Raw genomic sequence first — 60,948 nt, forward strand, 5'->3', positions numbered from 1 at the left:
AATCTAAAAAACAAACTAAACAACACACTGTGTTAAATATGAATACAAGTAAACTTCAGAATTAATAAATATCAGGTGTAAATTATACAGACCTTACTCCCCTTGAACAAGCATAACATTTGCAACAGTCTGAGGAATGTCATATGTATGATATTTCAGTTCATCCAAATGCAATCGAAAGTAATATTAAAGCTCAGCATACATGATAATAATCTGCTTAATGTCAAATGGGGGTAAAATTCAACATAACCCAGGAGAAATATCCCAAGTGTAAAAACCATATAGTGAAAAGAAGGGAAATGTGATTGAATAATTCATCGACAGCCTAAAGGTAGAGTGACCAAAGCCAATGAGGTGGTAATCAGGGGAACACTATTCTTCTCCTCATCAATTATTAGTAGTTTGTGGATAATGGATTGATGAAGTGACCCCTACTTCTGCACCAGAGGGCCTTTTGACTATTTACCATTCTCCTTGTTGAAGAAAATGACACAGAAGTAACATATAGCCATAATGGATGACTGGACATTAAAACACTTTACCGCATAGGCACTTTCTGGTGTAGTTCATAACATAAAAGACAAGACTGATAGCATACACTCTCCAAGGCTCAGGTCTGTTCTATGAGATAAGCCTGAGAGTCCCACCTTCCATTTCCCTGCTGATTCTGTCTTGTCTGCCAGTTGTTCTAGTCATATTCCAATCTTTAGTAGAGGTTACAAGTCACAGCCTGCATTGTATTATTGCTCTGTGGTCACTTGTTATGATTCTATATTTATAGAAAAAAAATATGGATCCCTGCCCCTGTTCAGTCACACCACATCAACATAATCGCACTGGATGTATTGACAGCCTGTCACAGATGAGGCTTTCCCTAGGCTCTCTATTGTAGCTGTCTGTTACGAATCAAAATGTAAAAACGTCTGAATAAATCTAATCACATGTCCAAGTGTATAAGAACATGCTTTATAAGGAGATAAAAATGACTTGTTTTCCCCAGGTCTATTAGGATTATACAGACTGAAGATTAAATGTTTGGACAGTGTCATGAAGCCTGATGTACATTTACCTGAGGTTGAATCATTTTAAAGTTTAAATCATTCCTTCCTTCCTCACTTACTGAATGGGATCAGCAAGGCTATATGCTGTCACCATCTTAGCCTATGTAATAAACTGTCATTTTTTATATATATATATATATATATATATATATATATATATATATATTTAGGATAAGGGGTGTGATCCAATGTGACCCTGTCCAGGATAAAGCACTTACTATAAATCAAACAAATAAATAATTGAATTACGATAATTGTGAAATATGTATTACCAAATGTATATACGATACATTAATACAGTATAAGTAGTTTTCTTTTGATCTTCTCAGCCAAGCAAATGGGCAGACCAACAGCCTCAGAGGATCAGAGCAATCTTTAACATGGAGTAGGAAGGCAAAGTGATGTCTAAAATAGGGCTGGGTGGTTGGGTGGCTAGTGACATCCAAAGCAGAACAAGGAGGCAGAGGGACATATGTTGTAAGGTCATGGGCTGTAATCTTGTGTGAGGCAAGAGGGGAGATCCTCAGAAGACCAAGGAGGTAGAGCAACATCCTTAGCAGAGGCATGAAACAGAGCAATGTCAAAAGTGGAGCCGGGAGGTGAAGTGAAGGACACAAGATCTGGGAGATGGAGCACCACACCTACAGAGCCCATTGATCCATAATAATGTCCACTGTGGGGCAGGGAGGATGGGAGATGGTTCTAGCTAGGTTGTGATTCCCTTCCGCATAAAAAATCTGATGGGGCACATTGCCACTGAATTTTCCCACATAGTGTACAGTAGGTGCTGTAAAGCCTGGGTCGGTTACTAGGGGACTCTGATGGCGTGTCCTGGGGTTCGGTAACAGCCTGCGTGGGTATGACATTCCTGGCCTGCATTTTGTCCCGTTTTCACCATGTCTCGAATTAGATTATAAGTTGGCAATAAATCAAATATATTGTTACTATTGGACATATTTTGTACATAATTTTGAGTCCCAACTAGTCTGAAGTAGCCTTGTTCTACTGGCTAATTTTAAGCATTAGAACCAAAATGATCTGCCAATACAATAAGAAAATGCCCAATTTGTCCATCTTCCCGGGGAGGAAGCCAGGAATCCACAGAGTGAAGTCAAAATCTTTGCACATTATGTTGACTTGAGTGACGTATTCAGCTAAACAAATGTCCCCAAATGACCACCTCACCATGATTGCACTATTAAGCTACTGGCAGTCGCTACTGTACTTCCCCTAGAAGGCACATCTGCACCGTTTTTTCTCACAAAGACCAAGTCCATGAAAAAAAAAAGTAGACTATTGAGGCTTTGGCTTAAGGTTACACACACCCATCCGTGTCACTAGCTGCCATGAGTTTCTTGTTTGTGGAAAAAAAACGATGGCACACCAAAGCCATGTATCAACAATAGAGGACTTAACAGGGTCACAGTGAAGTATCACTGACTCCTACCACTGATACCATCAGGCACAGAACAAGTGAAAGGAGCCACATTCTTCACTAAACGTCATCTGTGGAGCGTATGAAGCTGATGCTCATTAGTGAAGGAGATGAGTGGAAGATTAATTTTATTTCCAACACTGTACATACGAAGTCATGCCCTATGGACTCACTGTTGGACCTTTACTGTTCAGCCTTTTGTAAATGAAATACTCTGTGAATTCTTGTCATTTCCCTACTTACATACACAAATGATTCCCTGATATATTCCCCGACCAAAACCAGAACACATCTCTCAGATGATTGTGGATGTACATCTCGCATAATCTGCATGTGCATCTCGAAAGATGTGAAATGCACCAGATATCTGTTTAATTCTAGTCTACATTCTTGACCCAAGAAGAGCAGGGATTAATCAGAGTAAAGTGGAGGCAGTAACCTTTTGGCCCCAAACTAAAGCTTGTTACTGATGGTTTATTTGGTGCTTCAGCACTGTGGTGGCCCACTAAAATCCCTCCCTAAGTAAAAACCCAAAATTATCAAATGGAACCCTAAACCCTTGGATGTCATTGATGGCTTGAAATCATGGCTCTATGGTTTTCCTGACAACTTGATTTTGAACTCAGCTGCTCACTATGTCAAATCTTTGGCAAGAGGAAAAATCTAATATAATCTAAAGCTACAAATAGGCTGAATAATCTTAAGCAGATGTTGAATTTTTTGCACCATCATAAAGTTAAAAATTTGTGAGCTGAACCAACATAATTTGGAGATCATACTGTATGTATTTCATTTATGATAATCTCATAATAAGAAACAAGACATGAATTTGCCTGCTTCAACGTATTATTACTTGCTTTTCAACTTTTAACAATTTTTTATTGTTTCATATGCAGTATGTGGTGTTGTGCATCAACTAGCTTTCATGTGGATGCTACTTAAGTCGTGGAGAATTGTGCCTATTTGTAATACATGAGATATGGCGACATTTCTACTTAAAGAATTGTAAACAGTAAAATTTTTAACAATTATAAAAAATTAAATAAACAAATAATATAAAATATACAAATTTGCTTCATCGCATATTTCTATCATTTATAGAAGCGCTTGTTCTCCCCAAACATTCTGTTAAATAATCTCATACATAACAACTCGTGACAGAAACTGATGAAAACCTCTCTCCAAAAATATCAATTCAGACTGAGTCACACTGTTAGTTTCTCATCTTAAATAAAATGCCTCCTTTAAGATAAAAATCTCACATCAGACAGTTAAAAATGAATAGTGTAAGTGTGTAGACGTTAATATTACAGCAAAATTAAATAGAAATAAAACCACCACAGAAATATTCACATTTAATAATGATAAATTCATGAATTTGATCAATAGCAAAAAATTAAACATCTGAATCTATATTTAAAGCCAGACAATTTAAAACCTTATGATGTAGGTGATAATTGAACTACACTGTCCATACAAAAGTCTGGATTTAACCAAGCAAATACAGTATGTACGAGCCTTCCACTGGATAATTAAGATGAATATACATACATAAATATACTGAATGATCAGGTTATCACATCAATGGATTCTTTTCTTTACTACAGGCATACTACAAGATGATAATACCAAGATTCATCAGGCTTGAATTTTGAAAATGTGGTTTAGAGAGCATGAGACATCATTTTCACACATGGATTGGCTGCCATAGAGTAACCCCTTTGAGAATCTTTGGGATGTGCTGGAGAAGACTTTACGCAGCAGTTCAACTCTCTCATCATCAATACAAGAACTTGGAGAGAAATTAATGTGACTCTGAATGAGTAAAGTAATGTTTGGTGTTTCACAGGGTTCTGTTTGAGGCCCATTGATATTTTCTCTCTGTATACTTCCTCTGGGTAATCTAATTTATAAACAAGGTACAATTTTCTTCTTGCATGCTGATGACACAGAGCTTTGTGTTTCAGTAATGTCAGATGACAGTCACCACTTTAATAAAGGTGAGGAGTATAGAAAGGACATTAGACACAATATACTTATTAATTTTTTTCTATTTAATTCTCACAAGACAAAAGTATTGAAACTATGTTAACATGCAGCTAGAAGTAAACTTTCAGATCACATATAACTCTGGATGGACTTTTGTTTCATCATATGCAGCAGTAAAACTTTTTGGTTTGATCATTGATTTCAGTCTTCTATATGAAACTCATGTAACTAACCTTTTTTTGGGATAGCCTATTTTTCATCTCAGAAATAGTCAAAATAAAAAATATGTCACAGCATATTCAGGGACACGGGGACCTGGAGCCAGTGCTAACTACTACACCATAGGTGGGCACATTACTCCTATTTCATTTTGTCCTCACACTGCATTGGCTCCAAGTGAAATTTTATTTTTAAAATACTACTGTTGACATATAAAGCACTGAATGGTCTTTTGCCATTGTTCCTGAGTAATCTTCTAGTATTTTATAGTCCAATTCACCTACTTTGATTGAAAGGTGCAGGCTGCTTGTTGGTGCCTCGTATAATGAAACAGTACGGCATAGAGTTTTTTCTTACAAAGCCCCACTTAAAGAATAGCTCACAAACAGTTTTGTACCCAGGTTTCCAACAGTACAAAGTTGGTAATGCTAACAAAGTGGACTTTATAATAATTAAAACACAGTTCCTGTTATACAATTGATTTTTGAACTCAAAGCACACATTTGTAGAAGTGATTTATTCGTGGTCATACATGGCATTAGTTCCCGTTTAAGGTTTCCTCCTGATGTTATCTCAGAGAGCTGTTCTTGCCAGCATGACCATCCGCTTGCTCATTAGCGAGAACGTTTTTTTTACATTCATATTCAGTTTTTATTATTGTCCATTGGTAAAAGCATAATAAAATAAAATTTGGTGCTTCCAGTAAAACTTTTGGTTTGATCATTGTTGACAATTACAATTGTAATTCCATAAAAAACATCTATGGGGTATTGTAAAGAGGAAGATGTGAGACACCAGACCCAACAGTGCAGAAGAGCTGAAGGCCGCTATCAGAGCAACCTGGGCTTCCATAACACCTCTTATGTGCCACAGACTGGTCGCCTCCATGCCACGCTGCATTGCTGTAGTAATTCATTCAAAGGGAGTCTGACCAAGTATGTGTAAATGTTTATACTTTTCAGTAGTCCATCATTTTTGTGGTAAAAATATTTTTATTGGTCTTAAGTAATATTCTAATTATCTAAGATATAAAATTTTGAGTTTTTGTTTTAGCTATAAGCCCTAATAATCAAAATTAAAAGACATAACGACTTAATCAGTTAATCACTCAATCAGTCTGTTTGTAATGAATCTACATACTATATACAGTGGGTACGGAAAGTATTTAGACCCCCTTAAATTTTTCATTCTTTGTTATAGTGCAGTCATTTGCTAAAATCATTTAAGTTATTTTTATTCCTTATTAATGTACGTACTGTACACACAGCACCACATATTGACGGAAAAACACAGAATTGTTGAAATTTTTGCAAAAGAAAAACTTAACTCACATGGGCCTAAGTATTCTGACCCTTTGCTCAATATTTAGTAGAAGCACCCTTTTGATCTAATACAGCTATGAGTCTTTTTGGGAATGATGCAACAAGTTTTTTTACACCTGCATCCTCTGCCATTTCTCCTTGCAAATCCTCTCCACTTCTGTCAGGTTGGATGCTAAACGTGGACAGCCATTCTTAGGTCTCTCCAGAGATGCTCAATTGGATTTAAGTCAGGGCTCTGGCTGGGCCATTTAAGAACAGTCACAGAGTTGTTGTGAAGCCACTTCTTCATTATTTTAGCTGTGTGCTTAGGGTCATTGTCGTGTTGGAAGGTAAACCTCACTGTAGGTTTCACTTTTTTAATTAAATTACTGAAATAAACCACTTTTTCATTGATATTCTAATATAGAAAACAGAACCTGTATTCTCCTGTTTTGTTTTGTTTTTGCAGATCACTGTTTTAACTTTGACAATTTTTTGGAAGAATAACTTGAACCAACTACATCAATAAAATACAATGGAAGAAAACTTGATTAAAAGTTGGGCTAAGTCAACCCTAGAAAAATATCATTAATTGAGCCCACAACCACTATGACTTTTAGCTGACTTAAATAAACAAGTTACAAGTCAACATAAGATTTTGAACTGGGTACACATTGTGTCAACTTAACAGCAATGTGAAATATTTAGTTTGGCCAGACACTTAAACTTAAAACGCTGTGCAACTTTTAAGCTTTTCTACGTTGAGCCGCCTTATTTATTTTTTTGTACAGTGTAGTGTCCGTAACTTTTCATTCAAATCTTCCAGTTATCTTAATTGCCATTCCGATGAAACTTGGCCAATTTATATTTCACATGAAAAGACATGAGAACGTGTATTATTCTAAAATGCAAAATTGTTAAGATATTGCCACATAAACTTGACATGGTTTGCTTTTTTTCTACTTTTTAAGCTTTTAACAAAAAACAATTTAAGCAACAATTTTACAGGTCATGTGCTCCTAGTAGCTTACACCAATTTTAGTATTAATTATTAAATTATTATTGTTTGAAGCGAAACAGTATAGCACTAAAAATAGCCATTATAGGGGCACGTTTAAAATCTAGAAAATCTAGAAATCACACATAGAAACTTTACACTTGTAACTTCCATTTTGCAGAATCTTCAGAAGTAGCTTTTTTGGCACACACACACACATGTTCTGTATTATATGTATAACATAAATAAATAAATAAAAATAAATAAATCAGCACCAATGCTGTGTTTTGGCCGACAGCACTTTCCACTATTTTTTGTAGAATGACCCATAAAAATCAACGTGGCCAAGACTGCAAGTTAAAACTTCATTTCCCATGATGCTCTTGCGCTCGTTTCCTGTTTTGGTCATGTGACTGTTCTTATGATCAGTGTCAACTGGTCCAGTTTTGTCGGTGTGTACGAGGTGTTTCGGACGGGGTTATCTGCCCGGTCTCTCTGCAGCTGTACAGAATCGCTGTAGTCGCTCCGCTCCGCTGGGATTATAGAGTTCGGGGAACCGATTTGTTACTTCCGGTTCTGTTTTGTATGAGTTAGCAGCTGTGGCTAGCTGTTAGCATTGAGCTATGTCGGAAGTGGAGGAGCAGGTAACTGCATACATAAAAAAACAAAACAAAAAAAACCTCATTTATTAATTGTGAAGTAGATTATCCTGGGTGTTCAGTTAGTTTGAAGGTCTAGTGTGGAGGGTGAGAGTGTGTAGAGAGGGAGCTGGTGCTAACTGTCTTTAGCTGCATGCTACACTCAGTGTCAAACAGAAGGCTAATGACTGTTTATCTAATTTAATAATTTAATATAAACGTCTTAGAGTACACAATTAAATATATTTACTCAATGATGTAGGCTAACTCAGTCTTTTAAAACACCCCATACCATCCTGACTTCACTAAACACTGCTGGACTTCTTCCTCCATCATTTGCTCAAAAGATTTAACTGTGTTTATATACTGTACCAGTCAAAGGTTTGGACAACAAGTTTGTATTTATTTACAACATTCTAGAGCAATACTGGATTAAAAAAACATATAGGACATTAAGTAATTACATAACAACAACATTGATCTTTTATGAACATACACACTCTCACACACTACAGAGGATTTGGGAACACTGATTACTCTAATCTGCATGTCTTTGGACTGTGGGAGGAAACACACCAAGCACAGGAAGAACAAGCAAACTACACACACACCGACCCTGGGGTGGGAATCGAACCCGGACCCTCGAACCCGGACCCGAAATATTGTCAAGAACATTTGCAAAATCCATCTAACACCATTATGAAACTGACTCGCATTCCAGGAAAAAAAAAACAAGACTTACCTCTCTGCTGCAGAGGAGAAGTTCATTTTAAGATTTACAGAGCATAAGTAGCAGACACATCTCAATATTAATACAAAGAATTATATGCCTTCAGCATTGCAATATAAAAAATAAAATAAGGAAGGACTATGCAATTAGAATGTGTGCCAAACTTTTGACTGGTACTGTGTACTGTATATGGACAAAAAATGCATACACACATTAACGTGATTGTGTCAATGATGTTGCAACTACTAACATCTTTAAAGGAAACATAATAAATACATTTAGGCAATTGGCAGACGCTCTTATCCAGAGCGACTTACATTTTTTATCTCATTACACATCTGAGCAGTTGAGGGCCTTGCTCAAGGGCCCAACAGTGGCAACTTGGTGGTTTTGGGCTTTGAAACTGGGATCTTCCGAACCGTAGTCCAATGCCTTAACCACTGAGCTACCCCACGTAATACTACACGGAATTTAATTTGAGTTTTAAAAAAAGGGCATAGATAACAACTTTTGAAGTGTGTATACATTAATTTGGGCCTCTCCCTGTAGATATGTAATATTAAAGGTGAATTTTATTTTACAGGGGAAGAAGTCTAGTGAGGAGTCCATAGATGATTCTGAGGTAGGATTTTGTGTCTGTCTTTTAAGCACTTTATACCTACTTGTTTTTCATTCTGAAATTATTTAGGCTTGGTTTTGCTTCCTCTGGATTCTTTGATTTGACTTCCTTTAGAATGCTTGTAAGGCACAGGGATGCCCAAACTAGTTGAGGGAATGACCCCAAACCTTCTCCCCTTAAATAATTTTTTAAATGACAGATTAATACTATAGGACTACTGAAAGGTTTGGCCATTGTGTTACATGAAAATCCATGAAGAAAGCACCTCATTATAACTTAGTTGGTGCATTATTACTGTATTATAATAATTATGAATTCATTCATTAAAGTAATTGCATTGCATACCCAACAGTAACGCAAGTTGCATTGTTATTCAATGACTCGTTGTGCATCTTAGGTCCATTCAGAATATTTTAAATTAACATCTATTAGATGACATGTCTTTCAGATTTCCAGTTCGAACTAAAAAATTATTAGTGATTTCATACACATTGAAAAATGTGTATCTTTCTTAAAACTTTAACTCCGTAACTCAGATCTTTGTATTTATTAATCTAGACAATCCTGGAGACAGACTTAAAGGAGATATGATGGGTTTCTAATGCTTACACTGAGTGTAATAAGAAAACCTGTTTAGTGTTAGTAATCAGTCTAAAATTGTGTGTAAGAGCGTAATTTTGAGACACAATATTACTTTGTTTTGATGGACAGGGTAAATGTGACTGGATATCAGGATGGTAAAAAGGACTAAAATGGTACCTTTATTTAAAAAAAACTTGTTTGTGAAGTCATGTGGGTATTTATTGTCATCTTTCTATACTTTGGGATAAAATTATGTGTCCTCAGGATGCAACACGTGGCAGTACACAGACTACATGAAGTGCAAATGCACAATACTGTAAAATGAGCACAGGACAATAAATACACTGAAAATGTTACGCACAGAGCAAGAGAACAATGTTGTTTGTACGAGGGTTTTTGCACAGTAGAATAAAACGTGGCTGAGGCGGCTTTGTGAGGTGTTCTGTGCAGTTGTGCTGGGTTAGGTGTTTGACTAGTCCAGGTGAGCATTGGCGGCGATATGGTGTTGAGTAAGCTGCTGCCTCAGGGTAGAAACTGTTGTGGTTGAGGCACGGATCCCGTGCCATATGTTAGAGGGTGAAGAGTCCTTGAGAAGGGTGAGAGGGGTTATCCACAATGCTAGTGGCTCTGCCAATGCATTGGTTATTTTAAATGGTGATGATTGCTATCTTGCTCGATGATCTTTTGATCTTTACGCTGCAGGGTCTCGTGGTCGGAAACTTTGCAGTGAGACAGATGGTCAAAATGCTTTCTGTTGTCTCTCTGTAGAAGGTGGTAAGGATGAGAGGGCAAGGTCAGCTCTCTTCAGCCTCTGTCGGAAGTTAAGCAGGTGATGTTAAGAGTCCAGGAGAGGCACCTCTTAAGGAACTCCAACTCTAGGTTGAAGGTTTCTACTGTAGATAAATGTGAATGCACGGTGTCTTGTAATGGTCCCATCCAGAGTGGATTACCATCTCATGTTCAGTAGTCCTGGAAAAAGGCTCCTGATTCACCCTGACCTCAATTGGAGCAAAGCAGCTCCTGAAGACAATTAATAAATGTGTAAGGCAGCACATGGATTGAAATATTCAGTTCACCTAGGATTAATATATACACCAGATTTTACAGAACAAGTTAGACTACACAAACCACGGCTCTCTCTCTACTGTAATACACCAGAGTGTCCAGTTCAAACCAGGACTTTTGATTGTGCAGGATAACAAAAACAGTTATGAGTGTAAAACAGCCTTTATTTCTCTATATAATCCTCTGCAACACCATCGAGGTAGAAGGTTTTCTCACGTCTGAAACGCTGGCCTTCCAGGAGCGCCTTTAATGTCCCAAACATGTGGAAATGTCTTGGAGCGAGATCAGGACTATATGGAGGATGTTGCAATAACTCCCAGTCGAGTTCAAGTGGTGTTCATGAATGACTGTGTGTACAGTAACCAGAGATGCACCTCTTTCGCACAGTTATTGACAAAGATATCTGTAGATTTTTTCACCAATCCCGCGCATGTTCATTGGGGACGACGCTGAGGGCTCCGAGCCACCTCGGCCGGGAAAAGCTCTCGGTCACTAGGACAGAACCTTGACTATCGAATAAGGTGAATGTGGTTTATACTGTAGGAGGCAGATAAATACGATTCCGAAAAGGTTTTTCTGTCACCAGAGTCTCCACATGCCTGCAAGCGGATAAATAAAATACTGCGTGTCAGACTGAGATGGGGATGGAGGCTGTAAGTGATAGAGAGAATGAAATGTCAAGCAGTCACTGAATACCTTCACTGCAGCAATGTCGAATGAGTAAATAAATTATATATACTATATGTACCTGAATCTGTGGGTTCAGGATAACACCTTAGTGTGTGGAGTGATTTATTATAATTCCTCACAGTCTTCCTTCAGACTCTATTTTTCTGTTTTCCTCTCTGGCTTCCTGAACTTTTTAGTTTTTTTGGTAAGTATCCTCACTATGGTTATGCTTTTATGTACTGTACTGTATATAGTACTCAGGGTTCTGCAGTTAAAGTTATGCAATCTAAACTGAGAATTCAACCACACTGTGCTGTCAGTTGCACGAATGTAGCTTGCTCTTTCAACTGTGCCTTTATTACATACTAAAATGATTAAATAACACAAGCCCTTTCTTATTTATAACACAAATATTAGATTAAATAAAATTTACATTTTCAGCAGCTTTTTTTTGTCCAAGCTATCAGTAAGCAATCTGTAATGACATAATGATATGACACAAGTCTTTTACAGTATCATCAGTTTCACTCCTATCATGCTATTACTATGTATTTATATTTATTGGCGCACTCGCAAATCCGCAATCCGCTGTTCAGAAATTTCTTGCCAGGAAAGAATTATGTCCCGTTCGAAAAAAAGCGGAAGAAAAGGCGTGCTGCAGTCTCAAGACGTGATGTCATACAGGGAATCGAAGGAGGATGCGGGCTTTAGACTGACATTAATCTGAGTGTCATTTTGATGCTCTGCGTCGACAATCTGGAGAATCCAAGAAAGAGCGAGAGAGAGATACGAGGAAGATAGGACGAGCAGAGAGAGAGAGAGAGAGAATTGTGTGTGAGAGGCAGAAGAGTGTGTGTGCTTGGTCACACCACTATAAGAACAGGGCAATTAAAGACAGACTCCCCTTCATCCCCCTCTCCCCAGGGCACCAATTAGGAGCGGCACGGAACACCAGCACAACACTCATCCGCCACAGCGGCAAACACTAACAAGAAGCAGAAATTATGGGATATGAAACGGCAGAGCTATCACTCTAAAAACCCACCCCCCTACACACACACACATACACACACACTCCGATGTAGAAAGTTTCTGTGCCTTTTTTCCTCCCCTTCTCTTTTTTCTTCCTCGCTCCACAACTATAATGGCTTTGTAGACCATGACAAATGTCCAGGTATTCGAAATTTCACATCTGGCGAAGACAGGAAATGGACGTGAGAGCTTGCGAGATGAGGAGAGAAAACACCTTTAGAAGTAAAAGAAGCTGCTCTGTAGTTACAAATCACACATTTTCCACAAACATCCATGAGTACAGGTGGAACAGTGGGAGAAAACATAGGATTTGACTCAACTGTAAAACCCTAAATTACACTTCTTATATGATAAAATGGCAACACTGAAGCACTGAAGTATTGAATTATTTGGTCAGGGTACTACTGGAATGAAAAAGAAAAAAGGCATTATTATTGTAGAATCTGATTCTCCACCAGATATAATGCTAACAGCAAATAATAGTTGGGTCTGTAGCTGCCCCAGGCTCCATTTTCTAAACGCATGGCCTCATTGCAAGTGCATGTGTTTTGTAGGGAACACTAAAGGGATGAGTTGCATTTGACGCATTTTTAAGTTTGGAAATATCTAGTTTAAAAAACAAAACCTTTAGGTCCATATAACATGGTTTAAAAAAGGATTTATTTACCTGTACAATTTGAGGTTGGCCAGTGCATAAACAAGCCAATGAGGAAATATTTTTCCTCTAATGTGACCTCATATAAGAAGACAGCCTTGGCTTGTTGCGCAGCTCTGCTGTTCTCCGGTGGGACGGGGCTCAGCAGCAGCTCATTTACATAGACACTGAAATGGCACATTTGAAGTTCTGAGACCTGTGTTAACTTTTACTTAAAATATAGTAAAATATGGGACCTTTAAAGCCACAGCAAATAGCAAAGTGAGTGAAACTAAAGCTAAAACTTGTCTATATGTCGACATAAATAAATGTGTTTTTGTTCATAAGGTACACCGTATGGGTGAAAGATTTATAAACAGGTGACTGTCGCACCCATACTGTATGTTGGTTTAACTGTTGGCACAAAGTTGAAAGCACATGATTGTACAGAATGTCTTACAACGGAGGTTAGAATTTCCTTCTGTGATAATCGGCCCAAACGTGTTCCAGGATGACGTTGTCTCCATCCATAAATCATGGAAGTGTAGGAATTTCCTGCACAGAACCCTGATAGTTACCAAATCGAACACCTTTGGGAATTTCGATTGCCCCCCAGATATAAACTAGATAAACTGGAATGTCACCCCAGGTCTCACCAACATCACTGCCTGACAGTCTGTAATGTTCTTGTAAAGGAATAAGTACATACACTCCCAGCCAAAGGTTTTGGACACGTCTTCTAACTCAGCTGTCTTTTCTGATTTTGATTTCTTTATGCATTGACCAACAATACTGAAGGCCTTGAACATTTAATATTGAGGCGTGTCTGCTACTTATGCTCTGTAAAGCCTTCATAACTGGGAGATGTTTAACAAGCACAGATGGGTGTGTTGGCAAGGTATCTACATACTTTTGGAGATAAAGTGTAAGTGTGAATATAAACTTTTTAAAAGCTTTATTTAATTCCTGTTATCATTTAATGTTGAAATGTGCAGCAAATGTCTAATATAAAACTGTTTTCTTAATTTCTTTTTCAAGACTAAAGCATAATTTAGATTATGAGACTCCTTACTCAAAAATAAATATTTTTTCTTTTTAAAATGTAAGTATCACAAAAAGATCTGGAATGATTTTGTGTGACTTCACATGATTGCGGTCCCTGAGCTGCCTTTCAGATGTAGTAAATTACAGTGCATTCAGTATAGAAATATTAATTAAGGCGAACAGTAAGCACTGGCTTTGCTATTTTGCTCATATGAAAGATGTAAAACATTGATAGGTGGTGTTAGGCCGTGTCTGCATGTTCACAAGTATTTTTATAATCCTGGTTTTCCTTTGAGTTTTGGTCTTCCGTGCACTTCAAGCCTTCCAGGTTGAAAACAGCGTGTTTGGCTGTATCTTCTTTATTTGGTGTACTCTGAGAGAACTTTTTTCAGGCATCTGATTGGGCAACATAGCCTAACAGTTAGTGTTATATTTATTATGCTGTAGGAGTGTGTTTTCATGTGGACAAAGATTTTGCAAAACAAAGGCAACCCCAAAATCTCACATAAACCAAACAACACTAGCTAATCATGGGAGTCTGAGCTCATGCAAGTGGAAGGGGCAGTTTAAGCTTTCCTCTGAGTGTGTTACACTGTGTGAAATCAGCTGGCATCGTTCCCACCTCTAACGGTGTTTTTGCAGCAATTCAAAAAGCTTGTGTCTAGGAGGAAGCACATGGCATGCTTCACCCTCCCTGAATGGTAGTTGAGACCTTGATGGTAGAGTGCCTTAACAGCAAGCTGGTTAAGAATTGGCTGAAGAAACTGTAGAAAACATTGGGGGGAAAAAACATTAGGAATTCATAAGTCTGTAATGTGAGCAGGTTTTGGATCCACACTTATATATAGATCTGTTTTTATGCTTAAAGATTGCTGGGTAACTTTTACACCATTTTCCATGACATACAGTATATGCTACAATACTGAACACCCGATACAATATACATTACCTAGATGCCGATTCGATTTGTATCAGGATACTGTTATCATTATATTTTTGTACATTTCCAGATTCTATGTTATGTTTTTTTTTTTTTTTTTTTCATCTTTTGTTTCAGCATTTCAGCAAAGCTCCTACCACACAGGATAGGCACACCTCTCATAGGATGACAATAAAGGATAATAAAGGAACAACACCATTTTACAACCTAAAATGCAAGCATATAGAAAATAAAAATTAATTTGAAATAAAACAGTCGACTTTTGAGTCAGTATGAGACACATGAATTAGCCCACAAAAGACCTGACATTTGTAATTGAAAGCAATTATCCATTGGGATTAAGTTTCTTGAATTCTGAATTGAATCTCGAATCAATATTCTTCATTGTCAGGACACCAAGTAGGACAGCAGCAAACCTCTTCTTGCTTTTCCACCTTCTCAAATGGAATGTCCCATGTTTTTGGATAATTATCGCGCATCTACAATTGTCTTATGTTTAGTTTAGTCTGAAATGGTTAGTATGAAACTACATTCTGTAGTTCCTCACAGCATTGAATGCTGTGAGGAACAGTAAAGTTGAAGGGTTGAGATCAGGATAATGCTGAAAGTTTTATTGTTCATTGTCTGAGATCTTGAGAACATGTGCTAAGATGTGTGTGAGGGCATTCTGACAGTGCGAGTCTCTGTGAAGGGATAAGGTTCTAAGATTAAGGGGTAAGAAATAGCAGCCTCAGGACAGCTTTGGTCCAGGTGCTCAGAATCTGCCAGCAAACCAGGTTTGATTCCATTTCACACAAACTTGCTTTCAAAGTCTCACAAAGTGAAACATAAATGAAGATTCTTAGTGATAGAGTAGTGCTGGATTTTTATATCAAGTGTATTGGGCTTTTGGGGCATATCAGGTGTGTAAAATAGTGTGTTTACAGTATGTGTGTGTGGTATTTTCCCCTTAGGAAGAAGACAGCGAGGAAGAGCCTAAATTGAAATATGAACGATTGGCCAATGGGGTGACGGAGATTCTGCAGAAGGATGCGGCCAGCTGCTTGACCGTCCATGACAAGGTGTTATTATAATTATTAACTACAAGTTTAACACTTTTTATGTGTAAAGTTTATGATTCACTCTTATTATTATTGCGTAGTCTGTTTGTACAAATGTCACTTCCTTTACAATTTCCCATTGGAATGAATAAACACCATCAATCTTATTTTGTAAGATGTTCCTCATGCTGAATCTAAAACTGTCCCTGCTTTTTAATCCGCACCAGAAAAGATCATTTATATTTTTTAGAAACTGTCATGGCGGCGAGTTCACTTATGCACACCCGCATTGGGGGACTAGTCATACCTAGTAATGCCTCCTCACCTGATGTTTTATTAACTGCTATTGATTTAGGTTCTTTTTTTTTTTTTCAGCCTCCTTTCCTTTTTTTCCCCCACTGGAGATCTCTCTCTGTCTTTCTTCTAAGAAAAAAAAAGGTGCATAACAGGGCTGAATCTCCAATAAGCAACTTTTTCTGATTTTGGGTCTTTCTGTCATTTTATTCCTGTACACGTGTTCCTGCATAGCTCTTGCAACCTCGTACAATGCCCACGCTCCAGCAGGCCGAATGTAGCCCCGTGTTTTAAGTGGTCACAATCAAAAATTTCATTTGCACTATTCCATTTCAATAAATCCCTTTAAGAGCTGCCCTGGCTGCTGGGGCCACCCCATTTATTTATTTATTTATTTATTTTTGGCTGATTTTATTTGGGCAGATGGTGGGGGGCTCTGTCGGACATGCTCTGCTGTGCCTGTAAATATAAGCATTTCATTATAGACTGCACTGAAGCATGGGAGCACACTGTGGGCTGGGCAAGGTGTATGTGTGTGTGTAAGTGTGAATGTGTAAATATTTTTTAACACATCTTTCCCTGCTCATCTGGCTGCAGATGTTTAGAGCAGAGTTACTGAACTTACTATGATTATCATATCACCATCTTTATTTTTTATATCTAACTTACTATCACTATCATTGTTTTCCAATATTTAGCTTTTTGTGATGGTTTGTTATTTATTTCCGTTAATTTTTAACTATTTAAACATTTAGAAATTTTCAAAACCAAAAAATCGAAACCATTAAGAACTTGTGTTTATGTTGCCGTCTGTTCATTATTGTAGTCTTAGCTCAACTCTACTTTTGTAATTTTTGTTGTAGTTTTTGTTATTAGTTATTTGTTAGCAGTGTTGGGTGTAAAGTACTTGGATTACTTTTTTGACGTAACGTGTAATCTAACGTGTTAGGTCCACCATTTACAGTACATACTTAGTTATTTAGTTATATTTTTAAAAATGTAATCTGTTATTTAGACAATTTATGTAATCTGTAAGCCAGACAGCAGTGATTCCGTTAATGTGTATGTGCGAAAGTCGTCCTACAAGCTCCGCCCCCGATAACCAGACTAATACATGCTTTTTTTCACGGCACAATGGCCTAGTCGTAGCACTGTGGCCTCTCACCGCCAGGCTCGGGGTTTGAGTCCTGCCTTGGGTCTTTACATTTACATTTACATTTAGGCATTTGGCAGACGCTCTTATCCAGAGCGACTTACAAAAAGTGCTTTAATGTTTACAACATTGGAAACATTATGTGGAGTTTGCATGTTCTTCTTGTGCTTGAGTTTCCTCCGGGTACTTCAGTTTTCCATTCACTTCAGGCTTTAATATCCTGTGCTTTAAAATGCTTTTCTGCACACCAAGGTTGTAAAAAGTGCTTATTTGAGTTGCTTTTGACTTCTCTTCGCCATCCTCCTCTGATCTCTCTTATCAACAGAGTTCTTTTGGTATGGTGTATAATCAAACCACCTCTTTGGTTAACAACAACCATGCCACGTTTGATTGCATTTTCACGCATACTGTACAGTATATTTATTTTTGTATATTATTTTAATGCCAGTATATTTGTTAATAAGTCAATATCCCCTGACTCATTTCTAAAAAATGTTTTGTTATCACCTATTTATTGTATTCCATTCCAGCATAATCAAAACAAATAAATTTAAGTATAAAAATGTAGGAAAATTAATTAAGACAAATTAGGACAAACAAATCAGGCAGTAGACAGGTTTTACAATTAGGACGTCGATAGAACTCATAGAATCAATACAATGTTTGGCAAAACAATAAATTCCAAATTCCTGCCTCACCAAATCTATCGGTAATATATTACCTAATATGAACACTATGTCCTAGAGGCTCACACGGGAGTGAACACCCACAGAAGTGCACAGAAAGACAGGAAAATTTGTTATGCCCATTTGTAGGTTATTGCTACGGCTCAAATATTGACATAAAATCTAGATGTGGTATCTAATTGTATGTGGTTCTGAAAATGTCACTGCTGTTTATGTGGCTATTTATCATATAGTGCAATATTTGGGTGTGATAAATTTTATTGCGTTGTCCAAATTCTCAAAGGGCAAATTGTATTCCCTGGATATTTGACTATATTATTGTCCATAGTGCACCATAAATCCAGCGTGGCAAGCAATTCATACTACTTTACTCAAGTATCTTATAATATTCTACGTACATACAGTATGTGACCCCTTCTTTTTTTTCTGTTTACTGTTTGGTGATTCACATTATAAAAACATTATGATCCATTTTAGATCAAATTTATTATTAGAGTGTCATCTACAAACTTGCTTTAATGGAAGAGATTAGCATGAGAAAAGCCTGACCTTGGGCAAAGCAGTTAACATGATCAAATTTATACAACAGTTAGTTCCGACGAGCAACCCGATTGGATGAAAGGGATTAAACTAGTGGTGATAATGCACAGTAACACCACTGGGATGTTTTACTATATACAGTATATTAATCCCCATTCCAGGTGTTATTACACTGTCACAGGTAAGTACAGTGGAAATCACAGTGCTGAGGTGAGAGCAGCAGACTGCCGAAAACCACATTTAAAACCAGTCACAAAAGCACTTTCAACAAGAAAACACAACTGTTAACGTGATGTCATCTTAAAGAGACTAATAATTCTTATTTTTTTCCTAAATAATTGTTTCTAATTCATTCTGAATCACCTCTGAAACCTCCGTGTTCTTGTCCTAACACAAGGCTGAATTCTAAATCGCTCCCCAATCCCTGATCAAGAGTGCTACTTGGTGAGTGGGACAAGGGACTGGACACCGTAGTGCACTAGCTTTCCATTTAATGCTATTTGGGATTCGATCCCAGAAACATGAAGGCTAGCTGATATTCTACAGCGAAATAAATGGAAATATTAAGAGAAACTTACAAGATGTACAGTACTGGACTGTCCACCACCTTCATGTTCCATTCTCCAGAATTTAAACCTACTTTCATCCCTGTTACAATAATTACACTAACTATAGGTTGCCAGCTTTGCTAATCACAGTAAGTTAGTTCTGCCAGTTGTAAAAGGAAGTTCTGCCAGTTGTGTCATGGCAGAGCAAAATAACTAATTAAATAAACAAACAATTCATAAGCTGTGCTGATATCCAGCACAACAGCATTTGCGCTCGTGTGATTTATAAGTATCTAACACAATCCTTTATTGAATGCTTTTTTTATACTTGTTTTTAGTGTGCTATGTAGTATGTAAAATTCAGTGAAAACTGTATTGTTATGTAGCTCGTTTTTTCCACCTATTGTGGGTTATGTATTAATATGTTTTGTTATTCATTTGTCTCCTCAGACAGAGTGTCTGGTTTTTGCTAAGGAGGTTTGAGGATGTGATCCACGGTGCATATATTATGTTGAGGCATTTTGATATTTTGGGAGGAAAAAAATGCCATTTCACACTGGCATGCTCTGATAAATAGGCTTTTCTGGCCTCCAGCAATTTCACACTTTTTTGCCCCTGAGGGGACAAGCTGAAGCCACACACACACACACACACACACACACACTTCCTCAAACACACCCATAAGAGTACACTAATACTCCAGTACAGCAGATTAAAGTTTAAATTCCTGACAAACGTCTCCCGATCTCATGTATACTAAAGTTTGTGTCTCTTTGGTGGCTTTCAGTTTCTGGCTCTGGGGACTCACTTTGGGAAGGTTTTCCTACTCGATATCCAAGGAAACGTCACCCAGAAGTATGAAATTGTAAGTAAACAAAGGAATAATTGTGGTTACATTATTAAATATAAGACTTTGTTTCACCTACAGTATTCCTGTTTGCGATAGCATAGTATTGTATCGTATTGAAATTAGCAGAGCATTATTTTTTCTAGGAAATACCACAGGCACTGAATCACTCTGTGTTTCCCATAGAGTTCGGTAAAGATAAATCAGATCAGTCTGGATGAGAGCGGAGAACATGTGGGGATCTGCTCAGAGGATGGAAAGGTAAGCCTTCTCTTTTCTGCTGGCATTAGAAAAGGTTGAACCAGATGAATGACAAATTAAACTCTCACAAGCCTGGTTGAAAAGTGAGGTGATGAGTCGCTGTGCTACTGCTGACTGTGTCATAAAGTGCCAGAGGAAATACTTATTTAGATCTTAAAGGAAAACTAATAAAAAGAAATAAGATAAGACAGCTGAAGATGATCAGTATGCACCCTGGGGTAAACTGCTTAGATAAGGACAAATGTCTTTCACTTACAGGTTTTTAAATGCGGTGCTTAGACAGAAGAGCACTAACCACAACTCTCATGTCACCAAAATGGTATATTTACTGATATTTACATTCAAGTTAAACTGGGACTTTTGACTGTGCAGAATAGCTGAAAACAGTTCTGAGAGTAAAACTTTTGTTTATTTCTCTTTATAATCCCATGCTACACTAATGTACTGTACTCATCCCAGTGTTTTATTAGTGCTTAAATACTATCAAGGTAGAATTTTTTTTTAGCATGCCAGAGCCCTAATCATACCGCTTGTTTCTCTAAAATGCTCCCAGCCTCTCAGGAACTTTTTTAATGAAATGGCAATAACTCTCAGCCAAATTTCTGTAACATGCAAGTGGTGTTTGAAAATGATTGTGTGTACAGTTCCCACAGACAGATGCATCTCTTCTACAAGTTATCTGTCAATTTTCAAGGATCCGGCATTTCACCTGCTGAATGTTTATGAGAGCAACTGCTCTGGGCTCCGAGCCGGCTGTATGGCCTTCTTTAAGATGTTTGCACAATTCAAATGTTTACTGCGGCTAAGAGTCTCATCACCATAGTGTGCGTGAAGTCTTCTGTCTGTGAATGTCAGTTGGTTTTCTACCTTGGGAATGAGAACATTTAGCACAAGTCCTGGTGTACTTTGAACCTCATAAAGGCCTCTATTATAAATAATAACAATAAATTATATACACATAGGTTTAGAATTCATCCTTGTTCGCCTGAGTGCAGTACACTACCACTTAAATGTTTAGGATCACTTTCTAACTCCATGGTTGTTCCTGATTTTTATTTATTTCTACATTGTAAACCGTCCAAAATATGTAATAATCTCCTTTGAACAGTTAATGTTGAGATGTATTTGCTACTTATGCTCTGTAAAGCCTTCATAACAGCTCTAATCTGAGGTGCTGTTTGTTAATTGGTGATTTTTGAGGCCGGTAACTCTAAATGAACTCTTCATCTGCAGCAGAGGTACATTTTGGTCTTGCCTTCCTTCATCATGGTGCTTGATGGGTTATTTAAATGCACTTGACAATACTGTTCTTGCAAGAATTATTCCAGAAAGTTTGACCTCAGTGTCTTAAAATAATAACTGACTGTTGTTTTTGTTGTTACATAATTACCTAATTCCATATGTTTTATTTCATAGTTTTAAAATCCCCAATATTGCTGTAGAATGTAGGGAATAAATCACTAAACTAAAACAAAGAAAGTGATCCCAAAGTGTTGAGTGGTAGTGTAGATTATGGGCACATACACAACGACATGGTTGACAAGTGACTCTGTGAATTGCATGGACCTACTGTAAGTGTCATTTTAAACTTCAGTCATCTTTAGAGGTAAGTTTTTAACAACAAAGACACCAACATGCTCTCGTGTATCATCTGAAACTTTTCCTTGCATAAGAACAAGTCTCCTGGAAAATAGCTTTGCCATCTCAGCAGTTTGTTATTCCTCACTGCTTACTTATTCATAGCACTAATTGCCTGAAGGTCTTTGCTTAATCTGGTAGTCACAATCAGAATTATTCCAACATCCTATTCTGATTGCTGGTGGTTATCATTTTCTTTGTCTTGCATTGGGTTCCACAATCTGTGGTTCAAACTGTTTAGCACCTGTGTCCCATGCTCCTGGTGGGACAGCATCTTACTGCCTTGGGGCTACATAGCTCAATGTGGTCAGCAGCTGTTCAGTGAGATTCAGAGAAGTCTCTCTGTGTCTATAGCAGTCGATTCATCTTTAACAGTACCTGCACCACCAGTGAGCTACAGTAGGCTTATTAAAGGTAAATGCCTCTGTCTGTGTTGTGTTGCGTTGTTATGGTGAAGCAACATTGGTGTAACCTCTGCATTGTGCAGACTTGTATGGGAGATATTGTTTCTCCCCTTTATGGATACCCCAGTGTAGTCCAAGGAAAAGGCAGAAGCCAATGAATCTTGGCACTGATGTTGTGGCAGGAGAGAATGAGGCTAACAACCTCAGATTGCCTTCGGGACTCCAGCCTCCCATTTTCCCCTCAGGGTTGACTCATGAAGCCTTTGACTCTCGTGAGGCTGCCCACAAGGCAGAATGACATGTGGTCTTTAGGCACTTCTTGGTGCACTTTGATCCTGGCTGTTGACTCCAGAGGAGTTCATCCACCCAGTGATGTAAACATGACCTCACATCGCTTATCTTAACTGAGGAGGTATACCACACTTGGGCCCAGAGGTGACAGAGAAGCCCAGTGTGCCTGTCCAGTCAAGAGAGTCTCCCCAGGTCCCCACATACCCCAGAGGTAGAGACATGTTGAGCATGGCATTTCTTCACTTTTATGATGTTATAATACACATACGGAGTGTGATAAAGTATTTGCCTGAATTTCTTTTTCTTATTTTCTGTGCATATTGAATACTTGCCATACAGTAGTTGTTCTGTCTCTTTCTTATTGTTAAATCACAACTGAACTTAAGTGAGGCCTGCAGTTCTTGAGATGTTGCGCTGTTTTTTTAAAAAAAAAAATTTATGAGTTCCTGGATGAGTCATTGTTGTGCTCTTGGAGTAATTTTGGTAGACCGACCACTCCTGGGAAGATTCACCACTGTTCCAAGTTTGTCCTATTTGTGGATAATGGCTCTTACTGATACAAGACTGATACATGTTCCAGACTTTCCAGACCAATACATGTTCAGAACATTGTTTATCAGTTCTTGAATTTCTTTAGATCATGCTTGACTTTATTATTATTATTGACAGGCCCTATTTAAGTATTTTTTTTTGATTCAACAGATCTGGCAGTAATCAGGGCTGGGTGTGGGAAGTGAGATACTCAGTGAATTTACTCAGCTTTCCAAAAATCACTTTTAATTGCAATTACTTATTAACATAGGGCCAGGTAGGTTTGGGACTGATTATTATTATTTTTTTTTCCCTTAATAAAAGAAATCATCATTTAAAAACTGCATTTTGTATTTACTCAAGTTATCTTTGTGTTATATTAAACTTTGTTTAATGATCTGAATCCTTAAAGTGTGACGAATATGGAAAATAAAATAAAACAGGAAGGGGCAAATACTTTTTCCTGTATTTTTTATACTGTTCTGTGTCAAGTCAAAGTATCATCCTACTTTTGATTCAGGTTAACTGTGTTCTCATAAGAGAACAATTTCCTGATTCCAGACCCTGAACTTTAAAAATCATCTCATCACACACAATCAACCTCATGCAAACCTGGCAAGTAAGATTAATTTAGCAAACAAGTATTGCTCTTGGTGAGATGATGGCAGAACGGGATAATTATTTTTATTATATAAATGTATATGATTTACAAAATTTTGTGTAGTTATATATGTTTTAAGGAACATAATGAATATCACGTTTAGTCTCTGAACAATGCTGCTTCTAAGGAAGCCAATGTTAACAACATTTAAAATCGCAATCCCCTTTCCTCATCCACTCATTTGTGCTTGCTTTACTTTTGCCCCATATCTGCTCAATCATCTAGACAAGAGCATTTAGTAGGGCTGACCAGGCTAATCTGCACCACAGCGGGTGGCTTTCTCAGCCTGATTTTAGAGCAGATAGCAGACAAACAACAGCGCTGAGGCCTGTGCCATGAGTCTGCCAATTAAAATCGACGCACCAGCCATTGTTCACTCTACAGAGGTGTTATCGTTGGTGGCACATATCCTCTGCTTCAGTAACCGTGATATACTGTATCAGCCATGAGAGGAAGTAGAAGGAAGAGTCCCTGATTGGTTGCCCGGGCTTTATTTATTTACTTATTATTATCTCTCATTATTTTGTTATGAGATTGGCAACATGCATCTCAAGCTTCTGAATGAGACATGACCATCCAGCTAACACAGAGAGCTTAGCAGACAGACATTTGAGGTGATGATAATGATATACCGTAACCCTGCTCAAACTAGAAAGCTTTTCTTTCTGAACAACTTTCTTTTTAGACTTTACACACACTTTTTTAACTCACACAGACAGGTGTAAGTGAATTGCTAAGTAAAGGTTTTCCTGTAGCCTTCAGGGAGTACAGCAGAGCTGCAGATTAAGACTGCCCTGTGAAGTCTGGTCAGGGCAGAGGGAGTTGACCTGTCCACTAATTGGAAGCCTAGTGGACGTATAACTTGTCTGCTGAAAGATGTGATGTTTGTGATATCTGGTCCAGGTCGACCTGAAAAGAAAAAAACAGTCATTTTAACAAAAAAAAAATATATATATATATAATATATATATATATATATATATATATATATATATTTCTTTTTTTTTTTTATAAATATTTTTGTCTTTACACTTTTCTTTATCTTTTGACTCTCAGGTGCAGGTGTTTGGCCTCTACACCAGAGAGGGCTTCCATGAGAACTTTGACTGTCCTATTAAAGTAAGTTATTGTAGGTAACATCCTCTTTTATCTCTAGCAGATTGCTGCTGCTTGGTAATTTTTTTTTTCCCGTTATGTCTGACTTGGTGTCAGAAATCGCTGTTGGTTTTACGAATTATGTTTCAGTTCTTCGACAGTTTTAATTTATTTATTTGGGGCTTCCTTAGCTTGAATTACGCACATATATTGCCCAAGTAGGAGTAAAAGGGATTCTGATGTGTCTAATATTAGGAAGGCAAGTTAGGAAGGCAAGGGCAGGTTCAGAGTAAAAGAAGCAAAACCTTAATTTCCAAGTGAATTGGATTATGAGAAGTGAATTTAAAAACTGCTGACCATCTGTTATTGTTCGGTGCCTTCTTAGATTTGTCTGTATATATTTCTTTTACTTTTTTATATAATGTAATACTCCTATTCAGATCCTACTTTCTTATATTTTGTTCACTGTTTTTTTTGGTATCCAGGTGGTGGCTTTACATCCTCTGTTCAGCAAATCAAACAACAAGCAGTTTGTAACTGGAGGTAACAAGGTAAAATATACAGATCTTTCACTACGTATTAGCAAAATGTTTTTTTCCTGTTATTTAAATGCTTTTTACTCTTTCAAACAAGTTCCTTCTGGATGCCTTTAGCCCCACCCCAACCGAACAAATCATGAACTCTAAACACTGCAGCTTCCATATCTTTGGCTTTCTGAGCTCAAATACAGCTTGGCCTTGTAGCAGGGTCAAAGAGGGAGAAAGCAACAAAAAAAAGAGAGACAACAAACAAGAAAGAGGTCCATTTTCTCAAAATGTTGTTCACTCTGAGAGGTGTTTTCTCTCTGTGCGGAACAAATAACAGTCATTACCCAGAGTGCCATAGTGTCTGCAACATGTAGAACATGGACTAAAACAAATACACACTCATTTTTCAGAGTAAGCCGTGTCACCCTGGAAAATAGAAAGTGCTGTCTTGTGCTTTTATGGCATAAATAAAGAATCATATCTTTAAAGCATAGAGTTTAAAGAATACTTGAATACTTTTGAGTAGCATCAAAAGATTTTAAATCAATGCACCAATTTAAAAGGTAGTCGTGCGACAATCTTAAATATAGTGTTATCAATTATAATTGTGTGTAAATTTATCATAATCTATTTTAATATAAGTTGATAAAGATTGAACATGACAGACAACTCATTTCTTTTTTTAAGTTGATATGGTTAATCAGTTAAGTTAATGATTTGTCTATAACTCTCCTTCCCTTCTAATTAGTCCTTACTATTTCATCACTCACAGATTAACAGTAGACCATACCCCAGATTCTAAACAAATTTGGTCAAATATCAGTTGTGGGAAATAAAATTGAATAATGTTTTTTTGTTTAATTGAACCCGTATTTCAATGTTGCACTAGTTATTTTTCTTTAGCTTTTTCAATTTCTTGGGGTCGCCACATCAAATCATTTCATTCGAAACAGTCTGAAACATGTAGGTTTTTACGCCGGATGCCCTTTCTGCTGCAACCCATCCATTTCTCCAGGGTTGATACACACATTGAGGTTGCCCTGAATCTCATTGGCTTGGTCTTATGTATGGTTTATGTATGGTATGTTTGAGTCTGGTTCCTCTCAAGGTTTCTTCCTATTACCATCTCAGGGAGTTTTTCCTTGCCACTGTCGCCCTCGGCTTGCTCACCAGGGACAAACTGACCATTTTGATTCATACAAATTCACATTTCATACAAACCTAAATAATTCTTTTGACTATGTAAAGCTGCTTTGCGGCAATGAAAATTGCTAAAAGCGCTATACAAATAAAATTGAATTGAATTGAATTGAATTGAATATGGGCATTGGGTTAAGGTTCTTGCCCAAGAGTGGCAACAACCCCAAATCCTCAATTTTCTGAGCTACCTAAATGTGGTACTGCTGTTTTTAACAAACACAAGTTATATGTACTGAAAATGTGCCTTTAATTATGTGTGTGTTCTTACTCCTTTTGTGTTGAATATTTTCTATAATAGCACCTCTGACAGTAAGCAGGATAAATCTTGGATTTTTAATCTAATATATTAGTTTGATTAGTTAATCCAGTTAATCCAAACAGAGCAGCAGAAATGTGAAAACCGGCTTGGAGATTAATGAAAGCATTATTAAGTGGTTTGGTAAAGTGTGTGCCTTTGATCTATCAATTTCAGATCCTTCATTTTCCAAGGATCTATAGTTACATTTTGAGATACAGTCTTTTGTGTAAATTTTAGTTCTAGAAATAACCATCTGGCTGACATAACTTACTGCAAACATACTGTATCTTCCACTTTACTAGATTTTATGTCAAAAATGCATCTACTGTACAGTAGATGCTTACCTTGCTAAATATGAAAAAGTTGACATTCACTTTTTAAAATTCAATATACAATCTTGAGCCACCCCTCATTCTTTTATATTAAATGTAATGAAATTATATAGATTAAATGAAAGAAATTGGGGAAAATGTTTTGGAACAAATGTGACAGGCTGCAAGGTGCCTTGAGATCTAATATTAAAAATTAGTTGTTTATGTAAAAACCTCAGCAGCGACCTCATTTCCTTTCTTGTCTGTTCCAAACACTCAGCATTCAGGATCGCCAGTATACTAATCAGCCTAGTCATCTGTCATCATCTGCACCTGTTTCGCATGAATTAAGTTAGATGGGTTTTTTTTATGCTTAAAAAGGTTCATGGGCTACTGTGTGGCTTAACAAACAGAAAAACGGTCCTCTGAAACTGCTCGGGTACAGGAACCAAAACCCGTTCAAAAATGAGAGCCAAAAAAGGCCTTCAGGAAGCCTGGAGATCTCTTTTTCAAGACTACAAGAAAATACAAGAAAGTCTGGATCCTTGGAAAGTAAAATATGAAGGAATGAGGGAAGGCCCAATACTTTTGCACAGTACTGTATATTGAATTTTAAAAAGTAAAAATTTTATATTGAGCAAGGTATGCATGTATATGATTGTTGCCATAAAAATCTAATGACAGCTATATGGTGACAGAAGATATGTTTGCTGTCTTGCAAGTTAAGTGCATGTTCTCTACCCATGTATTCACTTTATGCCTACATGGTGTTAAATAAAAAAAATCAAATACCCCCAAACCCACAATATCTAGACGATAGAGCAAATGTTTTTTTTCCAGACTGTTGAGAAACTTGTAATGTTAAATAATTTCATTTGCTGTGGATAGCGTTCGTGATTTGCGTCAGTATGGTTCATGATAAAACATTTGAAAACGTTACATTAATTCTAAATACTGCAGGTTTGTTTTTACTTACTCTCTTAAGTTATATTTAATATGCTGTAGCTAATATAATTTAATATAAAATAAGTAGGTTTCACAAAAATTTTCTCAGTGGTATCCTTAGTCCCTGACATAGTGAACTAGCATAAGAATAAGAGTTCTGTAATTTGCTTAGAGTGTCTAATAAATGCTATAAACATAAATAAAAGCAATTAATAGTTTTTAGCACATCATTCCTGCATGTGCTAAGAAGGGTCTTGGATAGTGACGAGGACATGCATGCTCAATCCAAAATATATTGGAAGATCTCTTCACAGTATAGGACTCAATGATTTGATCAAATTGATTGTGATTTTAACTGCAGTATATAACTATTAAATGTACCATTTTGTACTCAAACAAATTTATTCACACTAACACCAAGTAATGACACAAATAATCTCATTAAGATGAGGTTTGCCAATATTGATCACCTCAAAATTATTTTAAAAAACAATCAAATACTTAAATTATTGACTAACCCAGTATAAATTCCAGACTTTTCGTATATTGCCTAAAGTATATTGCATAATAAATTGCATTTTTTTGCAATGAAATAATTGCACAGGTCTAAATTGCAAATTCAGTTTCTGTGCAATTACTTGTGCATCAATAACGCAACACTTTTAATGACAGGTGAAATTTCTGCCCGTGATCATCGTAGCAAAGTAAAAATCACAATAATATAATTGAAGCCAAAATAAAAAAAAATGCATACACTTTTTCAACTACTTAAAGCGTATACTGAAATTGCTGTGAACAATAACAATGTTTATTTAATATTATTGTTGGCTTAAAGTGTCAGTAAAAGTGTCCCATGTAAAGCTGTTCGGACAAAATCGTATAAATTTTAAGTTTAATTATTATATTAGTAAGTGGAAAAATACCTGGTTTCATATCAGGCCAAATCACACCCACACCATTATGTTTCTTATTTATTTTCATAACTTATTTACTTTTCCAAAAATAGCTAAATAGCTATAATAAAATGTTTTATTGTTTATATATCATTTATCTTAACTAAATGCTATATAGTATTTCTAAAAACTGTGTCAATATAAATGTGAATATGAATGTTTGCTGTTGCATGGATTAAAATTACATTTTTATATTTTGTTTTAATAATTTTTTTACTATTAATATTGCATACTGTATATTTAATTTAAATGGTAATTACATGTGCATTCAGTGTTCATTTTTATATTAATAGCCACCTCTTAATACTGACTTAATTTGTCCTCCATGATTTGTGTTTGCCCCTTTTGCTTTTTTATGACTTTTTACACCATCTGAAGAATGATAAACATGTTAAAGAAATAGAAATGTGAAAAAAAAAAGTCAGAAGCATTTTGATGTGTAACCCACAATCAATAAAATGGCTGCAGATGCTTTCCACATACCGCATATAAGAAGTAATTAAATGCTGGATGGCTTTTGTCCACTAACTCAGTCCTAACCGGAGTTGAAGTGCGTCTGCTGCCTTTGGCTTCCAGTTTCTGCTGATTACCTTCTGTTTCCCTGGCTTAAGATTCCCATAATGCAGCCTCGCCATGAAAATCAATACAGCTTCCACTGAGGACACATCTTTTCAAAGGCAATTCAATTCCGTCAGCAGGGCTCCTGAAGTGTCGTCTCCCATTGCTGTGCCGTGATCTGTTAACGCAGCTCAAAGCGCAGAATCGGAGCCGCTCTGAACGAGCTTTTCTTTATGTCGCATTGGGATGCAGACAGGACCGGACAGGACAGGTCAGGTCACGTATGTGTGTGTGCGCGGAAACCTCCTTGCTCTTTTAATTTAAGTGGGCTGCATTATTGTGGCATGCCCACTGGTTTTTCATATATAATCGTTTCCACACAGTTTGCTATTACACCTGTAAAGTTTATGCTGCTCAGACATTTCCCCAGACCAGACAGCAGTGTTTTCATATAACAGCTTTGTGTATTGAAGGTTAAAAGCAAACAAAGTGCTGTCTGGTCTGGAGAACTATCCCAATCACTTTATGATGAGGAGAGGTCATTTATGTAAGCTTTTATATAAGCAGGCTCATAAGAATATAGGAAATCTAGTCCAAGGTTGTGACATTGGTCTAAATTTGATTTCTCCACTTGTCTCACAGAGGGCCATCGCACTTGTACCGAGCCGCGTCTTGTACTTACTGAACTCCTGCGCTTCTTACTCCAGTCCTAATAGTATGTTGTGTTTGTGTAGTGAGGTACTTCATGGTACCCATGTAAAATATGTACTCAATGGTACGCATGTAAAATATACTGAGGGTTGTGAGAGCAGATTTAAGCAGTGCTGGTTTAACACGCTTGGTGTTCATCAAAGTAAAAAAATTAAAGTTTAACCATTTTATGTGCATTTATTTCTCAGTTTTTGATTCATGTTGTGGCGCCCTAGTAGTGTCATCTAGAACAAATTAATATACATTATAAATTTTTAGGGGTAAGTTAGGCCCAACATTTTAACAAGTGGTCGCAAACAATTAATTGATATTTAAAGTGTATTTTGTTTTTTTATTTATTTATTTATTTATTTATTGTTACCAATCTAAATACAGATGAACAAGACAGGGTTTGTAATTACTGTACATATCAGCAGATTTTTGTTATGACTTTTGAGTCTCATAATATAGGCGAATCTTCACAAATTACGGATTTTTGTTTGTGAGTTATCTAACAATATGAGCTTTGTTCTTTTTTAATTATTCAAAATAACAATAGCTAAACAATTTTCTTTTTTCTTTTATTTATATATTTATTCACAATGGCCATTTAAATGGTTTTACCCATTTATTTAATCCAAAATCTTAGGGGGAAAAAGCATTTATCACAATTAGGTAAATGTGTATTTGAGGAATTTACAAGCAGCTAAATTGTGATCCTAGTTTACTTATATGCAATTATTTTGTAAATTGTGGTGTTATGCTTAATATTAAATGAATAAACTATCCAAATAAATATTGGGATGTTATTAGTATATTATTGATTAGAAGTAGTATGTAACTGTACATTTTTTACATTTATAATGGTAAAACATTTTTTAAGCAGAAATAATTGATGTAGAAATAATTTCCTTGTACATTTAAGCATCAAATGATGCACACTGTTTTGCGATCAGCGTCTTACTGATATAAGGCATCTATATATCAGCTAAGTGTTCTTCTGCCCTCTGCTGGTGGAAATTACAAAACACAGCTTTCTGAGAGGCTCTTCTACTACCCCTGTAATTTATGTGTCAGTGAATCACATTTTATCTTTTGAAAGAGAGAGTGAGAGGGAATCCTGCAAGATAATCAACAGTTAAATGTGGTGACATCTTGAGCAACTTGTAGGTTCACTTATCTGCTAGTTATTTTCTTTTTAGAGTTTTTTGTGAACAAATAAGTAATGTTTGTGTAATATGGATTGTAGTTGCAGCTGTATGAGAGGAACTGGCTGAACCGCTGGAAGACATCCGTTCTTCACGAGGGAGAGGGAACCATCACTAACGTCAAATGGAGGGCCAATCTCATTGCCTGGGCTAACAATGTGGTATGATTGAACTTTATAATCTATAGTATAAGAAAATCACGCATTTGTATCATTAGAGATATTATATGTCATGCTTTGTAATCACACTGCTTGGAAAAAAAAGGGAAAATTCAGCAGCAGTGGAATAGCACCTTTGTGTTCGGATGCTAAATTTAAAATGTAGCTGTTGAATTCTATAATCACCTTTATAAAAAGAGTTTGACTTTTTTAGAATTTACTGTTAAATGCAAACATTTATTGCCAACTCTGTTGTTATGGGTATGACATTATTAGTAAGCAAATAGTCTCAGAGCATGGATAAGCTTAACATCAGTGAATACATTTCCATAACGTTATGTAATCTCTAAAGCTAAAACAATCAGATCCTCAGATTTCATATAATTATTTACATTTTGAAAATATCCAGCATTTCATGAGCGTCATGGATGTTACATTAAATAGAACTTTTATGGAGGTGACATAAGAGATGTTATGGATGAAATAATTTAATTGCATTTTATGGCAATGTGTCTGAATCACTCCACTACAAACTATATAAAGAGCGTGTTTTAAACATAAATTTTAACCTTTTCATTCATGATTTTTGACACTCAGGACTGGACTTTACTGTTTAATTTACTAGTAAATGTTTATTTAGCATGAGTAGCTGTAGTGTTTTTTGTGTTTCATTATGCTTTTGTTACTAACACTATAAATTATTCCTACGTTTTTGTTCTGTGGTAAGATAACCTTTGCTAATTTGTCTAATTTCCAGTTTATTAATGTGTGTGCTAAGCTTTTGCACTTTGACATAAATCCAGTAATGTATATAAAAAAAAATTGAAGTGTTTGCTGTCTACACCTGGCAATGTTGTTCAAGTTATCATCCTTGTTCAGGGGGTGAAGATCTACGACATCAGCAGTAAGCAACGAATCACCAATGTGTTACGGGACAACTCCAGCTTGAGGCCTGACATGTACCCATGTAGCCTTTGCTGGAAAGATAACACCACACTTATTATTGGCTGGGGACGTTCAGTTAAGGTGGGTATACGTTCACTAAAGGTTTGTTGTCAACATTTTCTAGCAGACCAAACTCATATATATTTTTGTGTTTTAGATTTGTGTTGTCAAGGAACGTGACCCTTCAGAAATGAGAGATTTACCAAGTCGTTATGTTGAGATTGGTAATTCCTAGTTTACGCTTCAAACTTATAGAAATGCAAAACATTTTACCCTTATTTGAACATATTCACTGACCAAGTAATTTCCTGCCATTATTGCCTCTTGCAGTGTCCGCATTTGAGACGGAGTTCTTCATCAGCGGACTGGCCCCTTTGGCTGATCAGCTTGTCACTCTTTACTTTGTTAGAGAGAATTCTGAGCATATGGTAAGATTTCTTACTCTCACTCTGCGTATTAAATGGTTTAGCTCATTTAATCGAAGCTTAATGCCTTACTAGGAATGTCTGCCCTGGGGAAGCAAATCTTTCCTGCTCTCGTGCTAAGGTGTGAGCAGTAGCAAATTATGCAGCAAGTACATTGCTTAGCTGCTTCCATTGCAGCCGAATAAAAAAGAAAGCATTTGCACTCATAAACAAGTAGTGTTAACCTACAGTAGCTAATTGAGATGACTTGCAATAAACAGTGCATGGTATGTCAAGTAAAAAACCACTTATGAGGAATGTGGAACTTTAAAAGAAAATGCTTCCCAGCATTCAGAGCGAGGATTGTTTAACTGTATAATTATGTGCATCACAGGAGGAGGAGTTCCGGTCACGTCCACGTTTAGACATCATCCAGTCATTACCCGAGAGCTGTGAGGAGATCTCGTCGGATGCTCTGACAGTCCGCAACTTTCAGGAGAACGAATGCCGGGACTACAGACTGGGTAATGAAATAGAGCAATAGAGGCAAAGTTAAATAATTTACTGCACTGAATTGGCAGCCATAGGCCGTATCCCTTCATATCCCTGAAGCCATCGTTTATCCAAGAGTGTGAATCTTTCCGAAGTGATTCAGTACACACTGACATTCCAGATTTCACTATGATTCAGTTTGATTAATTATTTTACTGTAGATTATATATGCAAACGTAAAAGAGCTGTTAACACAGTAGTGAGATATAGACAAAAGAATTACAGTTTTAGCGCATTATTTAATGTTTGAATATAACCCAATAAAAAAAAGACGAGCATACTGTAGCTTTTATTTATATTATCGTAATCTTTACAACAATTTTTTTCCTGCCACAATGCCAGCCATAAATCTAAATGTCTTCTATCTATAGAGCATTCAGAGGGAGAGTCTCTGTTCTATATCGTAAGCCCTAAAGACATTGTAGTGGCTAAAGAAAGAGACCAAGATGACCACATTGACTGGCTGCTTGACAAGAAGAAATATGAGGTCTGATTAGCAGCAAATTAGTGAATAACTTGTAAATATAATAGTATCATATTATTTATATTGATGATCTGTATGTTTCTGGAGATGTTTAAAGTTGGTGTGTGTTACAGGAGGCATTAATGGCAGCAGAGATCAGCTTCAAAAATATCAAAAGGCATGATGTTCAGGTATAGACTGTCAGGATCTAAGCATGGAATTTTACGATTTTAGTAAACTGATTTATTAAATTCTTAAAAATATTCAATTTAACATTATTATTTTTGTACAGAAAATCGGCATGGCCTACATCAATCACCTGATGGAGAAGGGGGACTACGATGCAGCAGCAAGGTACTATAAAGTTCTGTTGTGAATGTTATATTAAAAGGTTAGCTATTTGTGAGAAATGCCACAGTGTCTGTCTGGTTCTGCTTACAGAAAGTGTCAGAAAGTGCTAGGGAAGAATATGGAGCTGTGGGAGAACGAGGTGTACAGGTTTAAAACCATTGGACAATTGAAGGTACGTTATAAATAATATTGCCATTTACTTGACTTGGAGGGGAATGTTCATGTAGCAAGGGGTCATTAATTGAATGTGATCATTAGAGACACTATAGTTTCATGAGTCTGTAAAAACACTGACAAATTTCAAAATAAAAATAGCCTTACAAAAATGTATCCACTGTATCCACACAGTATATCAGTCTCCTTTCACTGGCAGCTTTTTCATTTTCCAGTAGAACAATCTGGCCTATTACATCTCCTTCGGGCATTACGGCCTTTCGTAGTTCCCACACTGCTATACCTGTGATTTACCTTTCTTGCTTTAATAAAAGGTCTGTGTAGCTCAGTCCTACGTGTTACACTTTTCCATACAAGTGTTTCACTTCTTATCTAAAATCTTTCCCTGACTCCAGGCCATCAGTAAGTACTTACCCAGAGGAGATCTTCGTCTCAGACCTGCCATTTATGAAATGATTCTGCATGAATTCCTCAAGACTGACTATGAAGTAAGTGTGTATTATACAATAAGGGTTGCACAAATTTTTTTTTTTTCATTTTACCAGTTCTGAAAGGTAGTTGAATTTCTTTTTTAAATGCACTCCACTGTAATATAATTTCTATTCTAACACACTTCTTTCCCAATGTTTTGTACTTTCCAATACCAGTTTACATTTAAGCTGTAATCATAAAAAATATTTACAGTGTGGCTATAATGAAATCCTTTTACCAGAATTTATTTCTACTATTTGACTGATTTGTTAATTTAATAATGTATGTGAGTAAGTATTTATAATTCCACTATGGAGTGTGACCAGGAACAGGACAGGTTCCCTCCCTAGTCTGCTTTCTCTATCATGTTGCTATACAGGTTAAAATTTAGTTCTCGTCTCCTGTAGGGTTTTGCTACACTGATCCGAGAGTGGCCTGGAGAGCTCTACAACAACATGACTGTAGTTCAGGCTGTGATAGACCACTTAAGAAAGGACCCCACCAACAGCATCCTGCTTACTACATTGGCTGAATTGTGAGTAACACGATGTGACATTTCTTTTGCTGAGTGAATTTCAGATATAGTCAAGTATATCAGTCAATTATAAAGCATTTATATAATATATGTATTTGTTATGAATTATACACAGAGTGCATGTAAAAAGTTGATATTATCTTGTTTGACACATACCAGGCAACATGACAATGCTTCAACTTGTTTTTAATTTTCTAACGTTAGTGAAGTACCATATATGTTTCTAGTTAAATTATTGAACAAATATAAACTAATTTCCAGCAAGCAAATGAAACAAGTCCTGTTATTTAAGGGAAGACAGAATGGGAAAGAAAGGTGATTTAAGCAATTTTGAGCGAGTATTACACAATCTGCTCAGTTACTGGGATTTTCACGCACAACCATTTCTAGGGTTTACAAAGAATATTATATACATATTTTGTCTCTGCAATACATAGTTACTGTACTGTTGCAAATAGCGTATCCTCATAGCAGTAAAACTGTGAGGACTGCCTCTATGTCTGAATGTCATATGTCTGTCTTTAGATACACGTACGATCAGCGCTATGACCGAGCTCTGGAGATTTACCTGAGGCTGAGACACAAAGACGTCTACCAGCTTATCCACAAACACAACCTCTTCTCTTCCATCGAGGACAAAATTGTGCTTCTCATGGACTTTGACAAGGAGGTAAACCATCATGTTTAACAGTATATTAAAATTTTGATGAATCCCTTTTAATCAAATATCAAGCAGTCAATATTTGTATGGTGGTCAGTAGAGTCTGTATAACCTGGTGGTTTTTGATACCTTATCAAAAAGACAAGCATAGATAACTTATGCTGTGTAAAGAGCTAGTTTAACATAGCAGCAGTTAATGTACAGCTAATGTACACTCACCTAAAGGATTATTAGGAACACCACACTAATACGGTGCTTGACCCCCTTTCGCCTTCAGAACTGCCATAATTCTACGTGGCATTGATTCAACAAGGTGCTGAAAGCATTCTTTAGAAATGTTGGCCCATATTGATAGGATAGCATCTTGCAGTTGAAGGAGATTTGTGGGATGCACATCCAGGGCACAAAGCTCCCATACCACCACATCCCAAAAATGCTCTATTGGGTTGAAATCCGGTGACTGTAGGGGCCATTTTAGTACAGTGAACTCATTGTCATGTTCAAGAAACCAATTTGAAATGATTCGAGCTTTGTGACATGGTGCATTATCCTGCTGGAAGTAGCCATCAGAGGATGGGTACATGGTGCTCATAAAGGGATGGACATGGTCAGAAACAATGCTCAGGTAGCCCGTGGCATTTAAACGATGCCTAATTGGCACTGAGGGGCCTAAAGTGTGCCAAGAAAACATCCCCCACACCATTACACCACCACCACCAGCCTGCACAGTGGTAACAAGGCATGATGGATCCATGTTCTCATTCTGTTTATGCCAAATTCTGACTCTACTAGTTGAATGTCTCGACAGAAATCAAAACACATCAGACCAGGCAACATTTTTCCAGTCTTCAACTGTCCAATTTTGGTGAGCTCGTGCAAATTGTAGCCTTTTTTTCCTATTTGTAGTGGAGATGAGTGGTACCCGGTGGGGTCTTCTGGTGTTGTAGCCCATCCACCTCAAGGTTGTGCATGTTGTGGCTTCACAAATGCTTTGCTGCATACCTCGGTTGTAACGAGTGGTTATTGCAGTCAAAGTTGCTCTTCTATCAGCTTGAATCAGTCGGCCCATTCTCCTCTGACATCTAGCATCAACAAGGCATTTTCGCCCACAGGACTGCCGCATACTGGATGTTTTTCCCTTTTCACATCATTCTTTGTAAACCCTAAAAATGGTTGTGCGTGAAAATCCCAGTAACTGAGCAGATTGTGAAAGACTCAGACCGGCCCGTCTGGCACCACAACCATGCCACGCTCAAAATTGCTTAAATCACCTTTCTTTCCCATTCTGACATTGAGTTAGGAGTTCAGGAGATTGTCTTGACCAGGACCACACCCCTAAATGCATTGAAACAACTGCCATGTGACTGGTTGATTAGATAATTGCATTAATGAGAAATTGAACAGGTGTTCTTAATAATCCTTTAGGTGAGTGTATATCAGTTCAAGTACACATTTGATGTTGGATAGATCTGTGCCGTATCAAAAGGGACATAATCAATTTAGGCACTTCAAGCGTGTGTAATAGCCATTATGCCTTCTCACTTGATTGATGAAACACAGCCAAATGTGGAAGATACTAAAAACAGATAATGATTACTCAAAATTCTTGAAAAACATCCAGTTTAGTTAAGTCTCTAAATAATATTCATATATAAAGTTATATATGTCAAAACCCACACACACACACACACACACACACACACACACAAATATTTGAATCTGTTTTTGTAATTGTGCTAGTAAGGCAACAATTTCAGTTCAGGTTAGCCTGCAGTTTTTAGGAATATGCTGTATATAGTAGAAAATGTTTGTATTTAATCATAAGAATTGGTTTTCCCAGGGCCCTGCGTTTGTAATCAGGCAAAAGTAACTAATCGCACAGATATAAAAACAAGATAGTTATGGTGATTTAAAGGGCTTAGTTACAGAGCTAATGTGTTAAATTGATGTGTGTTAAATTGATGTGTGTTATTGATGTGTGTTATTGATGTGTGATGTGTTCCACACGTTTATAGATTGTCTTTATCAGCGCTGTGTAGCTGGATGGGCCGGGAAGAGTGCATTGATTACCTGTCACACATTCCTGAAAAATCCGCTCTTTCTCTCTGCTTTTCAGAAAGCTGTTGACATGCTGCTGGATAATGAAGATAAAATATCTGTGAGTTCACCCCACTGCGCTCCGTCTCCTGATTAAAAACACACAAACTCTGTATACTGGTGTGTCTCGACTTTTCATTCTTTCTCTCGTTCTTCAGGTGGACAGAGTGGTTGAAGAGCTGAAAGACAGACCTGAGCTGTTGCATGTGGTAAGCAGCAGCGAAGGCAAATTCAGGGTTATTTAAAGCTTTATTTTTTTGCTGATGCCAAGAAAATGAGTGGAAATATATGAGGAAATTAGAGCATCTAATGGCTGCAGTGGCATCACAAAACTAGCATTAATTTTGAACACAAGAGCTGTAATGAAAAGGTCTGGTCCTGGTCTTTAATAGAATGTTCAAGCTATTTCTTTCCACCTTTTTTTTATTGTATTTCATAGTACAGCATTAATAATTGCTTGACTGATTACACATTAGAGAACAAAACTGGACTTTCCTGACAAGTGTGTCTAAAATTATTACCTCATTTTTCTAACAAAATCGACATGTGTTTTGGGATGATACTTGATTGTTTCCAATATGCTCTGGACCTTTTGGATGTAGTGTGTGTATTGGGATTTGGAAGTTTCCTTTCTTTATTATTATTAAACCTATAAGTTTTTATATCTCAGTGACCTGGCTATGTTTAAAGGTGAATAAGTTTATTTTAAAAGTTGTTTTTTAGAAAATATAACCTAGTAAAAATCTTAATATAGTAGGGTCTACTATTAGAACATACTGTCAATCCAGGAATTCAACTCAGTATACTGCCATTTATTATGAGGCAATGCACAGTGCAAATGAAAAAAAAAAACTACATATCTTATTAGCTTATCAAACTCTGAAAATCTGAAAAATCTTTAAAATGATTCGTTAAATGGACTTGCCAATGTTCTTCTCTTTCCTCAATTTGTCATGTTTTCAGCTCGTTCATTGCAATGTTAATCAAATTGACCTTCTTACCCCATCTTTCCTCTCGCTCCCAGTACCTGCACAAGCTTTTTAAACGAGACCACCACAAGGGCCAGAGATATCACGAGAAGCAGATCAGTCTGTATGCTGAGTACGACCGGTCCAACCTTCTACCCTTCCTCAGAGACAGCACTCACTGCCCACTGGAGAAAGTACAGCTGTTAACACGATCATCTCTTTTATCATGTTTATCTCTATGTCTGATCCTCCTTTGCAAAAGTGAAATATACATGTTCGGTCTGCTCTTATATCGTAGGCCCTTGAGATCTGCCAGCAGCGACACTTTGTGGAGGAAACAGTCTTTCTGCTGAGTGAGTACATCCTTTTGTGAGCTTATGGATATTTCCTGGTGTGATGCTTCTCACTATGATAATGAAAGATCCAGTAATACAGTAAAATAAATACAAACAAGAGCAACATGTACAGTACAGACCCAGCTTTTTCAACTTCTGTTTTAATAACTTTGCTTTTTTTTACAACCTAAAGCATTTCAACCTAAAATCCTCTTTGATTTTTGATTACTGTTTAGGGATCTCTTTCTGTTCTACAATTAGCCTGCCTGAATTAGTTTCACTATTCTAATACAATAAACAACAACAAAATAATAATAATAATAATAATAATAATAATAATCTAATTTGATCTAATGCCCAAAAAGCATTTGTGCTTCTGCACTACCGCACAAATTTTTTTTTTTTGACTCTCAGAAAAGCTTCTGCAATAGTATTATATATTTTTCTATATTGATTAAAGTCAGAACAACACTGATTATATCATTATGATGGCATTTGACGTGGAGTATAATATATTAGGCAGCAAGTGAACAGTCAGTTTTTGAAGTGTAGCTGTTTAACTGGAAAAATGGCTAGGAGTACAGATCTGCGTGTTTTTGAAAAAAGCCATGTTGTGAAGGCTAGAGTATCTCCAAAACAGAGGGGGTTATCATTGGGCTGTACCTGCCAAATATAGACCAAGGAAGGACAACTGGTGAACCAGCAAAAGGGTCATGGGCTCATCCATGCATGTGGAGAGTAAAGACTAGTATATTTGGTTCGATCCCACAAAAGAGCTCTTAATCAACAAGGATGTCATAAATATTTTTTATTATAAATACTATCTATTGCAGGGGATTTGTTTAGCATCCAGTCAAGGTTATCGGTGTGAAATCCACAGCAATACCTGTATTAATTGTATCAATATGCAAAGAAGCAAAGACTCATGAAGTTAGCTAGAGAGAAAGAAGAAATAGCAAAAAAAAAAGAAAAGCAGAATTAGGTACTTTATGTCTTGCTAATTTAAAGACCTGTTTCCTGTTTAGACTACTATAGACTAGCAACAGAACCAGAAGCTAATCAGTTTTTAGATAACAGTGAAAATTTGGTTATTTACAGGAGATAATGCTATTGATTTGCTTCTAGTAATAAATCAGTAATAAATAAAATCAGGTATTGTCTTTAAAAAAAATCATTAAGAAACAGGTGCAAATGATCAGGCTGGTGATTAATATACAGGTGATGCTGAATGTTGAGTGGTTGGAACAGATGAGCGAGGAAATGAGGATGCTGCTGAGATTGTTACGTAAACAATTAATTTTTAAATCATATCTTTTGGCACTTTCTATCCTAACAGTAAAACATTTGTTCCCTTTTTTATTTAATATACATTACTTGACTTAATTTAATATGAAGACATGAGGTTAACACGGAATTGGTTGTTTATGTCTGGGCGATTAAAAAATGGAAAAAGATTTAAAAAAAATAAGGGAAAGTGTATATATATATCAGAATGTCTAAAAATTACTAATATTTGAATAATAGGTCCCCTTTAAGGGAACATGTCTAACTCTTTTTTTACTTTAAGGGAAAGGAAAAAAAAGTTGTAGTTAAAGGAGACTTCCTCTAGCTCTTATTAATAATAGCAGGAGCAAACTTTTTGCTCTGTTCACAGGTCGCATGGGGAACTGCAGACGGGCGTTGCAGATGATCATGGAGGAGCTGGAGGATGTGGATAAGGCCATCGAGTTTGCCAAAGAGCAGGATGATGCTGAACTCTGGGAGGATCTCATCTCTTACTCCATAGATAAACCGCGTAGGTCTAGTCCAAGCCTGCTACCCTGCCACTCAGTGACAATTTGAAAATATAAGACCAAACTGATATTTGTTAAACAGGACCAGACATGTTTGAACGCTCCTGTGATGCTGAAAGCAATGAAATGGTTTAACTCCTGTATATTGGCAAACCTTCTACATTGGAAAGAAAAGCACTGCAATTTGATCTTTTAATAATGGTTTTATGATGGTAAAATATATATTACTTATCTGACTCCACACCACTTCTCCAGCCTTCATCACAGGTCTCCTGAACAACATAGGAACCCATGTGGACCCCATTCTCCTAATCCACCGCATTAAAGAAGGCATGGAGATCCCAAATCTCAGAGACTCACTCGTCAAAATCCTTCATGATTACAATCTCCAGGTAGAGTGAACAATTACACTACTGAACACTGTTTGTTCAAAGCACCTTAGTGTGCATTTGGGTAAAATGTAGGAAACAGTGACATGGTGAGATGAAAAGGGGGTTCGTGCTTCCCTTTCAGGCCTCTCACTGTGTCACAAACGAATTGAAATAAAACATCAAAATAATTTCTTTTCAGAATCAATGTAATTCATATATTTATATAACACACACAACATAATTATTTTTTGGGGGGATTGTGCCATGTCTGAAAATTTGTTTGAGGGTAAGTCATAAATTATCCGGACTCTATCTGTAGAATAGTTTTAAATTAACTTTTAGAAAAGACTAATTTGCTTTACCTAATATTTTTAATACACTTTTGTAATCACCCGTTAAAAATGTTTTGAGCTGAGCTGCAAACTCAGAATGCATCAGAAGTGAATATTCAACCTCGTAGTCCTGAACTGCGATTCACGAATGCATCACTGTCTTCATCAGAAGTGAATATTTGCCCTTGGATAGCAGTCCTCTGTAGTTTAATCCAAAGTTTAGGCTTCAGCTCTTCAATAAACATCTCACTATAACCAGCACTTTTGATTGTTGAGTCTTTTTCCTGATAATACTTGCCTTTAAGAATCCCAGAAATTAGTGTCAATTTTCCAGCTAATGGTTGACTTTTAAACTTTTTCTCGGTCAGTGATTAAGGAAGTTTACATTTCCATACTCTGCCAATTACTCTCAGGCTTGTAGTGATGAATCCATGTTTCATCACCAGTAATGATTAAATCTCCTGAATCTCTTAAAGAAGAGAACCTTAGAGTCCAAATTTTGTCTGCAGATATCCAAACGCTTCTGTTTATGCTTTTCAGTCAGTTGCTTTGGCACCAGGTACACTCTCAGACCGCAAAAAAATCACAAGTGGGGCATCCATTTTTGCTCGCACTAATGTAACACGTTTACACCTGCACAGCAGTGACTAGGGATATTTTGGGGACAGTACCATTATACAGAAATGCTGATAATACAGTATAGCCTATGTTTTAATATAACTAGAGTGCTGATAATTGTTGACTCAAACCTATTAAATGTGGAGTCCCTGTGTTACTTATAGTTGCAAGAAAAATATGTGAAACCTTTGGGATTACGTAAACTTTTGCATGAATTGGTTATAAAATGTGCTCTGATCTTCATCTACGTCACAATAGAAAAGCAACAATAGAAAAGCACGGTCTGCTTAAAATAATACCACACAAACATTATATGGTTTTCATGTTTTTATTGAACATAACATGTAAACATTTACAGTGCAGGGTGGAAAAACTATGTGAACCTTTGGACTTAACTGGTTGACCCTCCTTTGGCAGCAATAACCTCAACCAAACGTTTCCTGTAGTTGCAGATCAGACCTGCACAACGATCTGTAATTTGGACCACACCTTTACAAAACTGTTTTAGTGTAGCAATATTCTTGGGATGTCTGGTGTGAATCGCTCTCTTAAGGTCATGCCACAGCATTTCAATCGAGTTGAGGTCAGGACTCTGACTGGGCCACTCCAGAAGGCGTATTTTGTTCTGTTGAAGCCATTTTTTTGTTAAATTACTTGTATGCTTTGGGTCCTTGTCCTGTTGCATCACCCATCCTCTGCAGAGCTTCAGTTGGCAGACAGATGGTCTTACGTTTTCCTGCAAAATGTGTTGATAAACTCTGGAATTAATTTTTCCATCAATAACAACAATCCGTCCAGGCCCTGAGGCAGCAAAGCAGCCCCAAACTATGATGCTCCCTCCACCATGTTTTACAGTGGGGATGAGGTTTTGATGTTGGTGTGCTGGCTTTTTTTTCTCCACACATAGTGTTGTGTGTTTTTTCCAAACAACTCAATTTTGGTTTCATCTGTCCACGGAATATTTTGCCAGTAGTGCTGTGGAACATCCAGCTGCTCTTTTGCAAACTTCAAACGTGCTGCAATATTTTTTTTGGACAGCAATGGCTTCCTCCGTGGTGTCCTCCCTTGTACTCCATTCGTGTTTAATGTTTTCCTTATTGTAGATGTGTCAACAAAAATGTTAGCATGTTCCAGAGATTTCTGTAAGTCTTTAGTTGACACTTTAGGATTTTTCTTTACCTCATTAAGCATTCTGCGCTGTGCTCTTGCAGGCATCTTTACAGGACGACCACGCCTAGGGAGAGTAGAAACAGTGCTGAACTTTCTCCATTTGTAGACAGTCCGTCTTACGGTGGACACAAACATCAAGGGTTTTGGAGATACATTTGTAACCCTTTCCAGCTTCAGGAGCTCTTTTCTGCGAGGCGTGGTTCACATCAGGCAGTGCTTCTTGAAACCAGTGAACCCAAAACTGGTGTGTGTTTTTAGTTAGTTAAGCCTTTATTTGTCACGTATACATTACAGCACAGTGAAATTCTTTCTTCGCATATCCCAGCGTAACTGGGGTCAGAGCGCAGGGTCAGCCATGATACAGCGCCCCTGGAGCAGATAGGGATAAGGGCCTTGTTTAAGGGCCCAACAGTGGCAACCTGGTGGAGCTGGGGATCCACCCGCCAATCTTCCAATCAGAAACTCAGTGCCTTAGCCCTCTGAGCCACCACTGCCCCACTTTAAAGGGCAGGGCAGCTTTCAGTAACACATTCAATATCATCACACTGATTAGACTGAAGGTTGGCTCACTCCTGGCTCCAATTAGCTCCTGGAGAAGTCATTAGGCTAGGGGTTTACATACTTTTTCCACCCTGCACTTTGAATGTTTACATGTTATGTTCAATAAAAACATGAAAACATATAATGATTGTGTAGTATTATTTTAAGCAGACTGTGTTTTTCTATTGTTGTGACTTTGATGAAGTTTAGAGCACATTTTATGACCAATTCATGCAAAACTCCACATAATCTCAAAGGGTTCACATACTTTTTTTGCAACTGTATGTGTCCTCGTGTTACTTATGTTACTATAGAAACAATAACATATTACAAAGATTTACGTTGGGGCATAGCTCATTTTAAAATGCACACTTAAATGTTAACATGTAAAATATATATATTCATGGATCTCGGTTTAGATTTTATTAAGGGAGGGCTGTAAGAAGATCCTGGTGGCAGATTCACTCTCCCTGCTGCAAAAGATGCACAGAACTCAGATGAGAGGTGTTCGAGTCGATGGTAAAACACCCTTCACTGCATTTCACTCATTTGTTAATTTGTATATTCCAGGAAAGGTGTAGTAATGCTGTTTGTCTTTTTCTTTTTATGTAGATGAGAACATCTGTGAAGCATGTCATGTCACAATATTGCCATCAGGTGTGATTTGTAGCTTGATTCCTGCATCCTAATTCTGACATGTTTCCAGGTGTCACGCTGTCATGTTGGTAACGCCCTGTTTAAGTGTGTAATTATAATTAAGTTTATTGCAAATTCATGTGGCAGAGTACAATATGACTCAGGCTTTCAGACACTTTTTCAGCCATGTTCCTGATAGTGTTTCAAATTTTTTTTGTCTAAAATTTTTAGAAAAAAGATTATATCAAAAAGAAGTTGGACAATTATTCTAATTTAAAATATAAACAATAAGCCAGCCCAAGCACCCTCGGAAATCGCCACCTGGGCACAACAGAATGAAAGTGGGCACAGTGGGTACATGCAGTTGAAGGGGACATACCAATACCATCATGACATAATTTTAGAAAAGGGGGAATTTTGGGATGTCACTCGATATGATGTCACTCGATATCACTCAATGTCATATCACTCGGTATAACGTCACAGAAAGTTATTAACCACATTTCAGCCTAAGGCTTCGTCACGGCTGATCCTTTTAAGATATTATAAATTCCTCCACAATTTAGATCACCTAGGCCTGGTTTGTTGGGATTGTTATCATTTTAATCCCCTTATCCCCTAAGAGAAGTTCATCAAGATCCATTGGTGCATTTTGCAAACAACCCAAAATAACTGTCCAAAAGCCCAGGACATGCAAAGCAAAAGTTTTTCAGCTCCATAAAATCTAAATGTGTACCAGGTTTCTTGTGCATACGTTCAAGTGAGCATGAGCTATGGCCCAAAATTGTGTGGGGGCCCACTGCTTGGGTCCTAATTATTAAACTGTATGAACACCATTATTTTAAAATCTGTGTATTCATTTACCTGGGTTTTGGATTTTAAATGGTGAAACAAACTAACTTAAAAAAAAAAAACAATGAATGCAGCTATCTGAACAGGCAGTGTTGTGACCATTTACACAAAATAATTGCTGTTGATAGTGCACCCGAACTTTATACCTGTTAAATGATTCTTAAGAGATATGCTAGGCTGTGTATGAGCTGAAGAGGAAACATGCTTGGGGTTATTAGCGGATTTTTATCCAAACCAAGACGGGCAAGTAATGATAGTTTGGGGTCTACCCAACAAATCCAAAACCCCACATGCTCAGTTTGATGTCTGAAGCCTCTCCAATCCACACACACTAGCAGGACCTCTGTTTTTTTTTTTTGTTTTCTTTTTATCTGTCATTATCTAGTGCTGTGTTGCCGGTACTGATTCAAACCATTTGAGTTTTAGTTTTGTTAAATCTCCCAGCAGCATGTCGTATCTTAAAACGCCAGGGAGGGTTCTCCCTTTTTTCACACAGATCTCATCTTGCCCCTGAAACTACTTCTTCTCACTGACCACTGAGTCCACCTGCTTTTCTTTATACAGAACGCAGCCAAGATGCAACAATGGCGCAGTATTTCAGTGCTGAACAGGCTGTGTGAATAGGGCTAATGTCAAGCCCAGGGAGTAACATTTCTTCACCGTTTTTCCCTTGCTTCTGTCTCCCCAGACTTTCTGTACAACTGATTAAAACTTCATCTAACTTGTAAATTGACATTTCATGACCTTCTATCAACTGCCTTGGAATGATTGACATAATGAATGGTGTTCATTATAGTATTAATTGCTCCTTATAAATATTCAAATAAATTTAATTCTACTTTTAATGTATTAATGCAATATTTTCAGCTGTAGTTTTTCTTTGTTTTAACATTTAATAGCAATTATTATTATTTAGGGCCCAAGCACTATAGGGTGCACAGGACCCCCTTGTTTTTCTAAGAATCTCGGTCCTGCACTCGTTATCTGTATTAATGGCATAATTGATGTTTAAACTCGTTATTAGTATAAAAGACACCTGTCCACAACCTCAAACAGTCACACTCCAAACTCCACTATGGGCAAGACCAAAGAGTTGTCAAAAGACACCAGAAACAAAATTGTAGACCTGCACCAGGCTGGGAAGGCCTCTCTTATCTTTTTAAGTGGGAGAACTTGCACAATTGGTGGCTGACTAAATACTTTTTTGCTTCACTGTAGCACATACACACTTGCACGTATGCACACGAAACTTTGTACACATTTAGAGCTCTTAGGGGATTTATATGATCGCCACCAAACCGGGCCAACTTGATCTAAAGACATTGAGAATGCAAAATTTCGGATGGATTTTTGATATCTCGAAAGGGTCAGCCATGACAATACCTTAAACTTACACTGAGAAATGATTAATAACTTTCTGTGTGGCATTATAGAGTAACATTATATTCAGTGACACGTTCAGTGACATCACATTCAGTGACATCATAGTGTGATGCTTATTTTACAGCATCTGCAGCCTATTGAACACAGGTACACATCACACACACATACACATACACACACAGATGCACACATGCACAAACAGACTTATATTACACACACATTACAATTGTTAACACTCACACAGACACACGCACATATACACAAACACACACACACACACATCTCTGTCTCACACGCCCGCACGCAGAAACACACACACACTAACAAGTCACATGTCTCACACACACATATTAACACACACATCACAAATGTTAACACACCACACACAAACTCACACACCACACACAAACACATTTACTTGCACACACACCTCTCTCTCACTCTCTCATACTCTTACACACACTAACCCTCACACACACACTAACACAATCAACAAATATTTAGGGCCCAACATCAGCCCTGTATAGTGTGTAATGTGTGCCAGTTGTGCGATTCTTCTTCTTATTATTGTCATTAATAATTCCTTGCAATTCATGTTGTTTGTTTCAGACACGGCTCAGCCCTTCAGTGTAGTGGTCTTCCACTGCAGACATATGTTTCATAAAGAGTGTCTCCCCTCGTCAGGAACAGTAAGACACTTTTTCTCCTAAAAACAAAAAACGCAATTTCTCTGTACTTAGCTTAAATTTTTTTTATTTCATTAAAAATGTTGAAGATTTAAGTTACATTTTTTAGTTTGTACTATTTGCCTGTTTACTTTATGGATTTAGTGTTGGATCTTTAGAGAGGAATATTAACCAGTTTTTGAGGTGATACTTCTACTTTTGGTTTATATATATTTATTTACGTATGTCTGTTTAATTTGTTGTATTTAGGTGTATAATTAAGTATTTGTAAAGTACCTTCCATTGTCTTTATCTGTCACCGTTTAGTTCACAATAAAAGCCATGATGTGTGTGGAATTTCAAATTTAGAGCTTAAAGCTAAAATAAAATGAAATTATTGGCACTGCCCAGTGTTCCATGCCTCAAATGAGATCAAAAAAACTCTAGAAAATGAGAAACACAAATATACTTATTGTATCTTTCATTTGCTAGATGCCAGGTGGACAGTACTGCAACATCTGCAGCGCCAAGAGACGAGGCCCGGGCAGCGGCATTCTAGAGATGAAGAAATAGTGCCCTTCCACCCAATGACTCTCAACATACATACTGCTAGCTATCAAGTCTCAGTGATTCATATTACAAAATGATCAAGTCTGCTTAACTGAGTGTTAGCACATTATTATTATTAATATTTAAGAATATTTTTTGTTTCTTTGTTTGTTTGTTCTTGTCTGCACAGCTGTGAGGCATTTAATTTGTTTTTTGCAATGCTTATAAAATGTTCCATTTTGCATGCAAGTCATTTGTACACTAGTATTTTTTGAGTCATATCAGACAAACAGAAAGACATGGATAAGTATGTGTAAGTGGTTATAGATCCATATTACACTGCCTATTTAGAAAAATAAAAAGAAATTGTATTCTGGCGCCAAGTGTGGTGGCCAAGTAATGTGTGAAAATGATTCATGTGCCAGGAAAAACTCGTCACAATGTGAGTCCTGTAATATGGTCGTGCCATCGGGCAGAATAAGTCCATAAATGTGATAAACTGGTCATTCAGTAAATTTTCATCCTCAGCTGACTTCAATTTATTGCCACATAATGTTTGCTGAGAACAGACTAAAGCAACCCCAGATCGTAACACTGCATGGCTGCTAAGCAAGATACCCTCACGCTGATGCCATCACTGTGGAATCGGGTCAAACTCAACAGACCACATTACATTTTCCCATTGTTCCAAGTCCGATCTTAATGCTTCCTACAAAATAATGCACTTTATCTAATTAGTCCTAATCTTGTGCGTTCTCATCACATTGTTTGTGCAAAATGCTTATACTTTCACTATTAAATATAAACAGCCTCACCTATATTTTGAGGTTTGACTATATTTTCATGTTTCAAAGAGATTTACACAGGGCATTAAACTGCAATGCAATATTTTCAGCTGTAGTTTTTCTTTGTTTTAACATTTAATAGCAATTATTATTATTATTTAGGGCCCAGGTGCACAGGACCCCCTTGTTTTTCTAAGAATCTCGGTCCTCCACTCGTTATCTGTATTAATGGCATAATTGATGTTTAAACTCGTTATCAGTATAAAAGACACCTGTCCACAACCTCAAACAGTCACACTCCAAACTCCACTATGGGCAAGACCAAAGAGTTGTCAAAAGACACCAGAAACAAAATTGTAGACCTGCACCAGGCTGGGAAGGCCTCTCTTATCTTTTTAAGTTTTTTACAAACAGATATTAAAATGTAAAAACAATATACAAAAAAAAGAAATAGACAGAAAAAAAGAAGAAATTAAATGAAATTTACAATAATGATGAAGAAATATATTTTTTTGAAACAGAGACACAATGAAGTGGGATTAAACAATAAAGACGGATCATTTGTAAACTTTTTTTTTGAAAAAAAAACTTAATATGCACAAACTAAGGTTAAAAAAAGCTTTTGATGGAGTATATTGTGGGTTTATGTGTTAATTCATCCAAATTTATCCAAAAATAAAAATGTATCTTAAATTAGAAAAGGGTACCAGACTAGGCTGCCCACTGAGTTTTTTATTATTTGCAATATACTATATTTTCAAACATTAAGCCAGAGTATTACCCAATATGACAATATTATAGGTATATAGGTAGAAGAACATTAATTTCTTTGTTTGCATTTGACATTTCAATTTACTTATCAAATCCAGAAAGCTATCACTTTTAGATTCCTTTAGCCTCATATGGCTAAAGGAACCATTTAGTATGGTTACAAACTAAATATTTCAGACCCAAATAATGAGCTTTAATAATAGACCTAGCCAGACCATAAGATCTAATCCAAAATTAATTAACGTTGCATACTGTACCTTAGGAGAAAATAATTGATTTCCAGACATCGAAATAAAACATATGGTCTCAGCAACGGTGATTTATTCACATTTTCTCAGGTATGCCATTATATAAATCATTCTATGACAGCAAGTCCAAAAGCATTTGAGAACAAGCTATTGATTTTTCTAAGCGCCTATGATGTGGACTCAGGGCTTAAGGTAATTTCAAGACTTTATAAGGAACTTACAAAAGCAGAAACAATAAACAGCACATCCATAAAACCAAAATGGGTAGAATAAAAAAGCAGGTGGTAACATATCAGAAATTGATTGGACAAAGTTTTGCGAATTTCAGTGGAGGATAACAAGCTGTGACTGAGTAAGAAGATTTGGCTGGAAAAGCCTCAGTAGATTCTTCATTTAGGCTCTTCCAGTAGTTTGAGGAATTGCAGCGCTCATGAGGCTAACCACTATCACTTGTTCTGGTCCTGTCCAAAAGTTAGTAGCTTTTGATCTAAAATCCACAAAAATAGTCAATGGTCACAAAAATAATATTTGAGATAAATTCTACATTTAATTGGGATTATTATAATTGGGATTGGGTCAACATAAAATGAAAACATCTTGGAATGCTGAGCGTAGCTGCTAGAAAGGCTAGAACAAACCAATGGTGTAAGCCAGATATGGTATGACGGCAACTGCATTACTCTCTTCATAAAGCTTCAGGAAGATCAATTTGAAGAAATTTCGAAAAATGGAAATGGTACATCTTCTCGAAATGCCTGTGCTTTACATAATATATAAATCCTTACATTTCTTAATTTAATAAATATATTGCTTAATAAATGAATGCATTCCAATTTAAGTTTGAGAGTTGTTTAAAAAACTCTCTCTACTGATATTTATGTACAAGGTGAGTCAAAAACTTTCAGCATTCCAGATATATAATAGAATTTCTGTCGGTTTTAGCACAGTAGCTGTTCGTGGTCACTGCTGTGCAGGGATAAACATGTTACATCAATTCTATTTTAACTGCTGTGCAAGCAAACATGGATGCCTCACTTGTGATTTAAAGTGTGCAGTGATTTGTTTTTTTGATACTCTAATGGAGGTAAAAGTTTCCTAAAGAGAATTGTTACTGGTGACACGGATTCATCACCATGAGCCTGAGAGGAAACGGCAGAGTATGGAACGGAAACGTCTCATTGTGCCAACCAAGAAAAGGTTCAAAAATCAACCATCAGGTGAAAAATTAATGCTTACAGTTTTCTGGAAATCTCAAAGGTCTTAAAGTATTGTGACATTATGTGGAAAAAATTTAACAATCAACAGTGCCTGTTACAGTGAGAAGCTTATTGAAAAGCTGAAGCCAATCCAGGGGCCTTGTGATCTTGTATCCGAACATTTCACCAAACACTGTCGATACTTTGAAAGCAGCCCTAAGAGGATGAAAATTCACTTCTGGTTCACAGCTCAGGTTAAAACAGTTTTTTTTTTTTTTTTTTTTAAATAAGGGCATACAAAGGCTTGTTGACAGATGGACAAAGTGTATGGAAAAGGAAGTCGATTATGTTGGAAAAATTTGTATTTCTAAAAATTCTACAGCAAGAGTAAATACCTTTTGACACCCTTTGTCAAATTTAAGTGATTCTTAAACTTTACATTACCAAAACCAAAAAAAAAAAGTGTTTAAGGGGTCTTTACCAAATTCCAGTCATTTCAAACCTCTTTCAGGCCCAAGCCATCTAAAACAGTCACTGTTTTTTTTTGTTTTTTTTTTGTATATAAAGACAGTGTTAGCAAGAGTTTGCCTTTATCTCTCCCAGTACAAATAATCCATATTGCACTGTGCTAAATATGCATTACAATAGTCTTTAAGAATGTTGCTAGTGTGACTACAGTACTTATAAGAGTAAAATCTGCAAATTTAAAAGCTGAGTATCTGCCCTAGTTTATGTTGAGATGTTTATGGCTGTTATGGTTTAGTAAAACTCAAGTTTTACAAAAAAAAAAAAAAAAACTTGCAGAATGTTCAATTCACCAACTCTGACTCAAAGCAGCACAAAGATTCAGTGAAGACACATCAGAACTTTACACTTTAATTCTGGTTTGCCAATCGTGAAATCAGATTAAAAAGTATACTGAAAAGGGTAGAAAGAGAAGAAAAGGGGAAACATTGAAGGAAAACAATTACTCAAAACAGGGTGGGGTTTTTTTCTGAACATAGTAAGCCTTGCACCAAATCTGTTTTTTTTTTTGTTGCAATAAACGATCTCAGTGCTAAAGCAGAGTCCAGAAAAAAAAGGAAAGAAAAAAAATGTAACCTACAATTCAGCACTACAATCCAGTACAAGGAAGCAGAAAGGTGGTTTTTACTCCTCGAAGTGGTACAATTGAGGCAAGCAGCAGCCTTCCACACACTCAGCAAGTGTCTCTCCAGAGGATGATAGACATTTCTCTCTCATATATATTTATATATTTCAAATCACTCTTTGTTTTTACTCTTTACAGTAAGGCCACTTTTTATAGAATGGATTCAAACACCGCAAGCTTTAGAGCCTGAAAGAGAGGAAAGTAGAGGAGAGAAAAGTAATTTCAAGTTTAGGATGAAGTGTTAAGTGCTCCTCTTCAGCTGGGATTGTGAGCAGGCCCAAGGTCTCTGTCTACAGGGTAACCACAGATCTGCAACTGAGGTAGTCTTACCCTCTCCTTGGGCCTGAGCCAAACACTCCAGCCGCACTCGCGTCATGAAAAGAAAACTTCACGTTCAGGAGTTCTGCTGATTTAGCAAGGCAAAAAAATAGATGCATGTAATTTCAACAGAAGTTCAATTGATCACATGATAAAGAATCCATCCTCAAAGAGGGCTTTCTCAGAGTTCAGCTGATGTCCCCGTTGTGCAGCTTTCCAATCATCCACTGCTCTGAGTAAATCCACCATTGCAGAAGTTTGCTTGATCCACTGCCATAAGAAGGAGAATTGTAAAGTCGCTCAGTCCCCTTTGCCACAGCCCTTTAAGATGTTTTCAATAAGAGAGAACCTTGGCCAGCCAAGAGTGAGTGAAATACCTGTAGGGCACTGTCCGAATGTCCGTGGTGTATGTTAGAGTGAGAACAATCTCTTGTTTGAGACCTGTGAGAGGATAAGGGGAAATGCATGTAGTATAGATGGCATATGTATATGTAATATATTTGTGTGTGTGTGTGTGTGTGTGTGTGTGTGTGTGTGTGTGTGTGTGTGTGTGTGTGTGTGTGTTTTGCATCTCCAGCATGATCAGGACTGCATCAGCACAGAGCCAGGTTATCTTGCCCTGTGGGTTGGACTGCACCGTTGCTGGTGGGCTGAGGGCTGAGGACATGGTGGCGTTTATTTGTCCTCCAGAACAGCAAACTGGTTGTCTAACTGTAAATGCTGCACGGGTCCTGAACCTTCCCCTTCTCTGGCACGGCTCTTGTGCTTCACCACCTCAAAAGTCTTCTCGATCTCTCGATCCCTGAAGCAGAAAACACACACACTGGGCTCAGGATTGTGCACCGTCTTAAAGCAGAATCAATTCTGGCTGTTTACTGTGATTAGAGACATAGCAAGTCTAATTGTTGTTCACCTGGGTACAAAATAGTTTGTTCCCATTTCAAGCCCAAATGCATTTTTTAGTAAACTGGTTATATCAAATTCATCTAAAACATCTATGGTATGGTCTCTGTACATTCATTCTGTATTCTTGATATTCATGCATTTTAAATATTCAATAAATAAATAAATAAATAAATAAATGATAATAATAATAATAATAATAATAACAGTCGAAGAAATACATTTTGTTCAGCATGGTTATACACTATATTTTTTGTGAAATCTGAACCAAAGTTTCCAAACAAAAAGCCGTAGCTTTTTCAAAAATGCAGCTTGAACAACTCCATGTTTTGCAAATCACAATTTCATCACATTGAAAACACTCACCACCTGCCAGTATGTCACTGAAAATAAGAATCATGATATGAAGCTGAGTAGCTTAAAAGCCAAGAACTGTTTATGTGTGAAGTGTTTTCTCCTCCTTTTTTGTGTTCTCACAATGCTGTGATGAAATATTAAGACAGACAACATTTGTCCAAGAAGAATTAAAAAGTTTTGTTCTATTTCAAAATGACTGGATTCCTGTTCACATGGATTCAAATGTTTTTACATCAAGAACACTTCATGTACCTTGCAATGAAGAAGAAAGCTGCTTAAACATAAACCAGTTTTAAAGTTAAAGCAATTAAAACTAATATGTGAACTTTCTACTTACTTGCGAGTTTCCACGTGTTTGGCAGTTGCGAGAAGTGAAGGGAACTGCGCATCACTGAAGATCTCTGGAGGCCCTGGTGCTGGCGCCTTTTTTGATGAACCTAACCGAGCCCCAGGGGGACGATACACACCAGCAGGTTTTGACTCAGGAACCTCTTTGTCCTCTGCTAAATACAAAAAACAGCACTTACTTACTCAGTGAACATTACTGATTTTCAGGTTTTACAACTTAAGGGTTTTAGGGAACCATCAGAGACTTTTTTTTCCATGAAGCCTAACTTTATATACAATCCAATAGAAAAAAATAATCACATGAGATCACCAAGCTAAAAGAAAAAAGGTAAAAGGGGGTAGCAAAAGTTGTCAAAATTCAAGCTTTAAATTCTATCTTTTATCATGATTTTGCAATCCTGAACAGCTACATATTTATCTGCTCTCAAGACAGTTATAGTTTAACTTTTTTTACATTTACAATACAAAGTCACCAAGTTCTAAGAACTTGGCAAACATGATGTGAGCACCACATCTCCCCCACGGATTAGCAGTCCTTGTTAAGATCAATTTAAGATCAACTCTGGGACACTATGTGCTCTCTTTATATAATACCATATGTTCCACACAGCTGTGAGCCAAGGTGCATAAGATGACTTCCAGGTGTTAATGAGAGTCAGCTTTTGTGGTTAAAATGGTGACTTTGTGGGTTTCCCCAAACACATTTATTTCAAAAGATTTCCTTCTTCTAATGTTTGCAGTTAACTTCAGATTTTAATTCTTTTAACAAAAAAAAAAGAAACGTGTATTGAGAGCAAGAGAAATGATCAAGAAAGAAAATTTTAACCATTTTCTATTTGTCGTGCATAAAATAATTTATGACAGCACCAAAACCCCTTATAAATAATGTTTGGCTGGAGAAGAAAGTGGTTAATTATTTTATCTCCTAATGTAAAATTACAAGGGGTGACCTAATGTCTAAACCCATAGGCATTACTCCTAAATAAAATATATTTCTATTTTGATTTCAGATGCAAAAAGGCTTTAAAAAATAACTAAATAAGATCAAATAAGTCAGCAGTCTAGAGGTAGTGGGAATAAGCCTAGAGCAATTGATGGACTAAAGTAAGCTATGCTAGTAACAAAGAAACTTTCAATATTCTTATGTTCCAAAATGCTGTGAAGCTGTATTCATTTGCTGTAATGAATACATTTTTGCATATGGCTCAAGACACCCCCTCTGTTTTCATCCTCTTTAAATATCTGCACATGTGCAGAGCGGGTCACAGTGTTTTAACTGAGCTAGCAGGTTTGCGAAGCTGTTAATTGCTGCTTCACTTAATTAAATAAATAAATAAATAAATAAATAGGAAGCCCCTTCCTAGACATTTTTTGCAAAATGTAAAATAAACAAAAAAGCCTCTTGCGATTTAATCTAATGGTCTGCCATTTTTAAAGAGCTTACAGATGGTGGGTTAGCCATGAACAACAAATTTAAAGACGAGTAGGTTAATAACAAACCGCTAATCGCTAACATAGCATTCTTTCTCTCTAATTTAAGATTCTTAAATATACACACAAATCGGACGGAGAGTGTGGAAAGGAGGTGGAGAGGCGGGTACAGGCAGGTTGGAATGGGTGGAGAAAAGTGTCAGGTGTGTTGTGCGATAAAAGGGTATCAGCGAGAATGAAAGGAAAGGTGTACAGGACAGTGGTGAGACCAGTGATGCTCAGCGATACAGCTTAGAGACAGTGGCACTGAAGAAAAGACAGGAGGCAGAGTTGGAGGTAGCAGAGCTGAAGATGTTGAGGTTCTCTTTGGGAGTGACAAGGATGGATAGGATTAAGAATGAGTTTATCAGAGGGACAACCCACGTTAGATGTTTTGGAGATAAAGTCAGAGAGGCCAGATTGAGGTGGTTTGGGCATGTTCAGAGGAGAGATTGTGAATATATCGGTAGAAGGATGCTGAGGTTGGAACTGCCAGGCAGGAGGTCTAGAGGAAGACCAAAGAGGAGATTTATGGATGCAGTGAGAGAGGACATGAAGTTAGTTGGTGTGAGAGAAGAGGATGCAGAGGATAGGGTAAGATGGAGGCAGATGATTCGCTGTGGCGACCCCTGAAAGGGAACAGCCGAAAGACAAAAAAGAAATATACACACAAATCGTTCTATACTGAAAAATCCCAGGACTGTGTACAATGATAACAGGTGTTTCACTCACTCGCTGTACTTGTATATGCATTTAATGAAGTCTGTGTAACATCTTCGCATTCAGAAAGGCAAATGAGTGCAACAATTGCGCCAGTTCTCCCGCACTTACTGCAACAATAGCTAGAGAAAAGGGAAACCTTTAAACCATGTGCACTGGTTTACTCACCCACGGGGGCAGCGGGTGGAGGAGGCCCGGACTTGTTCCAAGGCCCAGATACTTTATCTCCACTGACCAGAATGATCTCACCATCCTCTCCCACCTCTTCCTTCTCATACTCTTCCTCTTCTTTTTCATCACTGAGATACAGAAATTCATACCATTAATGCCTAAAAATGTCCAAGGTACGTGTCACATGTATAGACGACACCATCTATTGCAAGGAATGTTAGCCATACCGTTGGGTTAAAACATTATTAGGGTCAATATTAGGCTCAAAAACCTTATAGAGTAATGTTTGTTACCAAAAATATATAAATAAATAATCGCACCATGCATGAGTCATCTTTCACGTCCCCGGTAGCATTGAGTCCTTACCTTATCTGCAGAGCCTGAAGCCTCAGGCCACTGTAGTCCACCTCCCTCTGCTCAAACTCTTTCCATTCCTCATCCTCCTGAAGACGGAAAAAAAAGCAAAAAGTATAAAATGCCTACCTATTACCGCAGCACTGTCCGGCTTATCTATTTAACTAACACCCCTTAAATATGTTGGGAAAATCCAGATAAAATGAATTTACTATCAAGAACTGTTAGCATTTAAAAATCATTGACACTAACAACTATAATGTAAAAAATAATTGATGTTGCTACCAACATTCATTACGTAGATCCCTTTTTGTACAAAGACCAAAAATAACAGTAAGAGTCTTTAGCAGTAAAGGTGCAGACTCGATTGAGGGGAAAATAATAAGATCATTCAGATTCAATAAAGGCTGAAACTGACAGATGAAGCTATAGATACAAAAATACTTAAATTATTGCAAACCTTACATAACCTCTTTACCTGTAACAGCCTTTTGCAATTGGATAACTGCATGCATTATGCTTTTGACTTTTTCATGAATAGCTGTACAGCACTACTACACATGGACAAGTTGGTGCGTGTTACATTTGAAATAAAACACTGATAGCATTCGACTGTTCCAAAGTTTTTAACTCAAATGTGATTTGAACCTTTTTCTAATTCACTGCGAACGATAAGCTCTTCAGTTTAATCTGATCGCCCTCTGTCTAAACTTCTAAAATGACAACTGAAGAGGCTTTTAACTGCTGATATCCGCTTATAAATCTGCACATGTTAAACGTACTTAAGTATTTTATGTGGAGTGGTACTAATAGTACTTTTAACTTCCATTAAAGTTATTGATGCTTGAGTTTACAGTACCTGACTAGCAGCTAACTCATTTCAATGCATGTTTCTCATTAAGCACTGCTGCCACTGCTTAATGTTATCTTACATGTTACATGCATCTAAAAGGCTGTAACTGCATTGCTTGATTACTTACTTAAGAACCTGCCTCCCATCTGCCAATGAGCATTGCGCATGCCTCATCACAGCTTAATGAAACTTGACAGCCTTTAGTATTCTATGGAATCCAACATTCTCTGACCAGATGGATTGATACAGTTAACTCATTTTTGATGCAAAATATATTTTTTATTATTTCATTTTTTTTAGCTATAGTTTGTTTGCATTTGAGGTGTTAAAATGTTGCAGTTCTTCTATAATCCTACAGTTGGTAATCTCTAAATAATTTATAAATTGGCAAAAAATAAAACATCCTGTGTGGTAAGAGCAAATTATCTGCCAAATTTGTTTAGACTTGTAACAATCTAAAATACTTTACAAAAAATTTACCAAGTCAAGATTTGTTAAATCGTGATAACAGAATTGCAGTACAAATTGGAATCGGGACAATGTCAACCAATAATGCTTGGAAATTACTTGTGTGGAAAATTAACAAAAATTAAATATCCTATATATAGTTATTAAGACTGGTGGATGAGAATGTCACTAAGAAAACTGGTGATGATTTGTTGCATGTATGTGCTGATCTTGTTCTCCATTTCTCACCATGTCCTTGGTTAGGAAAGCTCTTACCATACTGCTGACATTTAAATCAAATATTCAGAACACACCGTCAAATTTTTTTCCCCAAGTTTAAAAAACTCTTTCGGTAAGAACTGTTCAGCATAGTTGTTTAGCTGGACTTGGCAACCCTGACGTGAGGGATTAACCTCCAACCATATGTTTCGTCAAACAGCAATACTACTGTCTTTATGGTGATATTTTGAATGGTGCAATACACTACACTAACAGACACATCATTAACTGATGTTGCATTACAACAATTAACATCATTAAATCATTTTAATAAAAAAAATGGTTCAACTGTCTGTGAACGTAGATAAAATAAAATGTAATGTAAGAAAAAAATTGAAAAACTTTTATTTTAATTATCACCACTTCCGAGACTATGCTCATTGCAAGTTTTTTTTTTTTTTTTTTTTAACCTTTTTTGGTAACCTGGCAATTAGTCAGATAATTATCCAACAACTATTTATAAACTAGCTAGCTAGCTAGCTAACTAAAGAAATACATAATAATAATAATGGTGAAAAAAATAAATAATAATAATAATAAGTAGTACGTTTAGATACTTGACTAATTCCAGTCAGGGAACGTGGACCTATAACAGTTAAGAAGTCCCGTTGCTAAATCAGCTAGCGAAAGATCTAGAAATGACACGATGACTCTGCAGCCTCAGAATCAATGTCAGTGGGACAGAAGGCTAAAGCGTGGCTAGTAAACTGCTAATGTTAAGTTTATTTAACCTAAAAAGTGATAGCGCCGTAATAAACCATCGTATTGACCGTAAGTGGCGTGGTCATGCCCTGCGTCGCCCGCCATGTGGACAGAGTGCTTGAATTAGCCCATCCTGTCGGAGTTAGCCTAGCCTGCTAGCCTGACTCTAACTCTTAACTGTAGCTTAGCATGGAAGCTAACTAGCTATAGCCAGCAGCTCAATGAGACGGCTAGCATTAGCACGCGCTGCTACTGGCGTAAGTTTGTCCAGATATTTGGCTAACGTTACCTTCTCAACGGTCGCGTCTGGGTTTTCGTTTTTCATCGACTTCTCCTTTTCCTTCTTGGTCTTCTTCAGCGAGACCGGGGCGCTCACAGGGACTGTTTCTTTCCCTTTCCCCTTTTCCTTCTTCTTCTTTTTATCTCGTTTAGCAAAGAAGTCGTCGAGGCTCTTCTCCGCACCGACCGTAGCAACCTCCGCCATTTTCTCCTAAGATTTCTTTAAACCGTAAAAAAATAAGCTTAAATTCTTACAGAGCGACACGAGGTAACCGATTACGATTTACACATCAGGGGAAATATAATCTTTAAACAGCTTTTCACCGCATACGTGTGTCAATGCTCAAATCCCGAAACACGCCCCGGCTTTCTGCTGCTGCCACATTCGCCAGCTGGAAGTAAGTGTGTGTGTGAGACTTGACGCTGCCGTTTGACACGCTGTTCAAACCAGGGGCCAAACCGCACACTACCGTACTAAATAGTGCGCCAAGACAGCACAGCACCGCACGGAGAGGTACGCACTGTTTAGCACGGTAGTATGCGGTTCTGGACCAAACCATTAATCTAGTAAATTAACCGGATGGAGTTTCTTCCAAAAGTGTCTCACCCCGGATTGGAAAACAGTCTGATTTCAACAGAGTTTTTAAAAAGTGAAAATAAATTAATAAAATACGTTTAGAGATTAGGCGACAGATTGGCGTGAAATTCCAAAATATGACAACATATACAAAAATATTATTAATATTAATAATAATAATAATAATAATGTAGTTGTTATTGTATTATCCGAAAAGTACCTTAGTTTCTGTTTTTCAGTTATTTCATATTACGGTAAAGTTCCAAATAAACATGCATCTATGCAGCCTGGCATGGAGGTTATCAGTCTGTGCCACTGCTGAGGTGTTACTGACGATGAAGTGGCATTCAGATTAGTGGTAGT

At 37.0% G+C, this 60,948-nt stretch overlaps 2 protein-coding genes across 7 annotated transcripts; one reads left to right on the top strand and one right to left on the bottom strand.

The window, feature by feature from the left end:
* Nucleotides 1–7,419: 7,419 nt before the first annotated feature.
* Nucleotides 7,420–49,475, top strand: vps41 (VPS41 subunit of HOPS complex). 2 transcript variants are annotated; one of them, XM_053487848.1, is made up of 29 exons: nucleotides 7,420–7,646; nucleotides 8,954–8,992; nucleotides 15,909–16,016; nucleotides 20,004–20,081; nucleotides 20,250–20,324; nucleotides 24,906–24,968; nucleotides 25,430–25,495; nucleotides 31,676–31,795; nucleotides 32,672–32,818; nucleotides 32,895–32,961; nucleotides 33,068–33,165; nucleotides 33,536–33,665; nucleotides 34,065–34,180; nucleotides 34,291–34,347; nucleotides 34,449–34,510; nucleotides 34,598–34,679; nucleotides 35,077–35,169; nucleotides 35,560–35,687; nucleotides 36,213–36,357; nucleotides 38,465–38,506; nucleotides 38,604–38,654; nucleotides 39,470–39,607; nucleotides 39,712–39,766; nucleotides 41,403–41,543; nucleotides 41,797–41,933; nucleotides 44,992–45,091; nucleotides 45,185–45,229; nucleotides 48,053–48,132; nucleotides 48,601–49,475. In XM_053487848.1, exons 1-29 carry the CDS (start codon nucleotides 7,626–7,628, stop codon nucleotides 48,679–48,681), a joined length of 2,565 nt encoding a protein of 854 aa, XP_053343823.1. In that variant the 5' UTR covers nucleotides 7,420–7,625; the 3' UTR covers nucleotides 48,682–49,475. The 2 variants fall into 2 exon arrangements, with proteins under 2 accessions (XP_053343823.1, XP_053343824.1); XM_053487849.1 differs by lacking the exon at nucleotides 8,954–8,992.
* Nucleotides 49,476–52,519: 3,044 nt separating this feature from the next.
* Nucleotides 52,520–60,504, bottom strand: cdv3 (carnitine deficiency-associated gene expressed in ventricle 3). Of its 5 annotated transcripts, none has more exons than XR_008356453.1 (6): nucleotides 60,019–60,499; nucleotides 57,461–57,537; nucleotides 57,092–57,222; nucleotides 54,723–54,888; nucleotides 53,503–53,927; nucleotides 52,520–53,395 (listed from the first exon to the last, which is right to left on the bottom strand). XR_008356453.1 is itself a non-coding variant. In XM_053488301.1 (6 exons), the coding sequence occupies exons 2-6, from the start codon at nucleotides 60,211–60,213 to the stop codon at nucleotides 53,801–53,803; spliced, it is 696 nt and encodes a 231-aa protein (XP_053344276.1). In that variant the 5' UTR covers nucleotides 60,214–60,228; nucleotides 60,333–60,501; the 3' UTR covers nucleotides 52,520–53,800. The 5 variants fall into 5 exon arrangements, 4 of the variants coding, with proteins under 4 accessions (XP_053344276.1, XP_053344275.1, XP_053344277.1 ...); XM_053488301.1 differs by having other exon boundaries at nucleotides 52,520–53,927; nucleotides 60,019–60,228; nucleotides 60,333–60,501; XM_053488300.1 differs by having other exon boundaries at nucleotides 52,520–53,927; nucleotides 60,019–60,228; nucleotides 60,340–60,500.
* Nucleotides 60,505–60,948: the final 444 nt, after the last annotated feature.

This window comes from Clarias gariepinus, chromosome 26 (genome assembly GCF_024256425.1).
Source record: "Clarias gariepinus isolate MV-2021 ecotype Netherlands chromosome 26, CGAR_prim_01v2, whole genome shotgun sequence".
Lineage (NCBI taxonomy): Eukaryota > Metazoa > Chordata > Actinopteri > Siluriformes > Clariidae > Clarias > Clarias gariepinus.

Excerpts from the sequence above, each read along its gene's own strand:
- vps41 (XM_053487848.1), top strand. The coding sequence starts at position 7,626 with ATGTCGGAAGTGGAGGAGCAG. Across the intron at positions 20,325-24,905 it reads TCTGCTCAGAGGATGGAAAG|GTGCAGGTGTTTGGCCTCTA; the intron begins GTAAGCCTTCTC and ends TTTGACTCTCAG. Across the intron at positions 32,819-32,894 it reads GCTGGGGACGTTCAGTTAAG|ATTTGTGTTGTCAAGGAACG; the intron begins GTGGGTATACGT and ends TTTGTGTTTTAG.
- cdv3 (XM_053488301.1), bottom strand. The coding sequence starts at position 60,213 with ATGGCGGAGGTTGCTACGGTCGGTGCGGAGAAGAGCCTCGACGACTTC. Across the intron at positions 54,889-57,091 it reads TCCACCCGCTGCCCCCGTGG|CAGAGGACAAAGAGGTTCCT; the intron begins GTGAGTAAACCA and ends TTTTGTATTTAG. Across the intron at positions 53,928-54,722 it reads AAACACGTGGAAACTCGCAA|GGATCGAGAGATCGAGAAGA; the intron begins GTAAGTAGAAAG and ends TTTCTGCTTCAG.